Here is a 72089-nt window from a genome sequence, read left to right as displayed (position 1 = left end):
CCAAAGCGACTTACATAAGATAAGATGATCCTTTACTAATCCCCTTGGGGAAATTTGGGTGTAGGGGTACATAGCTTCACAGTCTTATACAGTCCAGTATCTATATACACTATAGATACACTATAACATATAAAATACAAATACAATATAATGTAAAAAAAAAGTACAAAACACAAGTCCAGTGATAAGAGTCCAGTGATATGAGTATAGTATTACAAGTTCTGTACGACAAGTCAGGAGGAATGATACAACTCTTTCAGCTGAGTAATAATGTTCATCAAACAGTGTTGAAACTTGGGCGCTGCAGTGTTGAGTGCAGAGTAGGATTGGCCCTCTGAGAAACACTAGAAATAAATGACTCCTGTAAGGAAAGGGTTAATGCATTCATTTAGCGCTTCATCCACCCACTTACTCACACGTTCACACGCCGAGGGCGGAGGCGACCATGCAAGGTGCTAGGGCTGACCCCTATTAGTCGACTAATCGGTCGAAAGGAGCCGTAGTCGACTGCCAACCTCTTAGTCGAATACAAAAAAAAAGAAAAAAAGAATAAATTATAAAAAGATATATATATATATTTTTTTTTTATCATTCTTTCCAAAAGAAAAGAGGCCTAGAAGCGTGGCTAACGCTAATGGCACGCATACCAGAGGCTAACTGCCTAAGAAAACGGGCACAGAGGCACTGAAAGAGGATTTCACCCATCTAATGAACACACTAGACAAATATCAAGATGTATCCATCAGTGGACCAATTGCATGCTTTTGCAGAGAACAAGAAGCCTTCAGTCGACTCCTTCAGACATTAAGCACCCCCACAGCCCAAATGGAATGATACAAAAAAAATATATATATATTATACTTATTTTTTATTTTTTTGGTCACCTAATAGTCGACTAACGGCAAATTTTGGCCAATCATAGTCGACTATCCAAATCCTTAGTCGGGGACAGCCCTACAAGGTGCCAACCTGCTCAGCGGGAGCAGTTAGGGTCTCGCTCAAGGACACTTCGACACACTGCCCGTGAGAAGCCGGGATCGAACCGAGAACCTTCAGATTACCAGACGACCGCTCTACCACCTGAGCCACTGTCACCCCTAATAGATTCCTTTTTTTTTTTTAAGATTTAATAAAACATTACAAAGTAAAAAGTACAAGTGTACACATAAAACATTACAATGTAAAAAAAGTGTACACATACTGTAAAACATTACTATGTAAAAAGAGGCAACACATGCTTACGTAAGTAGACAATCATGCAGAATTATACAGCAGACATACTTTACCTGAAAATTGAGGACATTCAGTTTGAAAGATCAGTCAGAAGCTATAGTGCAGTAATGACATGGTGTAACGAACGTGGAAGATCTGTACGGACCACCAGAGTTGAAAGCTGAATGAAATTAAAAGATATAATCTGCAAAATCCCTTAAATTGTATAATAATTCAAATGGCCATTTCTCGATTTCAGGCACAAAAAACAGAAGCAGTAGATCAATCAATCACAATTCCGATGCGATGGGAACTCTGAGTGGATTTACGTGCCCTTTGTAAGGCTTAACCACCAGGTGCAATGTCAAAAACGGAATGGAAAACCTTACCCCAGGGTTGTCATTAGCTGACATGCTGAGACGATGGCCTATTTTAACCTGCAAATAGTTCACAACATCAATTATTCAATCACACCTGAGCCAAAATAAGATGTATAATGGATGCGTCATAATAAAGAAATATATATATCAAAAAGTTAAATACTGTAATTTGATTTAAAATGTTGTTGCACCCTTCAACTTTCTTCAACAGACTTACATAACCTTCATGTTTACAAAGTAGGTCTTGCTCATACCTGAGTTACTGTGTGTACAGTAACACAGAGCTGGATGTTTCTGATGAACTGTATGAGTTACTGTGTGTACAGTAACACAGAGCTGGATGTTTCTGATGGACTGTGTGAATGCTGGGAACGTCCTGGAATAATGATTGTTTCTTAGCGGAAGATCGTCTTTAAGAACTAACCTTAAGATGGTCTTTAAGAACTAACCTTAAGATCGTCTCTAAGAACAAACCTTAAGATCGACCTTATTCCTAAAACCCACCTCACCCCTGCCCATTTTGACAACCTAGGATGGCTTAGAGTAGACGACAGAGTACAGCAACTTGCAATGGGCCTGGTCTACAGGATACACTACACCACTAAGGTACCCATGTACATGTCGAAATACTTCCCAAAGGTCAGTGAATACCACGACCACAACACCAGAGGGAGTTCCACAAATCATGTTAAACCCAGATTTGGCACAAACAAGGGACTAAACACGTTTCGCAATTATGCCACAAAAATGTGGAACGCCCTACCCACAGCCGTTAAATAATGTGAATCCCTACCTACCCACCTTCAAAACCGCTCTCAAAGAGCACATACGGGAGGCTGCAATTCGAAACTGGCCCCTGTAAATGTCCAACCCCCCCCCCCCCCCCCCCCCACCCAACCCCCTCCAATGTACAGTTTATTCCCCCTCAAACTCTGTCTTTTAAACAGTACTGTATATTTGTATATCTTGTATGTCATAAATGTCTGGATGTAACAGTACTGTTTATATGTCATGTATGTCATAAATGTTATGATGAATTGAAAATGGAGGACCCTGATGTAACAAGACGAAAGTCTTTCTCTGGTCTGCATCCCCGTAACAATTGTGTGTATTGAGCCGTACTGTATTGTACCCATTCTGCAATCTGTTAATAAAGTTTTCAATCAATCAATCAATCAATCGTCTTTAAGAACTAACCTTAAGATGGTTTTTAAGAACTAACCTTAAGATGGTCTTTAAGAATTAACCTTCAGATCGTCTTTAAGAATTAACCTTAAGGTCACCTTTTAAGCTGTAGCCATATTTCGCCTAAAGGTACATGCCTAAGTAAATGGAAGATTGCTCCACTTCTGCAAGGTCAATTAGCATGTTCTTGATAACTAGGAACTTCTAGGGACATGGGGGTATGTATTTCCAGTGTCAGAAATATTGTGTCTGTTACTAGGCTTGAGTAAATTGTAATGAAGAAAAGGAGAATATAAATTATGATTTATTTTTGCATCTGTGCCGGTGAATAACACCATGTTACAATTGTGCCGTAACCGAGGTCGCTCACTGAGCTCCTTCACCACCTTATTGAGATCAAGTGTAAGATGATTAAACAGAAGGATTTGTAGATACAGTAATAAATGATCGATTTCAATTATGAATTCATATTTGACCTTGAACTTGACCTTGACCTTATTATGGCCAAATCATACATCTGTGGATAGGGAAACTGCTCCTCTTTCCAATGAATCTGGATTTAGTAATTTCCTTGCGGTTTTACGATAATTAGCATTTTTCCGATTAATTCGTATTTCCGATAAATCGTATAAAACATCGGTAAAAATTTAAATATACACTTTGACTACTGTTTTTGATAGGGTTATGGTCTTTACTCTTGGCTAAACAATTTTTTTTTTTAAACATTAATCTCTTAACATCCAAGGGCCTACATGTGGACGATTCGCGATGCCACTTTGCCGACCTCTTGTGACTCGGGTGTGTATTTCTTTTAATACAATATATAGATAGAATTAAAGCCCTATTTGTTGCCTGTCGATTGCCCTTTCAGGTGACAAAATCCGTTCAGCGGTTCTCGAGTTACATGCGATATGTGAGGCGTGCCCCAAAGTACGCAAAAGTACACATTACCACCCCCGACTCCCGGGGCTCTAGCTCCGTCAATTATTTGGCGATCTCGAGAATCTTTGCACAGGGTTGTAGCCAATGAGTGTGGCTTTCCAATGATACCCCATGATATGATAATTGGGGATCTAATACGATTTATGATAAAGAAAAGCAGTCAAAAGCCTTAAGGCTTAACAGGTTTAAGAACTAACCTTAAGATCGTCTTTAACTAACAGGCACTCCGAAAAGTGGCCATTTTTGTTTTCGTTTTTGAGGACTGCATACTTTTTTTGCAAACCAAAATAATATACTTTATACTTATAGCACATGCATACACCAGGTCTCTTTTGAAAGATAACATTCTGAAGTTCCTGATACAATAAAGAAAGATCACTTTTAGTGCTAATGAAATAGAGTAACATAGGTCTGAACTTCTCTGAGAGAGAAGAGAGGGGCATAGAGAGAGCCTGGCAGAGAGAGAGAGAGAGAGAGAGAGAGAGAGAGAGAGAGAGAGAGAGAGAGAGAGAGAGAGAGAGAGAGAGAGAGAGAGAGAGAGAGAGAGAGAGAGAGAGAGAGAGAGAGAGAGAGAGAGAGAGAGAGAGAGAGAGAGCCTGGCAGAGAGAGAGCCAGGCAGAGAGAGAGAGGTCGGCAGAGAGAGAGAGAGCCTGGCAGAGAGAGATGGGCAGAGAGAGAGGCATCTGTGTGAACAGTAATCTGGGGAAGGTTTTCTGTAGTATTATGAATACCAGACTTTTAAACTTCCTTACCAAGCACAATGTCTTGAGTAAAAGCCAAATTGGATTTATACCAAAACACTGCACAGCCGATCATATTTACACCCTACATACCCTAATTGATAAACATATAAATGAAAATAAAACCAAAATATATGCCTGTTTTATTGACTTCCAAAAGGCTTTTGACTCTATTTGGCATACAGGACTGTTCTATAAAGTTATAGAGAGTGGTTTAGGGGGTAAAAAAATATGATATTATTAAATCAATGTATTCTGGTATGTGCAGCGTAAAAATTTGCAAAAAAGAACAGAATTCTTTACCCAAGGGCGAGGCGTTCATCAGGGCTGCAACCTCAGCCCGGCACTCTTCAATATCTGTATTATTGAATTGGCTAATATACTAGAAAAGTCCTCTGCCCCCGGTGTAAGTCTCCACAATCAAGAAGTGAAATGCCTGCTCTTTGCAGATTACCTGGTTGTGTTGTCCCCCACAGCAGACGGCCTACAGCAGAGCCTGGACCTGCTAGAGCATTACTGTCAGACCTGGGCCCTGGCAGTAAACCCCAAAAAGACCAAAATAATGATATTCCAAAAAAGATCCAGATCTCAGGACGTCCTACCAAAGTTCTCAATTGGTACAAAACATGTAGAGTACTGCACACACTACACCTATTTAGGCCTAAAACTAAGTTCAACTGGACATTTAAGGAAGCAGTCAATGAGTTGAGAGGGAAAGCACGCCAGGCTTTCTATGCCATAAAAATAAATATACAAACAGAAATACCAATTCGAATCTGGTTAAAATTAATTGAATGTGTTATTGAACCAATTGCACTCTATGGCAGTGAGGTGTGGGGTCCACTTACAAAACAAGACTTTACCCAATGGGACAAACACCCCATTGAGACCCTGCATGCAGAGTTCTGTAAGATTCTACATGTCCAGAGGAAAACTACAAACAATGCATGCAGGGCAGAATTAGGCCGTTACCCACTAATACTAAAAATACAAAAAAGAGCAATTAACTTTTGGACACACCTAAAACAAAGTGACCCCCTCTCGTACCATTATCAAGCCCTGCAGTGCCAAGAGCTGAGGAGCATCAGGAACCTCCTTACCCAGCTGGTCCTGAGGCTGAGTCCACAAACCTGCTCTCTTAACACACCTCAGGAACAGAACACATCACCAATCAGAATAAATCAAATTACTACACAGCTAAAACAAAACTACATCACCTATTGGAAAACACAAACAAAAGCACAGAGCAAAATGCAGTGCTATCTGGCTCTAAGTCGACAGTACACCATAGCAGATTATTTGAGCATGGTGACTGATCAACAACTAAAAAGAACCTTGACAAAATACAGACTGAGTGAGCACAGCCTCGCTGTTGAAAAGGGGAGGCACAGGAAAACCTGGCGTCCTGCAGAGCAAAGGCTGTGCTGTCATTGCATCCTCAGTGAGTCTGAAACTGAGTTGCACTTCCTCACCAAATGTGAAAAATATAAATATATTAGAGAAACGCATTTAAAAATTGAATTAATAACAAAAGGTTTTCTTACACTACCAGATCTACCAGTCCTACTAGGGGAGGACTCAACAAGCTGTGAGCTAGCAGCAGCCTATGTTGCTGCCTGCCATAGACTGAGGGACAGTGAGTGACAGTCACCTGACATGTTTATGCCGTAATATTTTATGTTTTATTTTATGATGATAATTTTTGTATGTACTATGACATTAATATCTGTTTTGTAATCTATGTTTATGTTATTAAGAGGCTGGCAGAGAGAGAGGCAGAGAGAGAGAGGCTGGCAGAGAGAGGCTGGCAGAGAGAGGCTGGCAGAGAGAGAGGCTGGCAGAGAGAGAGAGGCAGAGAGAGGCAGAGAGAGAGGAGCATATAGAGAAGCCCCTTGGATTCCAGACATCTTGTACAAGCAGAGGCAGCAAACGCTGGGTGACTGGAAGTGGAGGCAGCAGTGTTTACAGGAAAACACTGTTGAAGAGGTTAATTAGTGTCTGGGTGATCCTGTGTTTGTCTACGGTTCCTGACAGGGACGGTAAGCAGCAGGTGTCTGGAGAACGGAGCCAAATCCTCCGCTTTCACTTCATACTGTCGTGTTCCTTTGTGGCCGCTCACGTCACTCCTTCGTTTAGGCAACATGGCAGCCGCCCAGGGCGCCGCCCTGCTGGCGCGGCATCCTACTGAGGGCGGCATGAGGAGGCGAAAAAATATATATCATTATTATTCAGTAATATATTCTATCTATCAAAATAGCACATCTATCAGTGATGGTTGTTTACTGCAGAGTGGAGGGACTTGGAGACCCATGTCAGACACTCTATATCAGTGATGGCTGTTTACTGCAGAGCGGAGGGACTGGGAGACCCATGTTACTGACCAGACACTCTATATCAGTGATGGCTGTCAGACCCATGTTACTGACCAGACACTCTATATCAGTGATGGCTGTCAGACCCATGTTACTGACCAGACACTCTATATCAGTGATGGCTGTCAGACCCATGTTACTGACCAGACACTCTATATCAGTGATGGCTGTTTACTGCAGAGAGGAGGGACTGGGAGACCCATGTTACCAACCAGACACTCTATCTCAGTGATGGCTGTTTACTGCAAAGTGGAGGGACTGGGAGACCCATGTTACTGACCAGACACTCTATATCAGTGATGGCTGTTTACTGCAGAGTGGAGGGACTGGGAGACCCATGTTACTGACAAGACACTCTATATCAGTGATGGCTGTCAGAATGTAGAGCTATTTAACAAAGAAATACCACTTACAGCTCATTTAATTTAGCAGATTATATCTTTCTTTTTTTTATCCACTTTTTCTCCTTATTTAAAATGTTTCTCCCATCCCAATTTCTGCTGTTTCCAATTCTCCCCTCCTCTGTCTTGAACGTTGCTCGCATATGCCCCCCACTGGTCGGTTGTAGGGAGGATAGAAGCCTTGCATCACGTGTCCCCTCCGATACACAAGGAGGCAGCCTGTCACATCTTTTCACCTGCCAGCGCGGACTCTCATTGGCGAGGTGTAACGTGTGGGAGGCTCACACTACCCCCGCCATTTCCTGTCTCTGCTGTGCAGGCGTCCCCAACCGACCTGTAGGAGTCGCTGTCCACAACGTCCAGATTACCACCCATCGACTTTCACCCGCTGACTCTGCCAATTGAGTCAGTATGACGGCCGGATTCGAACCCGGTGTCTCTTGCGTTGGTGACGAGCGCAATGTCCGCTGCGCCGCCCAGCCGCCAGCAGATTATACTGTATCTTTTAATTTCATTCAGCTTTCAACTCTGGTGGTCCGTAGACCTTACAGTCAGAATACAATCATTATTTCGCCACAGTGTTTGCTGAGTTTTTTACTATTACATGTTCTCAATTTTAATGTACAGTATTATGTATGTTGTATAATGATGCTATTTTACTGTACTTATTGCCTTTGCATGAGTGTCTTTATTGTCATATTATATACAGCACCTTTGTACATGCTATCATACAGAGTTATTATCTTTCTGTACATACCTATAATCCTTTTTACATATCTGTAGATATATCTATATCTGTATATCCCTTACCTACTCTTACTAGTTACGCTGCTGGCCAGTATGATTTACTACCATAGTATCTTTATACCTGTATCACTGTACATATTAATACTACAACTCTGTACATACATCTGATTAGCACTATTACTCAGTAGTACTCATTTATATATTTTATACCCAGTTTAATCACCTGTACATTGTATATTACTATTGCACTTTACTGTTACATTTGTACTCTGGTTGGATGTCAAACTTCTTTCCGTTGTACTGTAGGCCTACTTGTGCTGTATAATGACAATACATTTTAATCTAATCTATTACCCTGCCCATACCTGTACCTCCCCTCCCCCTCCCCCATGCTGCTATGACGCCCAAATTTCCCCCAAGGGGATCAATAAAGGAACATGTTATCTGATCTTGTGTTGTGTGACTCAACTGTGTGGTTGTTCTGTGAGACATGAACCCATGATGCCGCCCAGCCAGACAGGATGTGGGGCGACGCCCCCAGGGGGCGACCATCTTGCTTTCATGAAGTGATAAAAAAATTACTTTTACAGTACTTAAATGTTTCTTAATTTCAGACCTACCGGCCTTAGATAACATTATCGCAGATCACAACTATTAATTAAGAGCAAAATAAGATAAACTAAAAGATCTTACGCAAACGTCGTCCTTCAACCAAGGAGCGGGAACTGGAGAAAACGAACAAGGGAGAAGAATTCAGCAACTCTGTGGAGGCAGAGGTTCTAAAAAATAATGCTCTTTATTAATACGATTAAAACTGAGGCATTTCAGCAACATGTCTTCATCAGAGCTACATGACAAAGAAAGAACAATGGAGCTTAACCCTTTCACTACCACACTACAGAAGGTTAACCCTTTCACTACCACACTAGACGGTTAACCGTCTGTAGTGTGATAGCAAAGGGTTAACCTTCTGTAGTGTGGTAGTGAAAGGGTTAACCTTCTGTATTGTCGCAGTGAAAGGGTTAACCCTTTGGTAGTGAAAGGGTTAAAAGGGTTAGGGTTATGGTTAGTTTAAGGTAACAGTGTGGTTAAGGTTAAGGTTAGGGTTAAGGTTATGGTTAGTTTAAAGGCCAACTTGCAGGTTGTATTTTTGTTCAATAAACAATGTGACTATAGGGCAACGGTGACTTTCATGAAGAAAGGGGGAATTTTTTTTCTAAATTGACCCAGTTTTAATCCATGGTTTCATAGCGTGCGTGTGTCATCTTAATGATGACGTCACACTGGGTACAGGGCAGCAGGGGCTCTGAGACTCACAGGCAGACGGCAGGAAGCAGAGAGCCTTCTTGATACTACTAGCCGAGGAGCTAGTCTGTTTCACCTAACACTATTGCTCCGTGATCATAGCCATTCATCTCTAAAGCGAACCACTATTTGTAAAAGCCACAACCACGTTACCATATTTGTAATAATGTAAATCATTGTGTCGTTGTACATATTGTGTATATAACGTTATTAGCTAGCTAAGTTAGCTAACGTAGCTTAGCTTAGCTTGGTAGCCAGAATTCTCGAAACTCATAACAATGCCCGATTTAAAATGGTTCTCTCCTCTTTGTATACCTTTGTCCTCACAAGTATTCTGCCAAGGAATACTTATGGACACGACAATAGTAGTAGTTATAAGGTGTTTGAGCTTGTAACGTCAGTTAGCTCATAGCTATCGTGACTGATGCACCGAGTGGGGCTAAAATCGTATCAACATGCCGGGACGTGTAGCTTGCTAGCCGGCATGATGTGTGTGCAGTGCTTTGCCCCACAGGTCTGAGAAGAGGACCTGCACATTTTACTCGTTCCCCAAACTCTTTTGCATGGCCCGATTTAAAATGGTTCACGACAGTAGACATAATGCTAACGTTAGCAGGAGCCATATAGCCATTATAGCCAGCCCAGTAGTACTATGACCCGGACGGGCATAAGGCATATGTTGCCCCGAGTGACGTCACAGCCGTGCTAGCGTCTGATAAGCTTTTTTGATTCGCGCGTGCATGTTATTCGTGCGTGGACCTTTTTAACCCTTTCTGAGTGGCATTTCCGGCGTCAAATGGAAAAAAATTAATAATGAAATTAGATACCAATGATGTAAACTACCCATAAATTGAAGAGTAGGGTTTAACCTGCAAGTTGGGCTTTAAAGGGGAACTATCTTATAAATGGCCTTTTTGAGTGTTTAGCATTGTTTCCTAGCTATGTGAACTTATATTAATATGATCTATGTCTCTAATTCTCATATTGGCGCATTCTTCCAATTCTCCTCTCACAATATTCACCCTCACTGAACTGAGTCATCTGAAAATGTGATGATTTGTGATGTCAGAGAGACACCGCTGCATGATAATGTGGCTGTGTGGCATCAGGTACATGATGAGCTGCACACAGTGGTTGGAGCCCAGGCTCAAAACGGCTCGAGATCTTGAGGTAGAAAAATGCTGTTTTTGAGGACTTGATTAGAAATACAAAACAATGAATAATAATAAAAAAAAAAAAAAAATTACAGAGGTGTTCCATAGACTCACAGGAATTGTGTAAAAGTGCCCAAATAGTGAAAGAAATAGTAAAATAGTTTCCCTTTAAGGCAACATTGTGGTTATGGTTACGGTTATGGTTAGTTTAAGGCAACAGTGTGGTTAAGGTTAGGGTTATGGTTAGTTTAAGGCAACAGTGTGGTTAAGGTTAGGGTTAAGGTTAGTGTGTCTCTGTAGTCTAGCAGCCTGATCTATTTCTATCTTAACGTTAAAACGAACCACCATCACAGTATTGCTGTGTTTGTATCAGGGTGGGAGGCTTGGTCTAGTTTAGTTAGTTTTGTTAACAAACATTGTTAGTTTTGACTCCTGGTTGTGCTTTTTCGAAGATACAAAAACGTAATTATATTACATATACAATAGACGTAAATATATTACTCATGGCTATAACACAACATACATTGCTTTGTCCCGTGGTCGATACGTACTTTATCTAATACCTTAATCGTGAGACCGAGCTGCCATTTCATGTTTACAAAATCGCTCGGAGGCCATTATTGTCCGGAGACGGCGCAGCAGCGAACGTCCATTTGAATTCAAATGGCAAACATAATACTTCCTATCCCTCTCTCCCAAACCACCCAGATAATGTCATTCACCTCTCCGGCGAACAGAGCCTGGGTGTTACTCTCCAAACCAAAAGGCTGTTTGGCCAGCTGCCTTGTTTAAAGTGTCAAGTCCATTGACGCAAAGTTTAGGCAATGAATGTTCGGTGCCAATTATTCGGCGAGTTAAGACCTTCCCTCCGCGGCCAGGACGGCGGGTTCTCTTGACATCGTTCCTCACAAAAGTAAAGCTCCCTCTTGTTTCTCCCCTTTTCATGCCCAGTTGCCTTCCCTGGGACAAAATAAATAGCATCCAAAAAGTGATCTGGGCTTTGCATGGTTACCACTCTGGGGCTAATGGGCCGGTCTGGCCTCTCGGGGAGGCGAGGGGGCATTCCTGGGGGGGCACAGGGTGGTTGTCGGGGTGACGGCGGCGAGGGGTGAATGAAGCAGATGTCAGAGTAATCCATCAGCCCCCCGGGCGGGTCCAAACCCTCTGTCCCCGGGCAGGAGGAAACACGCCACGGCCGGCTGACGAGCCGGTCCATCTCTCCCCGACCTCGTCCTCTCCGTTCCTGGGACGTCTCTATGGTGAAATGGTGCATTTATACGTCTCTTTTATATCCAAAAGCGCTTTACAATTTGTCCCTCACATTTGACCCATTCACACATTCACATGGCGACCATGCAAGGTGCCGACATGCTCATCGGGAGCAGTTAGGGGTTAAGTGTCTCTTGCTCAAGGACACTTCGACACGCTGCCCGGGAATCGAACCGGTAACCTCCGGATTACCAGACGACTGCTCTACCTCCTGAGCCACTGTAGCCCTTCTAGTCTCCCCCCCCCCCCCACCTCTCTGAAGCGTACTCTTCTGTTGCTCTTTTCCAAGTTCCATAATTCTATTGTTCAATTCAAGCGATCGCCGAATTGTTTGAAATGAAATCATAGGATTATTATAGGATTACATTTATTTACATTTTCCTTCTTTTTAAAAAGGACAGAAGCGGGGAGCGATTCAAGGGACTGGCTGCAGGCTAGAAAACATCGCAAGACAGCGTTCATTTAATAATGAGACAAGTCAGAAGAAGTGATTCAGTCCCTCTGCCGGACTTCAAAGTGTATGGGCGGTGAATGTCGTGACTGCGTCAATTAATAAAGGGAAACAAATCTTTCATCAATGCTGAGCCAACATTTATTAACACTGAAACTTGAACTGAAACTCTTTTTCCATCAGGTAGAACAAAACAAACGTACAGTACCCCCAAAAAGAAATGATTTCTGTGAAATATTTGCTAAATACAAAGGTTTCTGCAACCAAGGCCTTTCAGGCTCCGTTTAGAGGAGTTTCTCTCTGTCTTTGGTCAAACTGTATCGTCATAATAACACGAGTGGTCGCTGGTGTCAATTTTGAGGTTTCATATATCTAGCGGTCCATATCATTTAGGTTTTTACTGCTAGACTTGAAGTATGACCACAAACTGCACGTCTGTTGATAGTTCAAAGATCACATGGATACCAAGGCGTGGAGTTAGATCTTTTTCAGTTTCAGAATTGGGTTATAAAAGCACACTATTACACATTCTAGTACAGAATGATCTTCTGTTCTGCCACTGAAGTAAACAGGGCCCATTCTGAGCACAGAACACTGTATTCCAAGGTCAATAGGGAGGTGTAGTGGTTACGTCATTGCCGTTTCCCGCGCGGCCCACCCCTCTTGAAATTGCAATGTATTCTCAATGGACACATTTCTAAATCGTCTCGTTTAAAACAAATACAGCATGAACATTGGGCATGGTGTACCTTTCTGTGTGTATTCATCTACAATCTATAGCTCAACATGGAAAAAAAAATCGCAATTAATCGTAAAAGTAGCTAAATAACAACGTTTATGTTTTCGTTCACTGAGAAACTAAACAATGGCCGTGAAATAACTAACTTTATTTCAACCAGAAATGCTTAAACAATAATGTTAGTGATAAAAAAATGGAAAGCTTGCCAATGTTCATGAGGCAGAATTGTTACAATAGCCAATAATCCATTTTCCCAATGATAAATCCCTGTACGGGTGGACCGTGCAGGAAACTAAAGTGACGTCAGACTACACCTCCCCATTCCAAAGTCAATTCCATTGCTGCCACCTTAGCTACGTTCACACTGCAAGCCTCTAGTGCTCAATACTGATTTATTGCTCATATCTGATTTTTTGTTTTGTTTGGCACATTTTTCAAATGTGGTCAAAATGAGATTCCAGTGTGAACCGGTCACTGCTCCTGACCTGACCCACATGAACAAGTTAACAATAAAGAACATGGGAGTAAAAATATGGTAACAAATGTCAATCTGGAAGTGACGTAAAAGTCACACGAAAGTCATTTGACTGTTCAGACTGAGGTCGAGTTGCAAACAATCGGACCCGTATCTGATTCAGGACCAACATTATGAAAGTGTGAAAGTGAATTGTGCCGTTCACACTGTTGTGAAAGAATCAGATCTGAGTCACATATGAGCAAAAAAAAAACGAAAGAAAACTGATTTTGGCCTACAGTGTGAACGTGGCCTAATTAGACTCAAGTTACGGAATGCAATTACACACACTGGTGAGAGCACATCTTAAAACAGAAAGAAATAGAAAATAAATTAAAAAAATATCCATACAAAAATAATCTCTTACAAAATATATTCTATCAACCCGACGTCAATAGGATACCGTGTCCGGATGCCCCTGTGTGTCTGTTCTGGGATCAGTTTGAAGAGGATACCGTGTCCGGATGCTCCTGTGTGTCTGTTCTGGGATCAGTTTGAAGAGTCGATGCGGTCGCTTCTCGATGACTCACACAGTGACTTCCCAGAAGACTATAGCAGCAAACTGGAGGGGGGGAGGGGCATATAAACAAGATGGTGGAAAGAAACACTATCACTCTGACCTCACTTCTCAGTAGTTAAAGGTTATTCCGTCAGTTTATGGCGTGTGGTCGTAAAAGTCCTAAACATGTAAATTGGTCCAATTGAAAAAAACAGACCTTCTGATTTCAGAAGTGTGGGGTTGAGCTTGAGTGACAGACCTTTCATTGACACAAATCGGCGTTCCATATTGCAGATATACATACAGTTCCAGTGTTTTAAGTTGCGTCTATAAAAACAAGATACGGTAACAACAACAACAACAACAACAACAACAACAACAAAATGGTGTTAGTATGGTTTCGAGTGCACATGAAGTATTTTTTTTTGTCCCTACTAAAACACAAGAGGACTACACCATCTGAAAAACGTGACCAGATGTAGTCAGTGAATTCAAAACATCAGTAGTTTTCTCAATGAATAAATTAATATAATCCTAGTTTCTATGTGAAAAGAAGGTAATAAAATATTGCTATCATTGTTTGAGTGAAGCCCCACTGATTGGCCAGTGGTCTGTTGCTACGTTCAAACGGACTCGTGTTTACCGAGTTCACGGGAAAACGTCACATGTACGCCCCGCTGTGGTGGCAGTCACAGCGTCTGGAAGCACGACTTGTCGAGCACGAGGTTGACCGATATGGCGATATTTAGAGAACCTGGACGGCCGACGGCTGATTTAATGCAGATATCATTTCAGTATGTGGCGTAGAATTGTAGAATTCTCTACAGAATGATTTAAAGAGTTGTACAAATATCTTTCAGTTCAAGGAAATGTATAAAGAACTATTCGACTTTATGAAGTTGAGTGGTAACAGGTTTCACTATGATTTTTCTCATGTTACTGTAAGCATTGATTGTTAAATATGTGTAATTGACAGACCATCTATTGTTTTGACCATCTATTGTTTTGAGTAAGGGGGCAGGCTGAATAAGACTTTCTTCTCCCTCCTTTTCACACATGGAATGTGCAAATTGAGAGATGCTTTGATTATTAAATACTTTCTTTTCCCTTTTATGGAGCTGTGTATTACCATGAACGGAACAAATAAAAATATATATATACATCGAATAAAAAGGTGACAGAAGAATTATCTCCTTTAGTAGATCTGCACTATACTTATTATTTGAAACCAACAAAATGTATCAAACTAAATAAATTGATACAAAGAAAAAAAGAAAAAGTATGGAATCAAGTGACACACGGCTATCCAAAGATGCTGATTATTTCTAAATCAAATAATAGCAGCCTGATTTATCGGCCTCTCACTCCCTGTGATGTGTATTTTAAAGATGGAAGTTTGTGAGTATTGAAAATGTAGTCTTTTCTAGTTTTATCTTGTATTTTAGGTGATTTCCTATAGTTTTCATCTTGTATTTTAGGTGATTTCCATAGTTTTCATCTTGTATTTTAGGTGATTTCCATAGTTTTTATCTTGTATTTTAGGTGATTTCCAGTTTTCATCTTGTATTTTAGGTGATTTCCACAGTTTCATCTGTATTTTAGGTGATTTCCACAGTTTTATCTTGTATTGTTTATCTTTTAATTTAGTCTTTTAACCGTTTACTCCTCGTCATTGGAAATGAAGGCAAAACCTCAATGTTTCCTCAATGTATTTTAAATAAAGGTTTGATATTCCCAACGGTCTCATCTTCTTCCTCTGTCGTTACGACTCTGCATTTAGCTAGCTAAACCGCTAGCCTCTGTGGCTTTGAGACGCGTCGTCCGGTCGCCTAGCAACGCTCGCCAAGCAACTGTGTCCTCCTCACGACGTCAATAGACGTGGAACGGCAAAGCGCATCGCTCGGTCGACTTCCCTGCGAAACGAGACCACGAAACTCGCGAGTTCCGTTTGAAGGCAGCAAAGGTCCAAACTGAAAAGTCACCTACGGGCACGATAATAAAAAAAAAACAATATCCATTAAAAACACATTTTCAATATGAACAGGATGGAAAGAGATTCCAAAACCGGCCGTACTTCTACGAACGGGCCTGTGGGCCGACGGTAGAGATTGTCCAGTGGCGTTCCGGTCCGGTCCGGTCCGGTGGCATGGCGGATGTCCATTGGCATCGATATCATCAACACAAATTGGGGGGGAAACCAATTGTCCTGGTTGTTAAGTAGCAACGTGTTCAAGGCAAGACGGGGCTGACTTGGGATCAGCTACTGGACGCTGAGGTCCACGTACAGCCAATCAGCAGGGAGCTTCCTCCACCCAAGTCCTCCTAAGTTACGAAGACACACACACACACAGACCTAGATGTGCGTATGGTAAATGGTAAAGTGGTGCATTTATATAACAGCTTTTATCCCAAAACGCTTTACAATTTCTCCCACATTCACTCACACATTCACACACCGACGGCAGAGGCGCCCGTGTGCAAGGTGCCAACCTGCTCATCGGGAGCAGTTAGGGGGTTTAAGCGTCCCGAGGAGCGGGGATCGAGCCGCGGGGAACCTCCCGGATTACCACAAGACGGCTCTACCTCCCGAGCCTCCGTCCCCCCCCCTATATAAATATAAATACACGGTCCGGTAAACACAGTTTCACTTGCAGTTGTAAACCTCTGTCCGCTCGCTGCAGGTGTTGCACTTGACGTAGCAGCACCACAGGAACTTGCAGTTGCACTGCCAGACGCGCGAGTACTGGTGCGTGTCGTGGCCCCGCCCGCAGCACATCAGGTCGCAGCTGTTGGGCTGGTGGGCCGTCTTGTTGCAGGCGCGCCCCTGCGTCCCCGTGCTGCCCGTCAGCGGGTCGGCCTCGCAGTAGTTGGGCGACTTCTCGATGTAGACCAGGTCCGTGTCGGTGGGCTTGCGGTAGGACTTCTTGAGCTTCAGGAAGGTGGGCCGCTTGTTGCGACTGGCGCGGACCGGCTCCACGTGCAGCGCCTGGTTGTAGCGGTCCTTCAGCACGTAGCCCAGCTGGCGGAACTTGGGCAGCGTGGTCCAGCAGGTCTTGGTGGTGCAGGAGCCCGACACGCCGTGACACTTACACTCCAGACGCATGTTCTTCTCCAGGATCTGAGGGGGAGGGGAGAGGAGACACGGTGAGGAGAGGAGAGGAGAGGAGACACGGTGAGGAGAGGAGAGGAGAGGAGAGGAGAGGAGAGGAGAGGAGAGGAGAGGAGAGGAGAGGAGAGGAGAGGAGAGGAGACACGGTGAGGAGAGGAGAGGAGAGGAGAGGAGACACGGTGAGGAGAGGAGAGGAGAGGAGAGGAGACACGGTGAGGAGAGGAGAGGAGAGGAGAGGAGAGGAGAGGAGAGGAGAGGAGAGGAGAGGAGAGGAGAGGAGAGGAGACACGGTGAGGAGAGGAGAGGAGAGGAGAGGAGACACGGTGAGGAGAGGAGAGGAGAGGAGAGGAGAGGAGAGGAGAGGAGAGGAGAGGAGAGGAGAGGAGAGGAGAGGAGAGGAGAGGAGAGGAGAGGAGACACGGTGAGGAGAGGAGAGGAGAGGAGAGGAGACACGGTGAGGAGAGGAGAGGAGAGGAGAGGAGAGGAGAGGAGAGGAGAGGAGAGGAGAGGAGAGGAGACACGGTGAGGAGAGGAGAGGAGAGGAGAGGAGACACGGTGAGGAGAGGAGAGGAGAGGAGAGGAGAGGAGAGGAGAGGAGAGGAGAGGAGAGGAGAGGAGAGGAGAGGAGACACGGTGAGGAGAGGAGATGAGGAGAGAGGAGAGGGGACACGTGAGAGGAGAGGAGATGAGAGGAGAGGAGAGGAGAGGAGAGGAGAGGAGAGGAGAGGAGAGGAGAGGAGAGGAGAGGAGAGGAGAGGAGAGGAGAGGAGAGGAGAGAGAGGAGAGGAGACACGGTGAGGAGAGGAGATGAGGAGAGGAGACAGGGGGGGAGAGGAGATGAGGAGAGGAGACACAGTGAGGAGAGGAGAGGAGAGGAGACAAGGAGAGGAGAGGAGACGAGACGAGGAGACACGGTGAGGAGAGGAGAGGAGAGGAGAGGAGAGGAGAGGAGAGGAGAGGAGAGGAGAGGAGAGGAGAGGAGAGGAGAGGAGAGGAGAGGAGAGGAGAGGAGACACGGTGAGGAGAGGAGAGGAGAGGAGAGGAGATAAGATGAATTAAGATGAGTTAAGATAAGATGAGTTAAGATGAGATAAGATAAGATGAGTTAAGATAAGATGAGTTAACATGAATTAAGATGAGATAAGATAAGATGAGTTAAGATAAGATGAGATGAGATTAGATGAGATGAGATAAGATTAGATGAGTTAAGATAAGATGAGATGAGATGATATGAGATACGATAAGATAAGATGATACAAAATAAGATGAGATAAGATAAGTTTGCTGTCAACTAAAAACACACTTCTTCAATCAATATCGGTTATATTATATGTTACAATAAATCGGAATAACTATGAGTAACAGTAAAAGTAAACAGTATACACAAGAACAATAAGGGCTTTAGAAAGATTGCACCCTAGAAATATTTATTCTCTTGTGCTGTTCACACAAGAATCAGATTTGGGCCTTTTGGCTTGCAGTGTGAACACAGCCTTTGTTACAAAGGAGAATGAGCTTTCCTTATAGATGTATTTTTAAAAATGTATTTCGGAATATCCTAAATGTCCGATGTTTTAGCTAGCATCTTTGCCATGAACAAAATGCACAGTTGTACAGCCCTGGCCTATTCCTATTTTATAATTATATTATATTCTACTGTGCTTCAAAGTAATTTTATTTTATATTCCATTTTATTTTATTCCACCTTTACATTTTTTATTCTACCATAATTGTCTGTCCGTCAATGTCAGACCAAAAACAACCAAATCAAATTCCTTGTATGTGAAAACTATTTGGCAATAAAGACCTTTCTGATTCTGATTCTGATCAGTTCAAGTTCAGCAACCGAAAAATCGATCTCCACACCGGGTGAAAGAGGGACGAAACAGAATAAGGTGAATACAAAACACCGGAATGGATTCCTGGGTGAAAAGCTTAGGACAAAGACTTTAAAAAAACGTCCTCAATTCAGTATTCCTGCTGATGTTTTCCGTAAAGGGATGCACCGATCCAACTTTTTCAGTCCCGATACCGATACTTGGGTATCGGCCAATACCGATGCCGATCCGATACCCATTGTCCAAATATTTTTTCCAAAACAGTTTAAAAAAAAATTATCCACGTTTTTTTTTATATTAAAATATATTTTGTTTTTAAGAATTGTAAAGGATCACAAGTGTGTTTTTCATTTGTTGTAAACAAAGACAGAAAATAAACTTCATTCATTCAATTAATAAACTGTATGCCTCACTGTCACTGTGTGGAAGAGACTGGGATCATTGTTTTGTGCAACAAGGCAACATCAGGCTTGACTTAAAACATTACTTTCCTAACTTAGTGAAACTAAATGTAACAAATTAACACATAGATATAAATGTACTGAATGGTTATTTTTATTTTTATTTATTTTTTATCCGATATATATATATATATCTTTTACCGATACCCGATCCAGCTATTTTACTGATATCGGTGGCCGATACCGATACCAATATCGGATCGGTGCATCCCTAAATCGGGTTTGTTTGGAAACACGGCATGCACTGAGTTCAGAGTGAAGGCCTTGTAACCATGTGTTCAGAGTAGGGATGTTCGATATTGGCTTTTTTACCGATATCCGATATACCGATATTGTCCAACTCTTAATTTCCTATACCGATATCAACCGATACCGATATATGCGGGGTTTCCCCAACAAAAGAACTGAATAATTTCAGGTAATTAAGGCTATGTTTAGACGAGCGTTTTGTGAACAGAAACCGCAAAAGTCGTCTTGCGGTTTCACTTTTAATTTTGCGTTTAGACGAGCGTTTTGGGGTGGAATTCTCCGTGCAGACGACGCTGTAACAACTCGAGACAACGGAGCCCCGTTGTCACACGATTGGCGCATATGTCAAATGACGTGCTGTGAAGACCCGCCCTACTCTGCCTCTGATTCGCAGAGTGTGGGTGGGGAATGTGATTGGACCAAAGCAGAGTCACTCACAGACAGTGGGTCCAGTCATAATAGTTGTGATAGCCGCGGGACAGATTCTTGTGTCTTTAAAAGTACTGCCAATGTAGCCTTCAAGTGATCTCCGTTGATATAGTCAGACATACTTGCTTTGTTTACGTCTCGGCTACTGGCGCTTACCTGCTACCTGTGACGTAAGCAGTACGCGCGACCAGAGCCGTGACAACCCTTTCGTCATCGTTTTAACAGATTTATACGGTTTGACAGTTTAGACGAGAGCGCAAAGGTTTTGCGTTTCTAGGAATTCCACCCTGGAAGGTAGTCTCACTTTTTTGCGGTTTCACCCCGTAAAAACGCTGTTTCCGTATAAACGAAAGGCACATCCGAAAAAAAATTTTGCGGATTCACCTGCTAGCGTTTCCGTCTAAACGGGGCCTAACATTACATATCTCTTGTTGTGGAATTAACACAACATTATGCATACTTTTCACAATAAATAAAATGAGAATTTGTTCTTACTTGCTTGCCTGGGTTAATAAAGGTTAAATAAATGTCGGGTATCGGTAAAAAAAGAAAAATATATATTGGATAAAAAAAATAAAAAATAAGAAATAACCATTCAGTACATTTATATCTACCGTACTTTTCAGACTATAAACCGCAGCTTTTTTCCCCATTTTTCGACCCTGCGGCTTATATAACGGTGCGGCTTATATGTGGACAAAACCCGAAAATCGAAATATTGCTTTTTTTACTGCATTGAAATGTTATTTATCTGTTCCCTTATTTGCTAAACTTAATACAACTTGTAAATGAGTTAATGTTATTTGTCCGACAGTATTGTGTCCCAATGGGAGTCATTCTCTGTAGAGGTGGGAACTTAAAGCTCAATATAAGAACGGCCATGCACCACCACTCACAGAATCGAGAAAGAGCAATCAATCTGTCAATCCTTTCCGCGTCCGGGCCGGGTGAGGTTTCCCGTGTTGAGTCAAATTAAGCCGCAGGCTCCACTCCTTACATATGGTAATTAAACATTAAAACACATGCAGCTTATAGTCCAGTGCGGCTTATATATGTACACATCATTCAATTTAGCTGCTGCGGCTTATAGTCAGGTGCAGCTTATAGTGCGAAAAGTACGGTATGTGTTAATTTGTTACATTTAGTTTCACTAAGTTAGGAAAATAATGTTTTAAGTCAAGCCTGATGTTGCCTTGCACAAAAGAATGATCCCAGTCTCTTCCACACAGTGACAGTGAGACATACAGTTTATTAATTGAATGAATGAAGTTTATCGGTAGGCCGATAATATCGGACATGCCTAATCGTAACCATGTGTTCAGAGTGAAGGCCTCGTAACCATGTGTTGAGAGTGTACATTCTTTTTACTCTTTACATTTCAAATGCAGACCTACAAAGTACAAATCTCACAGGTCCAACCATTTTAATTAGTATATTTGTTTCTCTGGCCGAACGAACGTTATTAATCGTGCGGCCGCTCTTTATTTAAAAACAGCCAATCAAATCCACATCAATGGAAAATGAACCCGCCCATACCCATGCTGATTGGTCCTTGTGCAAGACTAGAAAGCGGGGATCTTTGATTAAACACCTGCTATCAGAAGAATAGACAGTCAGAGTGACAAGCTACAGAAGATGGCCACAAACGATAGTACAAGTGATGAAGAGGACAAAACGGAACATTTCAATGCCCCAGAATAAAAAAAGTTTTTACTTTTACTTTTTAGTACTTAAATACATTTAAAAGTAGAAACTTTTTTACTTTTACTCAAGTGTGTTTTTATCCAGTACGATTTTGAGACGGTACCCATACTTTCACTTAAGTATATTTTCTGGGTACTTTTTACACCCCTGGTCCTGAATGAAGGCATCGTAATAACCATGTGTCCTGAGCGGTTCAGAGTGAAGGCATCGTAACCATGTGTCCTGAATGGTTGAACAAGTCGAGACAAAAGTATTTTAACATTCCAATTGATCTGAAACATTCCACAGATCTCAGACGGGCTATGTCACTGGCATGTGTACCTGTGTGTGTCATTCCTGTAGAGATGAGGCTCGCAAATACCAGGACGATTACATAAAGTCGCTCTAAAAGATATTCACCACCCTTTCTTTTGGTTGTTGTTGTTGTTGTTGTTTTTGTACTGCAAATCTATGAAAAGTATTCAATCACGGTGTAAAATACAATTTAAAAACACAAGGTATAAAATGTTTAATCTTTGAATCTGAAAAAATACAGAATATTTTAAAAGTACTCACAATGTCTAGTGATTGATTTCCAAAATTGGCTAAATTAAACATAATATCTGTAGATAGATACTATATCTATATATCTGTACATATCCCTTACCTACTCTTACTAGTTACACTGCTGGCCAGTATGACTTACTACCATAGTGTCTTTATACCTATTACATACTGTACATATTAATACTACAACTCTGTACATACATCTGATTAGCACTATCCTCAGTAGTACTCATTTATATATTGTATACCCTGTTTAAATCACCTGTACATTGTATATTATTATTGCACTTTACTGTTACATTTGCACTCTGGTTGGATGCCAAACTTATTTTCGTTGCACTATACTTGTGCTGCATGATGACAATACATTTGAATCTAATCTAATCTAATCTAATCTAATAGCAAGAACACAAGAATAATGCTATTTATTCAACTTTATATATATATATATATATATATATATATATATATATATATATATATATATATATATATTTTTTTTTTTTTTTTTTTTTTTTTATACTGTTTGAGTCCACATTTTTAAATGTTTTTGGTAAGAATATAGGACAGGCACATATAAGCACTATGCTTCAGTCTGTACCTTTTCAGTCACTGTAAAAATCAAATATTGATAAATGATGGTGTATATTGTATTGTGTGAGATGATGACTGAAAAAATAAACTACTACTCTACTACTACTATTGCTGATGTGATTATGCTCCTTGCCACTGCACAAATGGCCTTCTGTATTTGTACTTGATTTGTATGTTTTTTGTTTAATGCCCTTGTTTTTATGTTGAAACTTGTTGTGTGCCGTGTTGGTCAGGACTCCCTGGAAGAAGATATCTTGTATCTCAATGGGACATTCCTGGATAAATAAAGGATAAATAAAAATTAAATAAAAATAACACATTTTAAAAATAAAACACACACACACACTGAACTTGTTTGAATTCACAGAGGAACCCGATGAACTTGACTGTGAGGAGCTGAGCCGAGTCGTGACGTCCCTCTCTGCAGATAGAGGCGTCTGAAGGGGGCTGATTGGCAGTGATGAATGGTCTTTTCAAGGTTAGAGTCGACCTTTCGGTGCGTTTGGCAAAGCGCTCGGTCTACGCACTCAATCTCCCCGTCCCTGAATGAATGACATCAGCCAACCCTCCTCCTCCTCCTCCTCCTCCTCCTCCTCCACAGCGAGTCAGTGGGAGCCCTTCCTCACTCAACCTCCTTCTAATTATTCCTCTCTCATGTGCCATTAGACATGGTGGAGTCTCCGGGGTAATTGTCAGAAGCCTGTGATGCATATAGCTTAGCATGGCCGCGCCTCCGTTCCCCGATAGACGTTTAATTCAAAGGGTCCATTGATGTGGAATGTTTGTAGAATGGAACCTGAGTAATCCAACCAGTAGCATCTTTTTTACATCACTGTTTGTTCTGCTCAGGAGACATTCCGAACAGAGGTGCTCACTCCTGACATCATGTGAAATTAAACATGAAAGGCTCACGGGGTAACAACCACTGTTCAGAAGATGTTGGGCTCTAGAATGTCTACTTGAAGGAATTTACAAGTCTACATTAAGGAACACCCCCCCCCCCCCCCCCCCCCCCCCCCTCTGACTCTTAATAATAAACACTGCACAGACTCTGGTACAGTGTGTTACTATGGTTTGGACCATGTTTACAATCATCACTATTACTACTGTTGTCTGATTGAATCCTGCCACTCACTACTGTTCACTACTACTGTACTACCGTCATCACCATTATCATTATTACTTTGCACTTTGTTTTATGTTCTATTATTATTACTACCTATCCTACCTGTACCCCCCCCCCCCCCATACTGCTGTAACACTTGACTTTCCCCAAGGGGATTCATAAAGGAACACTTGATAAAATAGCTCTGTCCTGAGTACTGAACCAGCCATTATAAATGTAACAGGAAACATATCACACACGACAATGATCAATCAAAGCTCAGTGATTTTGTATAACATCCAAACGAATTCCAATGGCGTTTCTCTTGTAGAATATAGTTAAAAGAGGAGCTGAGGACCTCTTTGAAATGGTGAAGCATCAATACTTATTTGACTTGTGTGTAGGGATGTCCGATATTATCGACCGATATTGGCATTAAAATGTAATATCGGAAATTATCGGTATCGGTTTTCAAAAAATAATTAATAAATTTATTTTCTTTTTTTACATTTATTTAACCTTTATTTACCCAGGCAAGCAAGTAAGAACACATTCTTATTTAATTTATTGTCAAAAGTATGCATAATGTTGTGTTAATTCCACAACAAAAGATATGTAATGTTAATTACCTGAAATTATACCGTTTTTTTGGGGGGGAAACCCAGCATATATCGGTATCGGTTGATATCGGTATCGGAAATTAAGAGTTGGACAATATCGGTATATCGGTCAAAAAGCCAATATTGAACATCCCTACGTGTGCGTGGTATTCAAGCACACAACACACCAAGCGATCTAAAGATGTTAGAGCGACCTCGCTGACGCTGGAGACCAGACAAATGTCCCGCGTTCACGAGGAGGATGAGGCTCCACCAGGGACGTCCCTTCAGCCCTCTGCTCTACTGACTGGACCTGCCCGCGTGAATACTTTCCCTAAGCCAGTTGTACTTTTGCGCGATCTGATTGGCCACTGACGTCTCTGGTCATGTGACATGTGCGCCAATCGTGGGGCGGCAAGTTCTGTGCCTATTTCCGGGTCTACCAGCCTGCAAACTACCTAACGCCTAGTTTATCACTGGTTAAGCTTAGGCAACTCTTTCGAAGTTGGTTAAGGTTAGAGTTTGGAATCAGGGCTGGCGTTCTATCGCCCTGCTCTAAGACTAACTTTAACCTTAACCAACTTCGAAAGAGTGCCTAAGCTTAACCGGCGAAAGAACTTGCCGTCCCACGATTGGCGCACATGTCACATGACCAGAAACGTCAGTGGCCAATCAGATCGCGCAAAAGTACAAATGGCTTAGGGAAAGTATTCACGCGACCTGCCCCCTCGCGTACATAAACAGGCATTTCAGCACTGTACATTTTATGAATGAGATATCATCCATCGTTGTCTCAACTGTTGTTTGTCTAAATATTTTACATGTGTTTTTTATGTACTTTTTATGTACTTATTTTAATATATATTATAATTTTTTTAATTTATTTATTTAATATATATATATATATATATATATATATATATATTTGGATATATACTATGACCATTTTGGACCATATATATATATATTCTTTTTTTCCCTTTCAGTTCTGGCTTCATAATTGCCCCTTGGGTATAAATAAAGGTTGTTTTCTGTATTGAGTTGAGGAGCCAAGCAGCTCCATGATCCTAATCTGTTATAGAACTCATACACCTCATGATTTAACACGTCTGTCATGAACAACGGTATTAGTTCCCTCATCGGCACAATGTGCATAAATCTGGCGTCAAAGGATTCTCAAGATCGAGTCGTCACTGAATCATCTGCGTTAAAGACTGTTTCTGTCACACACACACACACACACACACACACACACACACACACACACACACACACACACACACAGACACACACACACACACACACACACACACACACACACACACACACACACACACACACACACACACACACACACACACACACACACACACACACACACACACACACACACACTACCATTCATGATAATGAAGATATATGACTGAGCAGAATCAACGATGTGTACAGTATGTGCCAATTCTTACAATTATCATAATTAAAAAGTCATAATACTTTCCTAATACCTTGGATAATGTACCGTGGATGATTGATGAGTGTGGTTTTATCTTCACGACGCCATGGCAACCCAACATGTCCCCAGCGCGTGCCCGCACAGAGCCTGATCCTGTGTACGACTGGGCCGGTTTGCATCCTAGGATGATCTTTTAGAAAACTGAAAACCTGGAGAACTTGACAACTCTGACTCTTAACTCATTCAACGGCAGTCACGAGTATAGTCGGGTTAACTCGCCAACCGTTCAGCGCCAATCACGAGTATAGTCGGGTTTTAATCGTTATTTCTTTTATTAGCGATATCCATTCATTTTCATCCATCCAGCCTGGTGTTATCAATGGGAATGGGTCTGAGCTCGCAAAAGGGCAAATACCGCAAGATTAGATAATCAGGCGAAAAATGACAACGTGTTTAGTGTATTCCACTAAAGGGCTATTATCGCATCTTTTCCTGGGATTACTAAGTAAGAATCACCAAAACTATACTCGTATTCAAAACGGTATAAAACTAAAATGTACGGATGAAAAAACAATCTGTTTTGTGCATGTTGACTGGAAGCAACTCACTGACAATCGACGGGTGTATTAGACCCATAGCTATAATATAAGATATATTTTAAGCACTCGCAAATCTTATTTTTATTATTATTATTATTATTATTATTATTATTATTATTATTATTATTATTATTATTATTATTATTATTATTAAGATAAGATAAGATAATATATTTCTTTATTGATCGCCTTGGGGGAAATTCGGGTGTCATAGCAGGGGGAGGGGAGGTACGGGCATTCAAATGATCTGAATATAAACATATGAGAAAAATAAACAGTGTAAACAAAGGTGCAGATGAGGGTCTGTCTGTATGCCCTATCAGTTATATTACATTTTACAATAAATATGGCAATAAATAATTTGAATATATACTATGAGTGAGAGTAAAAGTAAACAATCTACACAAGGTGCAGTATACTTGTTCTATGTTCTATTATTATTACTACCTACCCTACCTGTACTCCCGCCATCCCCCCCCCCCCCCCCCATGCTGCTATGACACCAAAGGGATCAATAAAGGTGATCAATAAACACTTGACTTGTCTTCATGGGGAGCCTAGGAGCCAACAGAGAGCCATCCCCCGACCGTAATCAGTTTTGAAAAGATATCGCCGTAGGCCGCCTGTCTACTGTACACACGGTTAACAGCAAGTACACTGAGACCGTTACACTGCTGCCGTCCAGGTAAAGAGGCCGGTCAGTAAGCCGAGAGGTTGTGGGTTCGATCCCCGGCTCCCGAGAGGAGGGTATATTCCAGCTGTGAGCTGCTAAATGGCTGCTTTTTTATATAGCGCTTTTATCCAAAATCGCTTTACAATTTGTTCCTCACATTTTACCCATTCACTCACACATTCACACACCGACGGCGGAGGCGACCATGCAAGGTGCCAACCTGCTCATCGGGAGCAATTAGGGGTTAAGTGTCTTGCTCAAGGACACTTCGACACGCTGCCCGGGAGGAGCGGGAATCGAACCGCGAACCTCCGGATTGCCAGACGACTGCTCTACCTCCCGAGCCACTGTCGCTGGTGACAGAAGTGTGGCTGGTATTACATCTACGGTGCCCGCCATCCTGCCTAAGTGCCCTTGGGCAAGGCACCGAACCCCAAAACTGCTCCAGGGGCACTGCACTGGAGGCGACCTTTGACCTCTCTGATAAAATGTATATATATGTGTGGGGGACTGTGTGTATGTACGTTAGGGGTGGGAATCGCCTGAGACCTCACGATACGATACTATCGCGATACTTGCGTCACCAGACACCACTATGACGACATCTCATGACACCAGACACCACTATGACGACATCTCCTCTTTCATTTTTTTTTTATTTTTTTTTATTGATATTTTTCCTCCGATTTTCTCCCATCCCAATGTTAGTCGTTATGCCAATTCCCAATCCCCTTCGCTGCGCACTTACCCCCCACAGTCGGTCTGGGAGAGTGGAGGCTATCACGAAGCTTCTATCCCCAGGCCATCAGGCTGCTAAACGAACAATGAATGAACACTACACAACAACAACCACCAAACGCACATAGCACACACATCCACACGCACACACTCACTTAAACAAACACACTGTAGCACCCACTCCACACACTTTATAGCACACACCCACTTTAAACAAACACACTGTAGCACCCACTCCACACACTTATAGCACACACCCACTTTAAGCAAACACACTGTAGCACCCACTCCCCACACTTTATATTTATTGATGAAGGATTGCACTACAACTCGTACACCTTACTGTAAATTGTACCTAAATTGTACCTCATCCCATTTCTGCTTTGCACTAGATAGTACTGTACATTAGTACACTGCATAGTATTGTATATTATATGGTAACTCAGAACATTGTACATATGTCTATACCGAACACTGTGACCTCATTTTCTACTTCTAAATTACATGCTATACTATGTTATTTGATACTATCTTGTCTAGCACAGTCTCTGGAGCGTAACAGTAAGAAGCATTTTGTATGAAAGTATTCTGTACTTCTGTATGACAACTATTAAAGAAACTTGAAACTTGAAACTTGATACGATAGTATTGCGATACTAAATATATCGCAATATTATAATTTTTTTTTTTTTAATCTTTTTCAACTGCAAAGTAACACTTTGTCAACATGTTTTATCTAATAAAATAAAGTTCAGTCTGTTCATCTCACTTCAATAATTTTTATTGCAGAACATGGTATTTTCTCAAGCAGACGGATGTCAACACTGTAATCTGTGTTGCATGAACCTGACAAACTGAACTGTGTGTATTACAGTCATATTCCAACTTAACTGAATGCACACATGTGTGTGTGTGTGTGTGTGTGTGTGTGTGTGTGTGTGTGTGTGTGTGTGTGTGTGTGTGTGTGTGTGTGTGTGTGTGTGTGTGTGTGTGTGTGTGTGTGTGTGTGTGTGTGTGGACTACTGTACTATTACAGGTATTGAGATGAACAATGCAACTTCCTTATACAAAAAGAATTATAATAATAATAATAATTATGAATAATTAAATATAGATACTTGGCGTCACTCAAAGTATCGCGATACTACTACGTATCGATTTTTTCCCCCACCCCTAATGTACGCATGTAACTAGACACTTAACCCCTTGCACCTCCGCCGTCGGTGTGTGAATGTGTGAGTGAATGTGAGGAACAGATTGTAAAGCGCTGAGATAGAGATATATAAATACACCATTTACCATTTAAGAGGGATGTGCGAAAAGACTCATTTCGATCGCCTCGTGTACCTTGACAATAAAGTCATCTTCTTCTTACATGATGATACTACTAGTATGATGACATCTCATGACACCAGACACCACTATGATGACATCTCATGACACCAGACACCACTATGATGACATCTCATGACACCAGACACCACTATGATGACATCTCATGACACCAGACACCACTATGATGACATCTCATGACACCAGACACCACTATTGTAACTGAGGGGTACAATTCCCTGACTGTATTGATAAGTATGGTATTATTAAACCACTACTGTCTATGTACTTTGAATACTGGCCACACAGTACATGATATAGATATGATGAACACTTTCCCACCTGATGAAACGAAGTCCACACAAATGTATAAATCGAATATTTTATATAGCAAAGGGTATATACAACGTTCACTTAATGACATTTATGATTTGAAATGCACTTGTAAGGCAAATGAGTATTCGTAGGTAAATCAACATTGAATGTCCAATCTCTGGTTACGCAGGGAGCAAGTATACAACCTGGTTCTTTAGGGAACTATAGCGATGGTACTTAAATGATTATAGCTGGATACACTAAAGGGGGGGGTCCCGCTGGTTGTAAGACAGTAGGGGGGGGGGTTAGGAGAGCCGCTGGCGGTATCCCATCTGGCCGACGATTTCTTGGGAGAATTCAGAGTGCTGAACACGGTGCCCACAGAACCTCGGTCCGCAGATGAATACAGCTGGGCCCTCTTGTAGACGGTAGCTGCCGGTCCACAACGAAGAGACGTGAGGCGACCTCACTCGGGGTAGAGCGCCGTCTCACCTGGACTCCTCTCGGGGGGGGTAGTTCCAACACTCAGCAGTGTTGGCTGTTATCCATGGCATAATCAAAGCACCCAAAGCACGTAGATAATCCAAGCCGCCGAAGGCTCGCCGCCGTCCGGGTAAAGTAATCCAATGTACAGGTCCACTCGTCCTGGCCCAGAGCTCCTCGGATGCAAGCACCACACGTGGTCTGCTCAGCCTGGTTAAGACTCTAGATAACGCCAGGAACGATGGGGGTACTGCTCACTTTATAACTCTAACCGAACGATGCACCATACATAATAGACTATTATTAACTTAATAGAAATACGTCCCACTCAACGGTATAGTGCCAAACTATGACAATTCAACTATTAATCCACACGATGTCTCAATGCCTATTCTGAGGCCAAGTAGGCCATACTGCACCACACGTGCGTCGTGGGTGAGGCTTCACGTCTGTTACTAGGTTGGAGGGTAAAGGACTAATGGACTAAAAGAAAGTTCTACTTTACTTGCGCCATATATATATGCGCTGTGAACAAATAGTACCATTCGTATTTCGCCAGACGTATTCCTACGCGGAACCGGGCTTGTAACGACATGTTCGTCGGCACGATTGAACTTGAACCAAGGGGCTTGGCTGCTGGCGCCAGGTTCTCGTCCAATGGTAGAATGAAACTATTATGGGCTGTTAGTAGACTAAAGGGATATTCAGTGTATATTGTACAAGGAATATACAGGGGATATCAAACGATATACAAATACTATTAAATATATATCCATAAATAAATATATATATTCGGTTTAATCTGATCCTTCACAACAACTATGATGACATCTCATGACACCAGACACCACTATGATGACATCTCATGACACCAGACACCACTATGACGACATCTCATGACACCAGACACCACTATGATGACATCTCATGACACCAGACACCACTATGACGACATCTCATGACACCAGACACCAGCTCCTCTTTCATTTTTTTTAAATTTTTTTTTATTGATATTTTTCCTCCGATTTTCTCCCATCCCAATGTTAGTCGTTATGCCAATTCCCAATCCCCTTCGCTGCGCACTTACCCCCCACAGTCGGTCTGGGAGAGTGGAGGCTATCACGTGCTTCCTCCGACACACGTCTAGCCAATCAACCGCTTCTTTTCACCTGGCAGCGCGGACTCTCACTGAGAGGGTGTAACGTGTGGAAGGATCACACTACCCCCCTTAGATCCGAACTGTAGGAGTCGCTGTTTACAAGGACCCGGACCCACCCCGCCAGCTTTCCCACCCTCTAATACTGCCAATTGTATTAGTGTGAACGGCCAGCCAAGCTGGTGACAACGCCGGAGCTGTGAGCTGGATTCGAACAGGCCAATCCAGCATCTCCGGTGTTGGTGACGAACGCAATCTCCGCTACGCCACCTGACCGCCTGCTCCTCTTTCATTTTTAAACTGCGCTGCTCGGCCCTTCAGATAATTGACGGGTGAAACGTTAACCCCGGCCGCCGACCTTACAATAACAAACCAGGAAGTTATTTTAGTCTCGCTCATGGAGGACACTGGACCTATTAAATGAGGTCGACAAGGATTCATCTGTAACGAGGGGAGGAGGAGGACGGGACTCGACACACACATACCTTGCGTCCCACGTCATTGTTGTGCAGGTTCATGAGCGTGCGGGCGTTCTGCTTGACCTCGCGGGCGTCCACGAACACCTTGGAGAAGCCCAGGCCGTAGCGGATGTCGGCCGAGCAGCCGCCCCACTTCCAGCCCTCCTCCTGGTTGTAGAAGCCCTGCTTCTCCGCGTCGCAGCCGCAGCCGCTCAGCGTGCCCTGGGTGCAGGCGGCCGTGATGGCGTGGGCCACGCCCGCCGCGATGATGGCGTAGGTGAACGCCGCCTCCTTGCTGCCTGGGGGACGGGGAGGGGGGGGCGGGGGGGGAGGGAACAAAGACATTTTTTTATTACAATTTGCCCGAGATCAGGATGCGCTGTCAAGCCTCCTCGCATACCTGGCATAGCTGCTTGGAAGAAGCGCGAGCCGAGCCAAGCGAGAATCCATTCATCACGCTGATTAATGGCGTGAGGAAGGTGAGGGTACCAGGAGGGCTTTCTGAAATTTAGACGTGTATTATTTCAATTTGCTGCATGAGAACATATCGGCTAAGGGAGAGGCGCTGGGGCCTCGTGGTCTCTGCTTTAAAGGAGCGCGCCGACTTTTTGGGAAATGTGCGTATTTGCCATCTACCCTGGAGTTAGAAAAGCAGATACAGTACATACCCTTGTCTTCTCTGTGCAGTGCGGCTTTTCCCTAAGCCTAATGCATGCACAGAGAAGGAAGGGGTATGTATCTGCTTGTCTAACTCCAGGGTAGATGGCAAATAAGTTAATTTCCCAAAAAGTTGGCGTGTTCCTTCCTTTAACTCTTTCTGTGCCATACCCGAGAAAAGTCGGGTTATCTCACCAATCACCATGCGTTGAGTGCCAAAACCCGAGATTTCTCGGGTTTTGATCCTTTGATATTTTCCCTGGAGCGTAACAGACAGAATCATTTTGTATAAAAGTATTCTGTATGACAACTAATAAATAAACGTTTTTATTTTTTTTTATTATCTTTTTCCCCCTCCTTTTTTCCGATTTTTCTCCCATCCCACTGTTAGTCGTTATGCCAATTCCCAACCCCCTTCCTGGTTGTTGCGCACTTTCCCCTACTGTTGGTCCGAGAGGCCGGAGACTGTCACATGCTTTCCTCCGACGCATGTGCAGCCAGCCGGCAGCCAGCCTGGGCGCGCAGATTCTCACTGGGAGAGTGTAACGTGTGGGAGGCCGCACTACCTCTCACCAGATCCTACCTTCGCTGAGCAGGTGCCCCGACCGAACTGTAGGGGTCGCTGTCCACAACGCCCAGGACCCACCCACGGCTCCCCTCCCCCTAACTCAGCCAAACGAGTTAGTATAGCGATCAGCCCGAGCCAAGGCAATGCTGACTCTCCGGGAGTCGAGACCGCAGCCTCTTGCATTGGTGACGAGCACAATCTCCGCTACGCCACCTGACTGCTAATAAAGAAACTTGAACTTGAACTTTGATCCCCGTTCTATACGGTCAGCCGGAGCCCTCTAGGTGTCCCTGATTAATCTGCATTTTAAAGAAAAATCTAGATCGATTGATCGCATGCTATACTCGAGTGATCGTGTATTACTCGAAAAGGGAAAAAAAACTTTAAAAAAAACATACATATATATATATATATATTTTTTTTTTCTTTTTTTTTTTTTTTTTCTTTTTTTTTTCATTCACGTATATGTTTAAGGAAACCAACAAACAGTTATAATCTTACACATACATGTGAAACAAATATGTAAGAAAAAAATAAAAAAATAAAAAAAAACATTTATATTTACATAAAAATTATTAATAATTTAAGATCGATTTTTCTCATAGCTACAAGTAATCGATTAACGCCCATCCCTAGACTAGTGTACCGAACGAATACAACGGTATGTTAACCACTAACGACCGCCCACCGGGGGCTGTTTTTTTTTCACAATCTAATACAATAATAATAATAAAAAAGAAAATGTACAAGTTGATTATTAATTTCAATATAGAATATTCGTTGACAGCCCTACAAGTACAATTAGTTACTGCACACTACATCACCCCTGAGTGGAACATGGAAAGCCAAACTTTCCCCCACTGTACCGAAAACCCGTACCGAACCTTGACTTCAAAACCGAGGTACGTACCGTACCGTGGTTTTTGTGTACCGTTACACCCCTAATATATATATATATTACAGCATTATTGTACATGCTATCATACAGAGTTATATGGGTTATATGGAGGTGTATAAATAGGTATATAGGGGCGGCTACGTGGCGTAGTAGGCAAGGCGCTCGCCACGAATGCGGAGACGCTGGGATCGCCTGTTCGATCCCAGCGCTCCACATTGCTTTACAGTAATACACATTGGCCGTATTACGGGGAGGGAAACTGAAGGGTGGGGATCGGGCGTTGTGGACAGCGACTCCTACAGGTCGGTTGGTGCGCCTGCGCAGTAGAATCAGGAAGTGTCGGGGGCAGCGTGAGCCTCCCACGCGTTACTCCTCGCCACTGAGAGATCGAGCTGCGCAGGTGAAAAGATGCGACTGCTGTTACCTCAAGTACCGGAGGGGACTTGTGCTATGTATGACTTAGTCCACATTGCAGCCGGCTTGTGGGAGGCAAGAAACAGCGTTCGTGACAGGGGAGGGTTGAATTGGATGATACGAAATTGGGATGGGAGAAAATATAGAAAATGGGAGAAAAAGTGGATAAAAAAAAATTGGTATATAGAAGGATTATATGCAGGTATATTCAGACATATATGGATATAATATGGTAAATATAAATATATATAAATGTTTATATAGGCAGGGTATATACAGTACTATTGTACATGCTATCATACAGAGTTATCTAATTTCGATTTCATTAGAGAGAGATCCAGTTGTATGCTAGCCTAGCTTAGCACAATACATGGAAGCAGGGGGATCTATTAGCCTAGCTTAACACAATAACTGGAAGCAGGGGGAATCTATTAGCCTAGCTTAACACAAGAACTGGCAGCAGGGGGGATCTATTAGCCTAGCTTAACACAAGAACTGGCAGCAGGGGGGATCTATTAGCCTAGCTTAACACAATAACTGGCAGCAGGGGGGATCTATTAGCCTAGCTCAATAGTCAAAAGTACAGAAATAAACTTTCCAACAACAGCGAAATCAATCGAAATCAATCTTCTTGTCTGACTCTTTGGAAGATGTTGGGAGTGTTCCTTAAAGTGTAATTCGGGGTAACCATTAGGCTAACCATTCGGGGTAACCATTAGGCTAACCATTCGGGGTAACCATTAGGCTAACCATTAGGGGTAACCATTAGGCTAACCATTCGGGGTAACCATTAGGCTAACCATTAGGGGTAACCATTAGGCTAACCATTCGGGGTAACCATTAGGCTAACCATTCAGGGGTAACCATTAGGCTAACCATTCGGGGTAACCATTAGGCTAACCATTCGGGGTAACCATGAGTTTCTAACTCCAGGAGAATAATTTCAACAGAAATAGTAAGTGGTGCATTTATATAACAGCTTTAATCCAAAGCGCTTTACAATTTATGCCTCACATTCACCCACTCACACACAAATTGCATACATATACAAGGTGCAAACCAGCTCATTGGGAGCAGTGAAGGGGTTAAGTGCCTTGCTCAAGGACATTTCGACACGCTGCCGGGAAGGGGAGTGGGAATCAAACCAGGAACCATCCGATTAGCAGACGACCGCTCCACCTCCCGTCCCGAGCCACTGTCGCCCCTCAATAATCCATCTATTGAACGCACACAATGGCCAGAGGTATTTTGAAAAGAGAGAGAGGAGATGTTTAGACGTCGGCCTGGCCCCCGTCCCGGCGCCCAGCCTCAGGACGTGAATCTGGGAGGCACACAGACCCTCCCTAGATGATGCTGCCAGGGTGGATTTCCATGCCATAAATCTGAGTGATTCACACAGCATTCTTAATTAAAATGAAGATAATTCCTCTTGGAGCGCATTAGAAAGGAATCCCGACATGTTCACAAGTACCCAGGCGCTGCTGAAGAAAACAAAATGAAATAAGATAAAAGATAAAGGTTTTTTATTAAAAAAAAATGTACTCACTTATTAATTCCTACAAATGAGCAGTGCATGTGTTGACCTTGCTGAAACAAATGGGTATATGTGTGTGTTGGTTATCAAGACTGTTGGCTTGCAAGCGCTAATAAATGTAGATTTGCTACTCCTACCAAGATCAGTATGACCTACGCCACCCAGAAGCTCAAACGTCATTCTGAATATTACATCACTGATGCTTGAACTGTGTGAACTTAGTGAAACAACGTGGCAAACGTACAAAACGCTGCCACCATGTAACATCTCCAGTCTCTCTTTCTTCATCTTTCTTTTCTGTTCTCCGAGCTGTTAACAGACTGTTACCTGGCTTAGCTAGTGAGCTGTACCCAGCATGCCGTTCAGCGGTGTAACAGTTAATAGGGGCCCCTCTCAATACACTACACAGTGTAGGTGCCGGTAAAAACCAGGGAACATATATTCTTTTGACACAAAACGATATCTGCATACTATTCGATTCGATTTTAATATTCAAAAATCAATGCCCAATCCCTAATGTAAACATTGAACGACGGTTCATTTTGGTAAGTCGGGTGAATATTGATCAGGACACGTGCCAAAAAGGACACACCTGATCATCACAGCCTCAAATTATGTTTTGTATCAGTTATCAGCCTTTTAACTGTAATCTGTCTGTTCTGCTTCTGCTGACATTGTATTTGGTGTATTTGGTTGTAACCCTGTAGCACTTTTGGATCCTAGTGAACTAAAGGGTGCAATACAAATACAATTATTATTATTATTATTTGTTTGTTTGACGTGTGTTTTAATTATTTATTTCCCTTACCTCTGTGATGTATGTATCGTCTGTCTCTTTTCTATTCTATTTAATTTTTTTCTTTCCCCGTTACCCTTCGAGTCTTGTCCTCTCGCCAGGCCGTCATTCTAAATAAGAATTTGTTCCTAATTGACCTGCCTGCCTGGTTAAATAAAGGTTGAATGAATAAATTAAATAAAGATCAGAGTTCCAGTCTGTTGCGGGAGTACAATGGGTGCAGGGAGGCTGTACTGTGTCATGCTGACCTGTCCACCTCCTAATAGACAGTCTCCTCCCCACCGCATGTATATCTCTCTCCCACCCACCCACCCCCTCTTAATGTACAGTCCCCTCCCCATCATATGTATATACTCTCTGTCAGGATCTAGGGGTAACAGTACTGTATATTTGAATACCGTTTATGTCACAAATGTATCAGTACTAAATACCTATATGTCCCTATGCCATAAATGTCATGTATGTTGTGTATGTCATAAATGTCTATATGAATTGAAAATGGGGGACCCTGATGGAAACAAGACAAACGTCTTTCTCTGGTCCCCTGAGCCGTACTGTATTGTACCCATTCTGCAATCTGTTAAATAAAGTTTTCATTCATTCATTCATTCATGCTGGCACAATGCAGAGACACGCTGTAGTAGATCCTTAAATGTGTTGATAGGCTGAATACCAAGCGGGGGGCCATAAGAAACTAAACTAAGAGATAAGCCTGGGGGTTCATATACATCCGGTCCGCTCTCACGATTAGGCAACACCGTTTCTCTTCCTGGGTCCGACTGTGTTCATTGAGATCTGACAAAAAAAAATAATACGTCTTCTTGATACGACAAGTGTTTTATGACTTCTCTCTGAAGCCGTGGGTGAACATGAGTCTACTACTTCCCCTGCCAAAAACTGCAAATACAAGAGGTAAACTTATAAACCTAGCTTAAACTACTTGTCTGGACATGAAGCATTGCTACTTTTCGGGGGGGAAAGGTTTGAATAATACATGAGGGTGGTTGAGCTGAACTGCCTCTTAAGGGGGAAAAGGGTTCTCCTAGATTAACAGGAACAGCCAGACGGTGATAGTGCGAAGATGCAGCACCAGGTAGCGATGTGTCATAAAACACAAAAATGTAGTGACATATAATTACCCACAATTGTGGAACAATTAATTTCAATGACTCATTCTGAGTAGACCATATACATGTAACTACGAGGTGATGCACCATCTCTGTAGATCCTTCCTGCGTGAGAACAGGACCTATCAGGATCTCTACTGACAGAACAGGATCTATTAGTGTCTCTACTGACAGAACAGGATCTATCAGTGTCTCTACTGACAGAACCGGATCTATCAGTGGCTCTACTGACAGAAACGGATCTATCAGTGTCTCTACTGACAGAACAGGATCTATTAGTGTTTCTACTGACAGAACCGGATCTATCTGTGTCTCTACTGACAGAACAGGATCTATTAGTGTTTCTACTGACAGAACCGGATCTATCTGTGCTTCTACTGGCAAACAGGATCTGTCAGTGTCTCAACGTATCTATTCTCATTTACCTCTACCACACATCAAGGTATTTTCTCTCTCTTTTTGACTGTGTGGGTAGCATCTAAATGTCTACTTTTACTTTTACTCCTAGTATATGTTCAGATTCAAATGTTATATTGCCTATATTTATTGAGAGTAACATATAACATAACTAGGGATGTTCGATATTGGCTTTTTTACCGATACCGATATACCGATATTGTCCAACTCTTAATTTCCGATACCGATATCAACCGATACCGATATATGCAGGGTTTCCCCCCCCAAAAAAACTGAATCATTTCAGGTAATTAACATTACATATCTCTTGTCGTGTAATTAACACAACATTATGCATACTTTGACAATAAGTAAAATAATCATTTGTTCTTACTTGCTTAGCCTGGGTAAATAAAGGTTAAATATATAAATGTAAAAATAATATTTAAAAAAATTTAAACCGATACCGATATTTTCCGATATCAAATTTGTATGCCAATATCGGCCGATAATATCGGACATCCCTAAACATAACATAACAGTCACAGTCACAGGAAGAAGATAGCAGAACCAAGATGGGAAAAGCTGAACTTGTGCAATGTTAGAATCCATATAGACTAGAGTAATAAAACAAGCTAAAACAAGGAGCTGGGAGAGGTACTATATTGTACTATATTGTACCGTGCAACTTAGCAATCAATCACTTTTGTTTATTATTTTTGCTACAGGACCGTACCATCAGAGAGACACCCCTACAGGACTGTACCATCAGACAGACACCCCTACAGGACCGTACCATCAGACAGACACCCCTACAGGACCGTACCATCAGACAGACACCCCTACAGGACCGTACCATCAGACAGACACCCCTACAGGACCGTACCATCAGACAGACACCCCTACAGGACCGTACCATCAGACAGACACCCCTACAGGACCGTACCATCAGACAGACACCCCTACAGGACCGTACCATCAGACAGACACCCCTACAGGACCGTACCATCAGACAAGACACCGCTACAGGACCGTACCATCATACAGACACCCCTACAGGACCGTACCATCAGACAGACACCCCTACAGGACCATACCATCAGACAGACACCTCTACAGGACCGTACCATCAGACAGACACCCCTACAGGACCCTACCATCAGACAGACACCCCTACAGGACCGTACCATCAGACAAGACACCGCTACAGGACCATACCATCAGACAGACACCCCTACAGGACCGTACCATCATACAGACACCCCTACAGGACCGTACCATCATACAGACACCCCTACCATCTCAACTTTGCAGACGTGCCTTGCAGTTCACCAGAATGCAGGAAATTAAGTGTTTGAAGTTCAAAGTTTCCAGGGGTTTCCCCCCCCCCCCTGTTTTAACCAAACCTACGCCCTTTGCTTAAAAGTGATGTGACTCTACTTTTCCAGCCTATCTGAACTTGAGATACTGGATGTGCAAATGATCTTTGTTTTAAAACTCTAAACACAATGGACTTGGCATTTCCACGGCAAAAACATTCATAATCAAAGTATTCTTCAAACAAGACTGTGTGTGTAACGACCTTTCATGAGACGTTCAAAGGAGAATGTATTTTCTCTCTCCCTCTCTCTCTCCCTCTCTCTCTCTCCCTCCCTCCCTCCCTCCCTCCCTCCCTCTCTCTCACTCTCTCTCCCTCTCTCCCTATCTCTCCCTCCCTCTCCATCTCTCCCTCCCTCCCTCTCTCTCTCTCTCTTCCTCCCCCTCTCTGCCTCTCTCTCTCTCCCTCCCCCTCTCTCTCCCTCTCTCTCCCTCCCTCTCCCCGCTCTCTCTCTCCCTCCCTCCCTCCCATTCTCTCTCTCCCTCCCTCTCCCTATCTCCCTCCCTCCCTCTCTCTCTCTCCCTCCCAATCTCTCCCTCCCTCCCTCTCTCTCCCACCCTCTCTCTCCCTCCCTCCCTTTCTCCCTCCCTCCCTCCCTCCCTCCCTCCCTCCCCCTCCCTCACCATCTCTCCCTCCCTCCCCCTCCCTCTCCATATCTCCCTCCCTCTCTCTCTATCCCTCCCTCCCTCCCCCCTCTCTCTCTCTCTTCCTCCCCCTCTCTCTCCCTCCCTCCCTCCCCCTCTCCCTCTCCCTCTCTCCCTCCCTCTCTCTCCCTCCCCCTCTCCCCCTCTCTCTCTCTCCCTCTCTCCCCCCCTCCCTCCCTCTCTCTAAATTTAACTTCAAAACGTCTGAGTGGTCTGTCAGTGAACAGGGCCCTGGGAAACCACACCAATGTGTTAAATATGATCCCCCGTTTATTTCCGCAATCCTGTCATTTGAGCATCATCCCCTCCAGCCTTGTTCCACAAACATCCCTGCCTCGTCTCCCACCAGGAGGGACCAGCTCTCACACTCTCAGTCTCCCACATCCACACGTACACACACTCACTTTAGATAAACAACTCACTGCAGCACCCACTTTACTCACTTTAGACACTTGAACACACTTTATATTTATTGGTAAAGAGATTTGCACTACAACGAACTCATACCTCATTGCACCTTACCCCAACGTGTACCTCATCCCATTTCTGCATTGTACTGTATATTGTATTGTAACTCAGTTACAAATTTGTTTCTACTCTGTATTGTATATTGTATATATGTATATTGAACACTTTTGTTTACACTTGTTACATACTTTTGACTTTCTATTTTATACTTTATCTATTTTTTATCTAGCACACTCTCAGGAGCAAAACAGAAGAAAAAAAAGCATTTCATATAAAAGTATTCTGTATTTCTGTATGACAACTAATAAAGAAACTTGAAACACCGGGACCAGCTCTCACTCTCTCACTCTCCCTCCAGGAGGAACCAGCTCTCACACTCTCACTCTCCCTCCAGGAGGAACCAGCTCTCACACTCTCACTCTCCCACCAGGAGGAGCAGCTCTCACTCTCTCACTCTCCCACCAGGAGGAACCAGCTCTCACACTCTCACTCTCCCACCAGGAGGACCAGCTCTCACTCTCTCACTCTCCCTCCAGGAGGAGCAGCTCTCACTCTCTCACTCTCCCACCAGGAGGAACCAGCTCTCACTCTCTCACTCTCCCACCAGGACCAGCTCTCACTCTCTCACTCTCCCACCAGGAGCAGCTCTCACTCTCTCACTCTCCCACCAGGAGCAGCTCTCACTCTCTCACTCTCCCACCAGGAGGAGCAGCTCTCACTCTCCCACCAGGAGCAGCTCTCACACTCTCACTCTCCCACCAGGAGCAGCTCTCACTCTCTCACTCTCCCGCCAGGAGGAACCAGCTCTCACTCTCTCACTCTCCCGCCAGGAGGAACCAGCTCTCACTCTCTCACTCTCCCACCAGGACCAGCTCTCACTCTCTCACTCTCCCGCCAGGAGGAACCAGCTCTCACTCTCTTACTCTCCCACCAGGACCAGCTCTCACTCTCTCACTCTCCCTCCAGGAGGACCAGCTCTCACTCTCTCACTCTCCATCTAGGACCAGCTCTCACTCTCTCTCTCCCACCAGGAGGACCAGCTATCACTCTCTCACTCTCCCACCAGGACCAGCTCTCACTCTCACTCTCCCGCCAGGAGGAACCAGCTCTCACTCTCTCACTCTCCCACCAGGAGGAACCAGCTCTCACTCTCTCACTCTCCCACCAGGAGGAGCAGCTCTCACTCTCTCACTCTCCCACCAGGAGGAACCAGCTCTCACTCTCTCACTCTCCCTCCAGGAGGAACCAGCTCTCACTCTCTCACTCTCCCTCCAGGAGGAACCAGCTCTCACTCTCTCACTCTCCCGCCAGGAGGACCAGCTCTCACTCTCTCACTCTCCCTCCAGGAGGAACCAGCTCTCACTCTCTCACTCTCCCGCCAGGAGGACCAGCTCTCACTCTCTCACTCTCCCTCCAGGAGGAACCAGCTCTCACTCTCTCACTCTCCCGCCAGGAGGACCAGCTCTCACTCTCTCACTCTCCCACCAGGAGGGACCAGGGCCCCGTTCCCCGTACCTGGATAACTGAGTTAGCCGGATAACTTTCGGTCAAGCCTGACTTAAGCCGGACCTTCCCATTCCCCGACGCGCGATTGTCTAAATCACCATGACAACAGATCAAAAAGTTTGAGCCTGGTCGAGAGCAGGGTTAAGTTCAAGTTAGCCGGATGAACCATGGCCACGCCCCCGCAAAGAAGTGACAGCTCGTTTCCTGAAATGATTCTCACAGTCTAGGATCTGCATTATACCATTCTGAATTACGTTTTTGTGCTCCATTCTTCCAGAGGGGGCTTTTGAAATGTAAAATAGACCCAAAATGCTGATACTAAATTCACGTTGTCCTAAATAATGCATGTTATATATACCGTGGCGCTCGCTAGGTGCGATGTACACATTATGTGGTTATTTTAACAACGCGCAGCATTGCAAATGTGAATCCCGCGGGGATATCCTTAATGATTGAAACCTATCGCTCGTTTGGCTCTGATTCCTTTCATATTCTCCGCTGTGGATGAGGAGCGAGGAAGGAGAGGAGCGCCTGGATTTTGTTTCATTCAAGCATAAAATTGAAGTGTCTATGCGTGGATTGTGGATTTTGTGTGATATTGTAACTGGGATTAAAATGTCTGATGAGATGCGCTGTTTGACGGATTTGAGAAATTGAATGAGCCGTTGACGTCACATTAATGCATTTGAGAATAAAGAGATAAAACTTCATTCAAAAGAAAGAATATTCTAAACACGGGTCTCTCGTTCATTAATGTATAAACAATGAATTTATCCCATCTGGCACAGTGGCCCAGCGGTAGTGCTCAATCCTGGCAACCGGGCGACCGGTGTTCGAAACCCCGCGTTTCCAATATAATTTTTTGGAATATAATATTAATGATTATACGCAAAAGTAGCCTAGTTTTAAGTTAAAATATTATAAATCTACATGCATTGAGGATGTCATTCTTTATATAGCTCTCAACGTGCACCAAATTGAATTATTCCTACATTGCAAAAAGAAGGAAAAGACTAGGATTCGAACCCCGGTCGTCTGCGTGAAAGTCAAAAGAAGAAACCGTTACACCACAGTGCAGATAAGTAAAAGATCCACCATACATCAATCAATGGGTAAGAGAGCCATATCCTTATTCTGTATAAGAGTTTAACTAATTATTTTCGCTAGCAAGATCTCATTTGATTATTCAATCCATAAACCTACTGCCAGCAGGCAAGTTTAAAGAAATATAATCTGATTGATTGAGGTAATGAGGGACTTAAAATTAGCCTATAGATAACGCATTTAACTTGTCGGCGAGGCGATTGAGCCGTACTGCAATCTGATAATAAAGTTTTAAATCAATTAATCAATCAATGCCGTTAGAAAATCAGGATCTCTGCTATCGATAAGTGCTGGCTTTTCAACTGAAGCGGCCGCGCGCACTTATCCTGGGTCTCAAGTCTGGTTCGAGTTAACGAGACTGAATCCACCTTCGAGGAACAGGAAAATCCCGGCTTCAAACATCGGGTTAACTGAATCTGGATAATAATAATAATAATAATAATAATTTTTTTTTTCATTTATTTGTATTCATCTAAAAATGTTTGGACCTTATGGTGTTCTTGTTCTGTTCTTGACTTATTGTTATGTTTTCTTCTTGACTTGTTTAAAGAAGATCTGTACGGCCCATGGGGACATTAACGTGTGTTGTCGGGCCCTATAAATAAATTTGATTTGATTTGATTTGATCGACTTAGTTGAACCAGGTATGGGAAATAGGGCCCAGCTCTAACTCTCTCACTCTCCCGCCAGGAGGAACCAGCTCTCACTCTCTCACTCTCCCACCAGGACCAGCTCTCACACTCTCACTCTCCCTCCAGGACCAGCTCTCACTCTCTCACTCTCCCTCCAGGACCAGCTCTCACTCTCTCACTCTCCCTCCAGGACCAGCTCTCACTCTCTCACTCTCCCTCCAGGACCAGCTCTCACTCTCTCACTCTCCCTCCAGGACCAGCTCTCACACTCTCACTCTCCCACCAGGACCAGCTCTCACACTCTCACTCTCCCTCCAGGACCAGCTCTCACTCTCTCACTCTCCCACCAGGAGGAACCAGCTCTCACACTCTCACTCTCCCTCCAGGAGGAGCAGCTCTCACTCTCTCACTCTCCCACCAGGACCAGCTCTCACTCTCTCACTCTCCCACCAGGAGGAACCAGCTCTCACACTCTCACTCTCCCACCAGGAGGAACCAGCTCTCACTCTCTCACTCTCCCACCAGGAGGAGGAACCAGCTCTCACTCTCTCACTCTCCCACCAGGAGGAACCAGCTCTCACTCTCTCACTCTCCCACCAGGAGGAACCAGCTCTCACTCTCTCCCTCTCCCACCAGGAGGAGGAACCAGCTCTCACTCTCTCACTCTCCCACCAGGAGGAACCAGCTCTCACTCTCTCACTCTCCCACCAGGAGGAACCAGCTCTCACTCTCTCCCTCTCCCACCAGGAGGAGGAACCAGCTCTCACTCTCTCACTCTCCCACCAGGAGGAACCAGCTCTCACTCTCTCACTCTCCCACCAGGAGGGACCAGCTCTCACACTCTCACTCTCCCACCAGGACCAGCTCTCACTCTCTCACTCTCCCACCAGGAGGAGGAGCAGCTCTCACTCTCTCACTCTCCCACCAGGAGGGACCAGCTCTCACACTCTCACTCTCCCACCAGGACCAGCTCTCACTCTCTCACTCCCACCAGGAGGGACCAGCTCTCACACTCTGTCTTCCACGAGGAGCAGAGGAACAAACGGACGAGTATAGCTAACTGTACATAGCCATTTTGTTATTTATATTTTATATAGTGTAATATTATCGGCATACTGTGCATCCTGTTGCTTGTTGACGTGTTGTTTTGTTTCCTTGTCTATCCGTTGGTTGTTGTTATTTTCTGTTCATTCTATACTTTAGCACGTTTCTTTGTTCTTAGCTATGTGAAGCACTTTGGTTGACAAGTGTCATGTCTAAATGTGCTATATAAATACATTTGATTGATTGATTGATTGATTGATTGATTGATTGATTGATTGATTGATTGATTGATTGATTGATTGATTGTTATCTGCACACTTTACTACAATTGTATTGTATATAGTCATCTTGCTGTTATTTTAACTTATTTTATTCTATGCTATTTTTATTTCATTTAATTCTATATTATATTGGATGCTGCTACGGTCGAGGAACCACAACGAAGCGAATTTCACTATTTTTTTTTGCTGTAAAATGTACCGAATGACGTGACAATAAAAGGAATCTGAGGAATCTGAATCTGAGTTATGAATCGATGAATCTAAAACATGCTCTTAAAAATGAGCAACAGAAAAATAGCAGGCTGTCGCACAAATACATATTTGTCCCCAATATATCAAGTGATGATATGAAACTGGCACCGTTAAACGTCCAATTATTCCAATTATCCAATTATTACAGTTTTCAACGTTTCCATCGTTGGCTCCTGCAGAGAAACGTGCGAGGAGGTGGTTCGCAAAGAAGAACGCCGTTATTCTAGTCAAACTGCTATGAGTCAAACGATCACTTCGCACAAAACAAACGGAAACATCTAAAAAAGAAAAAAAGAAATCCTATGCATACCTTAGCAACCAGGCGTGAGAGATGAGGCTGCATCACCACCACCACTCCGGTTCGAGGATGTTCCGTGAGCTTGACATGTTTCAACATAGCCGAGAACATTTTTATAGATTTATAGTACCTTGCAAGAACGCTTCTAGATTTCTGCAGGCCTTGTATCTCAGCCGACCACCTTAGATTTCTGCAGGCCTTGTATCTCAGCCGACCACCTTAGATTTATGCAGGCCTTGTATCTCAGCCGACCACCTTAGATTTATGCAGGCCTTGTATCTCAGCCGACCACCTTAGATTTATGCAGGCCTTGTATCTCAGCCGACCACCTTAGATTTCTGCAGGCCTTGTATCTCAGCCGACCACCTTAGATTTCTGCAGGCCTTGTATCTCAGCCGACCACCTTAGATTTATGCAGGCCTTGTATCTCAGCCGACCACCTTAGATTTATGCAGGCCTTGTATCTCAGCCGACCACCTTAGATTTATGCAGGCCTTGTATCTCAGCCGACCACCTTAGATTTATGCAGGCCTTGTATCTCAGCCGACCACCTTAGATTTATGCAGGCCTTGTATCTCAGCCGACCACCTTAGATTTATGCAGGCCTTGTATCTCAGCCGACCACCTTAGATTTATGCAGGCCTTGTATCTCAGCCGACCACCTTAGATTTATGCAGGCCTGTATCACTGCACTAGATGCCTGCAGACCTGTATCAATGCACTAAAGCCACCACCACCACCACCACCACCACACCACCACCACCACCACCACCACCACAGTCCCAGCAGCAGTTTCAACGTCATCCTATCAAACTAAAACTGTAACGTACCCACTTTCAGTTCTTTTCCAAACACCGTCCTCTCGCCGAGCGCAGAGCAGTTCCACCGGCCGCTCTTGAACTGAAACTGGCACTCGTTGATGCCCATCTGAGCGCCCTCTCCGATCACGATGATGGCGTCGGGGCGGCTCTGGCAGATAGTCCTCTGACGGGGGGCCAGGCCGGGGATCTTGTTACAGATGATGCTCGCGCCCAACGCCACGACCGACGACAGGCCCCTGGAGTTAGAGAGAGAGGGAGGGGGGGGGGGAGAGAGAGAGGGGAGGGGAGGGGGGGAGAGAGAGAGAGAGAGGGAGAGAGAGAGAGAGAGAGAGAGAGAGAGAGAGAGAGAGAGAGAGAGAGAGAGAGAGAGAGAGAGGGGGAGAGAGAAAGAAAGAAAACAATTAGTAACTAAATATGACGTGAGCCCTTTGCTGATTATATGAAAACCATCCAGGCAATTTACAGCATTTATCAATGCAATTTATTTAGGCACCGGACTGTATAAAATCCTTGTATATCTTCCTGTACATTGTATACTGCACTTTTTTACTGTATATTTTCGGACAGTATATTTTAGAATGTATATACATATTTTAGAATATGTACTGTATATCTTTGACCGTGTATTCTTATTTTTGAACAACCTAAATGTTTATTGTGAGCGATCTGTGTTGCTGAATTTCCCTCTGGATTAATTTAGCACTTATATTCTAATTCTATTATATTCTATACAGATAAACCCGTGTCTTGCGGCTATAATACGACTAGGCCTACATTAAATCTACTTCATACAATTGTAAAATAGGTCTACTGGTTTTCTCCCCCTCCAAAGTGGGCAATTAGACTTCAATTAATGTATGAGAAATATCCATGAGCATTAATAACCTTCCCATCGGTCGATACAGAAGGTCCATTAGTGAAGGCAGGCATGCTTACCCAATTTTCAAATATACAATCCCAAGGCACAGAAAGAAATGGAAAATCCATCGTCGTGTCTTCCTACTCATGGTGACTCCTCCAGGCCAGCGGGGGTTTGTTGTAAAAAAAAATTAAATTAAAACTCTGGGACTATAATAATACGAGCTACAGTTTAGATTCTAAGACGTGATGAACTCGCGGGAACTCCAGGTGTTGTGAGAGCAGTAGACAGATGTGACGGTCTGACTGAGGGGGAGAAGTGCTCTTGAAGAAGGAGAGCTCCTGCAAGGAAAACGCCTCCAGAGATCCTCGGGTGGGATGTTTTGGGTTTCGGTTTGTGCAGCATTGGATCCGTTTATAGTCCAGGTGAGCGGTCTCTGTGTGACCCTCTCTGCTCCTCTGTGGCCCTATGGGCTCCTCTGTGACCCTCTCTGCTCCTCTGTGGCCCTCTCTGCTCCTCTGTGGCCCTCTCTGCTCCTCTGTGCCCCTCTCTGCTCCTCTGTGCCCCTCTCTGCTCCTCTGTGGCCCTATGGGCTCCTCTGTGACCCTCTCTGCTCCTCTGTGCCCCTCTCTGCTCCTCTGTGGCCCTATGGGCTCCTCTGTGACCCTCTCTGCTCCTCTGTGCCCCTCTCTGCTCCTCTGTGGCCCTCTCTGCTCCTCTGTGCCCCTCTCTGCTCCTCTCTGACCCTCTCTGCTCCTCTGTGGCCCTCTCTGCTCCTCTGTGACCCTCTCTGATCCTCTGTGGCCCTTTGGGCTCCTCTCTGCTCCTCTCTGCTCCTCTCTGCTCCTCTCTGCTCCTCTGTGCTCCTCTCTGCGCTCCTCTGCTCCTCTGCTCCTCTCTGCTCCTCTCTGCTCCTCTCTCCTCCTCTCTGCTCCTCTCTGCTCCTCTCTACTCCTCTCTGCTCCTCTCTACTCCTCTCTGCTCCTCTCTCCTCCTCTCTGCTCCTCTCTGCTCCTCTCTACTCCTCTCTGCTCCTCTCTCCTCCTCTCTGCTCCTCTCTGCTCCTCTCTGCTCCTCTCTCCTCCTCTCTGCTCCTCTCTCCTCCTCTGTGCGCCTCTGTGCGCCTCTGCGCTCCTCTGCTCCTCTCTGCGCCTCTGCGCTCCTCCGATGACCACCTCTCTCTACCGGGGCGTGTTCTGCAGAGAAGCTCCCTCTCCCTCTCCAGAGAGCATGCAGGCTGCAGGCTGCAGGCTGCAGGCTGCAGGTACAGTACAGGCTGTCTGTTGTTATCAACTTGCCAAACATGTAAATTAAACCATGATCCAACAACAGGCTCTACTAGTAACTTCCATCAACTCAGATCAATGTCCCGCTTCTTGCGCATCAGAGACCCGACACCATCTTATACTTTCTTCTTCTAATTGTTTTCTCGATATATAGGTCGTTGATCCCGAGTTAATTTAACATGTCTGTCCCGTCGCACTGTTGATAGACCACTGCCGGCAGTTTTTATGTCTTCTCAGACTCTTAATGCCCCTCCCACCCGAAGTCAAATTATTTCACTTATAGGTATGCATGCCCCCCCCCCCCCCCCCCCCCCCACCCCTTTTAGGATTCGCAGCGCGTCATCACACCAAGCTTGTGTTTTGCAGTAACCTGTGTCCATAAATTATAAATTATATCTACGGTATTATTGCTAATACACGCAGAGCACCGGTGCATTATAATGCTTTATGTCATGATATAAATGCAGATCTTACCTAATCAAATAACTGTCAAACTAGGATATAATAACTCCAGTACAACTATGCCCGTCATATATCTATCCAACCAACCAACACTATATTTACTGCTAGTCGTCATTGGTTTATTTAGGAAGTGTCTTTTTAGAGAGCAGTTGAGGATCCAGGTGATAAAATGTGTTACTGCTACACCATCTTCAGGCCGAGCTGGGTAACAACAAGCATGTTAGAAAAAAGAACACATTTTTAAAGACCCAATTAGGGATCCAAAGGTAAACGAACGGGGTCGCCCCACCACTCTCCCTGATGACATGTCTCAGGGTTGACTGAGCTCTGGACTGCTGCCAAATGCTAACGGCTGGTGAACTTGAGAACTGTTAGGACTACCTGACTCTTCATAATAAACACTGTTAGGACTGTCTGACTCTTAATAATAAACACTGTTAGGACTGTCTGACTCTTAATAATAAACACTGTTAGGACTGTCTGACTCTTCATAATAAACACTGTTAGGACTGTCTGACTCTTAATAATAAACACTGTTAGGACTGTCTGACTCTTCATAATAAACACTGTTAGGACTATCTGACTCTTAATAATAAACACTGTTAGGACTGTCTGACTCTTCATAATAAACACTGTTAGGACTATCTGACTCTTCATAATAAACACTGTTAGTGTTGTGAAGGATCAGATTAAACCGAATATATATATTTATTTATGGATATATATTTAATAGTATTTGTATATCGTTTGATATCCCTTGTATATTCCTTGTACATATACACTGAATATCCCTTTAGTCTACTAACAGCCCATAATAGTTTCATTCTCTCATTGGACAAGAACTTGGCGCCAGCAGCCAAGCCCCTTGGTTCAAGTTCAATCGTGCCGACGAACATGTCGTTACTAGCCCGGTTCCGCGTAGGAATACGTCTGGCGAAATACGAATGGTACTATTTGTTCACAGCGCATATATATATGGCGCAAGTAAAGTAGAACTTTCTTTTTAGTCCCTTAGCCCTTAGTTCTTTACCCTCCAACCTAGTGGCAAGACGTTAAGCCTCACCCACGATACACGTGTGGTGCAGTATGGTCAACTTGGCCTCAGAATGGCATTGAGACATTGTGTGGATTAATAGTTGAATTGTCATAGTTTGGCACTATACCGTCGAGTGGGACGTATTTCTATTAAGTTAATAATAGTCTATTATGTATGGTGCATCGTTCGGTTAGAGTTATACAGTGAGTAGTACCCCCATCGTTTCCTCGCGTTATCTAGAGTCTTAACCAGGCTGGGCAGACCACGTGTGGTGCTTTCATCCGAGGAGTTCTGGGCTAGGACGAGTGGACCTGCACATTGGATTACCTTACCCGGACGACGGCGAGCCCTACACGGCTTGGATTATCTACTTGCTTTGGGTGCTTTGATTTATGCCATGGATAACAGCCAACACTGGTGAGTGTTGGAACTACCCCCCGAGAGGAGTCCAGGTGAGACGGCGCTCTACCCCGAGTGAGGTCGCCTCACGTCTCTTCGTTGTGGACCGGCAGCTACCGTCTACAAGAGGGCCCAACTGTATTCATCTGTGGACCAAGGTTCTGTGGGCACCGTGTTCAGCACTCTGAATTCTCCCAAGAAATCGTTGGCCAGATGGGATATCGCCGGCGGCTCTCCTAACCCCCCCCCCCTACTGACTTACAACCAGCAGGACCCCCCTTTAGTATATCCAGCTATAATCATTAAGTACCATCGCTATAGTTCCCTAAAGAACCAGGTTGTATACTTGCTTCCTGCGTAACCAGAGATTGGACATTCAATGTTGATTTGCCTACGAATACTCATTTGCCTTACAAGTGCATTCAAATCATAAATGTCATTAAGTGAACGTTGTATATACCCTTTGCTATATATTAAATATTCGACTTATACATTTGTGTGGACTTGGTTTCATGGTGGGAAAGTGTTCATCATATCTATATCATGTACTGTGTGGCCAGTAGTTAAAGTACATAAAGCGGTAGTGGTTTAATGATACCATACTTATCAATACAGTCAGGGAATTGTACCCCTCAGTTACAATTGGTCCTTCGAGCCGGATGGTAACTAGTGTAATATTAATATAGTGTTATTAATATTGAAATGGCCTATGATGAACACTCCACGAAACGGTCCTCCTAACATAGAACGCCTGCGGCGCAGACGACAGACACCTCAGTACTTAGAGGATTACGCTGTCAGTCAACTACCTAGCCTTCGACAAACGGTAAACGCGGTAAAAGTAGAAAGTAAAATTATGTCTGACCTTAACGACCAGGTTACCCCGACCACAGAGGCCCTAGTGGGTTCTAATGTAACTGACCAAGCTCACGGTGGGGACCAGGAGGGAGCTGACATGCCTTTACCCCCCGCCAATACCGAAGAAGTAGTCCCCGACCAGCCCCGGGAGGAAGACAACCCTACAGAGAGAGAACTCTGCACGGAACAAGATGAGGAGAGCGCCGAGGAGATAGAGCTCCAGGACTCCCCAACGAGTACAGCCAGGAGCGGCTCACCTCTACAACCGTCTTCCCCCAGCGAAGCGGAGAGGATGCTATCACAGGCGTTCCTCGTCAGCCTGACAGCCTCTACCGAACGCGATCGACTCCAGGGTGAACGCGATCGACTTCAGGGTGAACGCGATCGACTCCAGACGCAGCAACGGAGCGAAGAAGAGCGCATACGCCTGGAGATGAGACGCCTTCAGACGGAAGAGAATATGGCAAGAGACCGAGCAGACACCCAGCGCGCCGCTGACGGTGCCCAAAGAGAGGCAGAGCGCGACCTCGCTCTCATCCAGCGCGAAACCGAGCGCGACAGACTACAGGGCGAGCGCGACAGACTACAAGCGCAGCTAATGGAGCAGCTGATCACCAAGGCAACACCCTCTCCCTCCGCCAGGGGTTCAAGGAACTCGTCGAGACAACAGTCAAGGGCAGCATCCCCTAACCGAGCAAGCGACCCTGAACTTGACCAACAGACCAAGCCTATACCCCCCGCAGACCCCCTTCCCCGACCGGTCCAAGCGAGACCCAGCTACAAGGAAGGAGCGGCATACACTGCGGAGAAGCTAAATAAACGACTACAGGATCTAGAGGACCTGATAGGAGAAGAAGAGGGAGAGGAGGAGAACCAAGCCCGACGACAGCACAGTACTCCACCGGACCAGGAGGTCCAGTACAGCCCAGGCTATACCCCCGCGGCGCTGCGCTACAGACCCCCGACTCTATTCACGGGTGAGCATGACGCACGACCAGCCCCGAGGAATAGCACCTGGACCAGCGGGCCATGGTACCCTGCCGGTACCAGCCCACAGAGAGGCGCAAGAGGAGACTCGCCTAGGAGGCCTCTCCCCCAACGCTCGCCGATGTATCAGCCATCCACGGCGTCATACATTGGCACACCGACGTTTCCAGACTTCACCTATGAGAATCGAGCACAGTACACGGAGCTCCGGATGTGCTTAGAGACAATGATGGTGGATGTCGCTGATGAACGCCACAAGTATGCAATATTACTGAAGCACCTGAAAGTACCCCGAGCGCACAATATAGCGCTAGCCTATGCCACCTCTACGACCCCATACACCGCGGCTCTAGCAGCGCTGGACCAGAGATATGGACGTATATGGGATTACGTAATCCAAGAGATAAGGCATATTGACCGCCTACCCCCAGCAACAGACAATCGCTCATTAGACGACCTGTCTATAAAAGTGCAGTCCCTGGTAGGGATGCTGGGAGCGCAACGAGAAAAGGGTATGCACGAGCTATACGCCAACTCTAACGTCGAGAGGATTTTAGAGAAGCTGCCACCCGCCAGACAATATGACCCGTTGGGATGTATTCTACCTTACACCACCAGGGCAAAGATGATTGTACGAGCACTATGGGACAAGGACCAGGGCTGGGACGACCCAATACCCGCACCCCTTGCCTCCACATGGAGAGAGTGGGAGACGGAACTCCGCTCACTCCCAGGCGTCAATATATACGCCGCAGCTACTTCCCACCCACAGTGAGGCCAGAGACATGCAAGATGGATCTACACGTCTTCAGCGACGCCTCCGAAGTAGCCTATGGATCAGTGGCCTACTTGCGTGCCCAAGAGAAGGGAGGAGAGATACACACCGCCTTCATCCTGGCTCGCTCAAGAATAGCCCCACGAAAGCAACAATCTATCCCGCGTCTAGAGCTCTGCGCAGCCCTAGCAGGAGCGCATCTAGCCACGTTAATCCAACGTGAACTCACCATTCCGGTGCACAGAACAATCTTGTGGTCAGATTCCACGACAGTACTCACATGGATCAAGTCTGATTCATGCAGATACAAGGTCTTCGTGGGAGTCAGAGTCACAGAGATTCAAGAGTTAACAGAAGCAGCGAGCTGGCGGTATGTGGACACCAAACACAACCCAGCTGACGTCATCACCCGGGGAATGTCCCTAGATGACCTCACCCGTCACAACATCTACAGTGACGGACCAGAGTTCCTCAAGCTCCCGGAAGGAGAGTGGCCTACGCCCACCCCACGGGAGGCGAGTAAAGAGGAGGCTGAGAACAAGAAACCTATGTTCTGTGGACTGAGCACAGTCGCCTCCACAGACCCCAACATAGATGATTGCCTCACCCTACAGAGTGCGCAACTAAAGACATTTCTGTGGCACCACCCAGAGATTCAGCCCACTGCCGACATTTCAGCAGCTGACTACGAAGAAGCAGAACTTCTTCTACTACAACGAGCCCAGAGAGACTCGTTCCCCGATGAGCTAGACTGTCTACAGGGAGGAAAGCCCGTCCCATCAGACAGCAGATTGCTCCACCTGGCACCCGAGAGCGACGCCCATAATCTCATCAGAGTGGGTGGTCGTCTGCGGAGGGCCCCCAATCTACCGGATGACGTTAAGTACCCGATAGTCTTGAACAGCCGACACAAGGTCACAGAGCTGATCATAAAGAAATACGACGAGGATGTACACCACGCAGGAGCAGAGAGAGTCTTCGCGGAGATCAGACGTCGCTATTGGATACTTCAAGGAAGAGAAGCAGTGCGACGCTTCCAGCGAACCTGTCTAGACTGCCGAAAGTGGCGCGCGCAGCCCAGCATACCCCGGATGGCTGACCTACCTCCCTGTCGCCTCCGACTCGGCGACAAGCCATTCCACTCCACAGGCATGGACTGTTTTGGCCCGTTGTATATAAAGAAAGGAAGAGGAACCGAGAAGCGGTGGGGTATTGTATTCAAATGCATGACCACCAGAGCGATACATATCGAACTCCTTCCAACCATGAGCACAGACTCATTCCTTATGGCCTTCCGAAGATTCACATCACGGAAAGGAAAACCGTCTACATTGTTGTCTGATCACGGGACAAACTTCAAAGGCGGAGAAAGAGAGCTGAGAGAGAGCTTCCAAGCTATGGGCCCAGAACTTAAGACCCACCTCGCTCCATCCCAGATTGACTTCCAGTTTAATCCCCCGAACGCACCCCACTTCGGTGGAACCTGGGAACGAGAAGTACGTTCTATAAAGACAGCCCTGTACGCCGTGCTTGGGGCCCAGACTGTAGCGGAAGAAGTCCTAATGACAGTCCTCACGGAGATCGAGGGAGTATTGAACTCCAAGCCCCTCGGCTACGTCTCCAGTGATATAGCAGATGTCGACCCAGTCACCCCCAACACACTCTTGATGGGGCGGCTGGACCCCGCGCTACCCCAGACAATGTACAGGCCTGAAGAAGCGAACGGCCGAAGAATGTGGAGGTACAGTCAAGTACTAGCTGACAAGTTTTGGAACAGCTTTCTACTCCACTACCTACCGTCTCTACAGACCCGCCAGAAGTGGGTAAAGGAGAGAGGCAGTTTGACAGAAGGAACAGTCGTCATGATTGCTGGCCGCGTAAGCAAAGTGATCACCGGTGCCGATGGCAAGGTCCGAGCAGCTGAGGTGCTCGTCCAAGGGCGAACTTACACACGACCCGTGGCGAGGCTAATAGAACTGCCCAGACTCCCAGACACTATCGATGACGACCATGACCCCACGACTTTGTGAGTTGACTGACCCTTACAGCGGACCTTGAGTGGTAGACAGTGCGGTTAATCTGTCTCTGCTTAGCTAATTAGGTGGGACTAATTAGGGGGCGGCTGTTGTGAAGGATCAGATTAAACCGAATATATATATTTATTTATGGATATATATTTAATAGTATTTGTATATCGTTTGATATCCCTTGTATATTCCTTGTACATATACACTGAATATCCCTTTAGTCTACTAACAGCCCATAATAGTTTCATTCTCTCATTGGACAAGAACTTGGCGCCAGCAGCCAAGCCCCTTGGTTCAAGTTCAATCGTGCCGACGAACATGTCGTTACTAGCCCGGTTCCGCGTAGGAATACGTCTGGCGAAATACAAATGGTACTATTTGTTCACAGCGCATATATATATATGGCGCAAGTAAAGTAGAACTTTCTTTTTAGTCCCTTAGCCCTTAGTTCTTTACCCTCCAACCTAGTGGCAAGACGTTAAGCCTCACCCACGATACACGTGTGGTGCAGTATGGTCAACTTGGCCTCAGAATGGCATTGAGACATCGTGTGGATTAATAGTTGAATTGTCATAGTTTGGCACTATACCGTCGAGTGGGACGTATTTCTATTAAGTTAATAATAGTCGATTATGTATGGTGCATCGTTCGGTTAGAGTTATACAGTGAGTAGTACCCCCATCGTTTCCTCGCGTTATCTAGAGTCTTAACCAGGCTGGGCAGACCACGTGTGGTGCTTTCATCCGAGGAGTTTGGATTACCTTACCCGGACGACGGCGAGCCCTACACGGCTTGGATTATCTACTTGCTTTGGGTGCTTTGATTTATGCCATGGATAACAGCCAACACTGGTGAGTGTTGGAACTACCCCCCGAGAGGAGTCCAGGTGAGACGGCGCTCTACCCCGAGTGAGGTCGCCTCACGTCTCTTCGTTGTGGACCGGCAGCTACCGTCTACAAGAGGGCCCAACTGTATTCATCTGTGGACCAAGGTTCTGTGGGCACCGTGTTCAGCACTCTGAATTCTCCCAAGAAATCGTTGGCCAGATGGGATATCGCCGGCGGCTCTCCTAACCCCCCCCCCCCTACTGACTTACAACCAGCAGGACCCCCCTTTAGTATATCCAGCTATAATCATTAAGTACCATCGCTATAGTTCCCTAAAGAACCAGGTTGTATACTTGCTTCCTGCGTAACCAGAGATTGGACATTCAATGTTGATTTGCCTACGAATACTAATTTGCCTTACAAGTGCATTCAAATCATAAATGTCATTAAGTGAACGTTGTATATACCCTTTGCTATATATTAAATATTCAACTTATACATTTGTGTGGACTTGGTTTCATGGTGGGAAAGTGTTCATCATATCTATATCATGTACTGTGTGGCCAGTAGTTAAAGTACATAAAGCGGTAGTGGTTTAATGATACCATACTTATCAATACAGTCAGGAAATTGTACCCCTCAGTTACAGTTAGGACTATCTGACTCTTAATAATAAACACTGTTAGGACTATCTGACTCTTAATAATAAACACTGTTAGGACTATCTGACTCTTAATAATAAACACTGTTAGGACTATCTGACTCTTAATAATAAACACTGTTAGGACTATCTGACTCTTAATAATAAACACTGTTAGGACTATCTGACTCTTCATAATAAACACTGTTAGGACTATCTGACTCTTAACACTTTGACTGCCATGAAACGTCTTTTCACGTCATTGCTGGCCATGCTCAAGTTGCCGGGGGACGCTGTACAGCGTCCTTATATCAATATTTCAAAAATCTGCGATCGGATTCATCTGTCCCCTCCGCTGGCCTGAGATCCACCAGCAGGACCCACTGAGCTCTCTGGCGGTTCAGGAGCGCCATCTGGTGGCCGATCGGCGCAATCGCCAAACAGGATGTTGAATAGAGGTTGTCATGACGACCGTAGTACTTCCGGGCGCTCGCTATAGTTCATGGGACTCTGGCTCGTCACGCTACACGGTGATCGATTGGCAATAACTCGATAAACAACATGATTTGGACGTATATACCATTATACAAGCTGGAGATGGACCGGGTAAAAATATATCCCATAATGATAAGATTTCTACTCGACGATGATCGCCCAACGGCGCGCGGAGACTGGGGTGAGTTTCAGCGTGTAACGTTACCGTCTTCGATACTAACTGCTATTATCAACATTTGACCCACATTAGATGATTGGTATAACGCTGCCCACGGAATTATAAACGCCCCCTCGCCCATCCGGTCAACATCAGATGACGTGTAGTAACTTCTAGAAGTACGTCTAGTTGGAATTTTTTATATCGCGCTGATTGCTATCAAACTGTATTTCATCATCAATATAATGCATTTGGGGCTATATATCACGTTCTGGAGAAAGCTGCAGAAAGAGATGAAAACATACTTATACATTAGACCATACTTTACTATGAATATGTGAATGAAAAAGTTTAACGTTGCTACACAATGAACAATACATATAGGACTTTGAATGGGCCCTAATAATGGCAATCTAGCAATAGAATTTAAAAAGTTATAGCCCTGCAAAGAAGGGGACTTTCTCCATAGACAAATAGCGCTGGCAATCTATGGTATATCATGAATTTAACCTTAGGCAACCAAAGTGTTAATAATAAACACTGTTTGTTAGGACCGTCTGACTCTTAATAATAAACACTGTTAGGACTATCTGACTCTTAATAATAAACACTGTTAGGACTATCTGACTCTTAATAATAAACACTGTTAGGACTGTCTGACTCTTAATAATAAACACTGTTAGGACTGTCTGACTCTTAATAATAAACACTGTTAGGACTGTCTGACTCTTAATAATAAACACTGTTAGGACTATCTGACTCTTAATAATAAACACTGTTAGGACTATCTGACTCTTAATAATAAACACTGTTAGGACTGTCTGACTCTTAATAATAAACACTGTTAGGACTGTCTGACTCTTAATAATAAACACTGTTAGGACTATCTGACTCTTAATAATAAACACTGTTAGGACTGTCTGACTCTAAATAATAAACACTGTTAGGACTATCTGACTGTTTATAATAAACACTGTTAGGACTGTCTGACTCTTAATAATAAACACTGTTAGGACTGTCTGACTCTTAATAATAAACACTGTTAGGACTGTCTGACTCTTAATAATAAACACTGTTAGGACTATCTGACTCTTAATAATAAACACTGTTAGGACTATCTGACTCTTAATAATAAACACTGTTAGGACTGTCTGACTCTTAATAATAAACACTGTTAGGACTATCTGACTCTTAATAATAAACACTGTTAGGACTATCTGACTCTTAATAATAAACACTGTTAGGACTATTTGACTCTTAATAATAAACACTGTTAGGACTGTCTGGCTCTTAATAATAAACACTGTTAGGACTATCTGACTCTTGATAATAAGAGTCAGATAGTCCTAACAGTGTTTATTATTAAGAGTCATATGATATAATCCTAACAGTGTTTATTATTAAGAGTCAGATAGTCCTAACAGTGTTTATTAAGAGTCAGGCAGTCCTAACAGTGTTTATTATTAAGAGTCAGACACAATGTTAGGACTATCTGACTCTCAATAATAAACACTGTTAGGACTATCTGACTCTTAATAATAAACACTGTTAGGACTATCTGACTCTTAATAATAAACACTGATAGGACTGTCTGACTCTTAATAATAAACACTGTTAGGACTGTCTGACTCTTAATAATAAACACTGTTAGGACTATCTGACTCTTAATAATAAACACTGTTAGGACTATGACTCTTAATAATAAACACTGTTAGGACTATCTGACTCTTAATAATAAACATGTGTAGTATCCTCAAGAATATGTGCATAATCTTGTGTAATTTTTGCAATTGTACCTATCTAATTTACATGATTAGAAGAATTATGGTAAACTTTAAATTACCATACGTTAATATAATTAATCAAGTTCACATTGACTGTGAGATGGAGAATTGATTAGACAGGAAGTTAAGAGTGGAACCATGTAGTTCAGGTGATGCGCCAGGTCCCCCTAGGTGAAGGTTTCCGCCCTCTCACGCCAGAGGAGTCTTGCAGTTAACTGAGCAACACGTGTCTTCATTCCTCTTGATCCTAATATGCTTTCAGGTCAGTACACTGTGAAAAGTACCGAAAACACTATAGTTTAGATAGTTTAGAAGTTATAACGTTGGGTGAAATGAGTAACAAGAATTGTGAAATGAGTCAGTAAGAATATAAAATATGTTATGTGCACGCCCATTGTGATATGCATTTGCCGCGAGGGAAAATGGCGTTTTTCCACGTTATCAAATACCATGCAGCGCATACCTGCCGCTGGGGGATAAAAAACGTTATATTATTAACACATTGGTTGCCAGCAGGGGGTGCACGATTTATCGCTTGGATGCCACCACATTAATGAATGCGAGGACGAGCACATTTGCGAACGCATAAACTATATCTTAAATTATGGCTATGTGTCTAATACACCCGTCGCTTATCAATGACTTGCTTGCAGTCAACATGTACGAAACGGATTGTTTTTTCATCAGTACATTTCCGTTTTATACCGTTTTGAATAAGAGTATAGTTTTGAAGATTTCTAGTGATTCCACAAAAATCCGCGAAAATAGCTCTACTGGAGTACACAAAACACAAAACACCCAATTTTCTGGCCTATTTATGAATCGTTTTCAAATAAACGCTAGATTATCGATAGTATATGTGTACTTATGCACGCTAGAGAAGCGGGCTGAAAAATCGATTATCTATGCCGTGCCTTACGCTAACGTTACGCACACACTGTACACACACAGGAGACACGTTGTGAACGCTGTGAAAAAAAACTCTGATTAACCCAATACTGGTAAAATAAAGTCCTTACCTCAGATCAGATGTTCTGCAAAAAGATTAATCCAATTCCTGATCGCCCTTCCAAATATCGATCGCGTTTATTGATCCAACGTTATACCTCGAAACACATAATCGACGCTTCTTCCAGTGCCCTCAGTGGATGCAATAGTCTCAGGTTACATGCCTCAGAAGTAAAATGTGGAGCCCGGAGTTTTTTTTTCTGATGCATTCCCATCGACTCCATTCCAATGGGTGCAATACCATCCGGGTGTAACGTTCTGGGTTTCTGTCCTATCCTAGGACTAGGAACCCTACTATCTTTCTGGAGTACTTCACTCTGTTGTTGGTATTTGCACTAATTGATTGTCACCTCTGGTTTGCTGTCACTCACTGATTGACTGTCACCTCTGGATGCTGTCACTGGCTGTCGCTCTTGCTGTCACTAATTGATGCCTATGGTATGTCAGGAATGTGGCTTTATAATGACATCCTGTTCTCTTTCTCCCTGTTGGAGCTTCAGACTTTCCTGCGTGCAGTCTTCCCCAGAACGAGTGCTGGAACCTATTATTGCTGTTACCTTGATTTAGCATTTATCCTTTAGTCTGTTCTCAGTTGACGCTTGGCGTCCTTCTTGTTATTATTTGCTATCCTTGCTCTCAGTGTTCTTGCATTAAAGAGGACACACTTTTGAAGAAGAGCAAAACACATCTCTGTCTCCTTCTTTCTTCTACCATTGGAACTCAAAACCTACCTGCATCGTAACACCGGGAGACGATAGGGGGCGGTATTTGCCCTTTTCGAGCTCAGAGCCAGTCCCAAGGATAACGTGAGGCTGGATGGATGAAAAATGAATAGATATTGCTAATAAAAGAAATAACGATTAAATAACGAGATTTCTCGTCATTGGCACTCAACGCATGGCGGCCAACAACGAGATTTCTCGTCGTTGGCACCCAATGTGTTAAGGTACATTGTGACTTGTTTATCCAATGCTGAAACCTCAGCGCTGATTATAATGTGAAGTAAGGTCGTTTGACTATAATGTGAAATAAGGTGACCTAACGAAAATATGGAATAAGGGTAATCACTTTCCCTGAAAATGTGTCTGAAGGCCGCAGTATGTATACGTCACCAGGACGCACATGTCATTATACACCTCCAGTCAGAACTGAACGTTAGGAGACATCATTTTGTGAAGTTTTAATGGGAGCAAATTATTCTAGGAAAGCAATATTTCCCATGAAGTTTAAGAGCAGTCTTAAACTACCCAAAGTAGGTTATGGTAAAAGTACATTTGACTTTGGTGCTCTCTGACCTATGGACATTGATGACATGTGGCGATCTGTTGTTTCAATAGCACATTGTAATAAGTATTTAAATTACTGTTCAAGCCTTTGACTAAAAGAGGAATAGTTAAGCTATCTCTCCCGCTCTCTCTCTCAGGACTTATATAACAGGAGGTGCAAATCCAGAGCCTGCAGAATTATGAAAGACCCTCACCACCTGTTTAAGCTGCTGCGGTCAGGCAAGCGCCTACAGTCACATGCTGCAAGAACAGAGAGACTCCGGCTCAGCTTCTTCCCCCAGGCCATCAGAACACTGAACACTGAACTCTCCACTCGCAAATACACATGAGCACACACACACACCACTCATGCGGCAACCGCAACAAAAAATAAAAAATCACTTTAAACAAAATGTCACTTTAAAAAATAGAATCTTAGAAACACTTTAAAATAAGGAGGTACTGTATAGTTTAGATAAATGAATAGTTAACATTGTAAATTGTATATTGCATAGTAGTGTAGGCCCTATATAAGAACCAGTTTCTCAGGAACCTAGCATGTATTTTTTTTTTATCTTGTGTCTTATCTATTTAATTTGTTCTATGCCCATTTTATTCTATTTTATTATTGTATTTTGCACAATCAATGCGGGCAAGACCACCCGCATTTCACTGTATGGCCTGGTATGTATGTGACAAATAAACCTCTTGATTCTACTATACTCATACTTTGTACTATTATCCATCTACCTCTCCTACCTGTACCCCCACCCTTCCATGCTGCTATGACACTTGCATTTCCCCAAGGGGAGTAATGAAGGGACAATAGGTTCAGGTAAAACATTTTTTATTGCATTTGCTGTATTATGTCAAATGTTTGTGAAACAGATTTATAGAATAGAAAAGAAATACTTTAATTATCCCGAGGGAAATTTGACACTACAAATCGCTCACAGTAAACATTTAGACAGAACAAAGTCACGAATAAGAATAACAAAACAAATTGCCTAAGAATAAGACAATTTGTTTTGTTATTCTTATTCGTGACTATATATAAGCCAGTTTACGGCTTAAAAACGAGTTAAAAGGTGTATTACAATCTACAGATCAAAGTACATGACTATTATCTTTTGCCGATATGGTTAAAATGTTTTCTATGTTTTTTCATAAATAAATTCATAAAGAATCACAGACCGGCTGGGTTATTTAATTCTTTTTTACAAGATATACAAGACAAACTAAAAAAAAAAGAAAAAAAAGGAACGTCTCAGCAGGAACCGCAATATACTGAGCACACATTAGGAATAAACACATACTTCAAATGTAACGTTAGCACCCACCACATCAAGTACGTCTACACAACAAGAGTTGTAGGTCAGAAATTATGGAATAGATTTACCAACAAAAAAGGTGTTTAGCCTGCTCATACATTAATAAAAGCGTGGGGCAGCACGAATAACTTGGCTCTGCTAGTATCGTGCTTCCATTCAAACAGACGGCAACAAACGTGAAGTCAAGTCTCACTCGCGTGAGACTTCCGTCTACATACTCTGTCAATACCTGTCCAGGGTACTCCTGGGTCCTAGTGCCCCCCCATTTTACACTATATGTCATGCACATGTATTTTATATGTTAATAAAATTGCATTTATCTATAGTCCTAATTCTGTCACTGTTTGATGTCACAAAGAAGGGTGTATCCAAAAGCTGTCTACAACATTTGTAACGGGTGATGAAAAAGTAAACAAATAATTAACTGTATTAGACATTTGTTAATTATGAATAGGCTTCACTTCAGATTAGGGCACACAATAGCATCTGCAAATGATTTATAGATGTTTTATGAATGTCTTAACAAATCATTTGTTGAACATGAACAAATAAATGGAGGTACAGTATAGTAGTTTTTTCATATCCATTTTTCAAAGCATCTACAAATGTGTTACTACACATTAAACAACATTATTTAATGATGAACAAATCATTACAAAAAAAGTACAAACGATGTTGATGAGTTACAAATAATGTAAAACTAATTTGTAAATGTTATACAAATAGTTATAAATGATTTAATAATAATTTATGAATGTATATAAATGATTTGTTCATGATTAGTTCATTATCTACAAATACCTTATAAAGGTCTTATAACTGAGTGTTATTATAAAGTGTTACCCATTTCTTGATTCAGAACAATTGTATCATGGATGAACAAAACTTTCAATGCGAATGGTTGATTTGAATTTCAAGGACTATTTCACGTTAGGATTATCTGACTCTTAACACATCAAGTGCCGTTCAGCAGGGGGCACTCTGGGCCGTCAGTGCCAGCGCTCTGTTCAATTGGGGATAATGCCGTGTTTGCAGTGCTAAAACTATATAAAATATTATAGCTATGGATCTAATAACGTTGTCGATTGTCAGTGAGTTTCTTCCGGTCAACATGCAAAAAACAGATACTTTTTTCATCCGTACATTTCCGTTTTATACCGTGGTGAATATGAGTATAGTTTGAGTGATTCTGAGTAATCCCAGGAAAAGATGCGAACACAGCGTTTTAGTGGAATTCAGTAAACACGTTGCCATTTCTCGCTTGGATCAACAATCAATCTGAAATCAACGCTAGATTATCGGTATTATCTTTCATCATGCACGTGTAGCAGGGTGGATTATCCCTGCTTCGTGGGAACTGTGGTGCACGGTCACTAGGTAGCGAGACACAGTAGAACTCGGGCTAGTTGCACCTCCGTCTTTGGGGTCCGGAGCGTCAACTGGAGGCTGGCAGTGGGAGTGTATGGGGCCCAGGATTTACAAACCTAGTCCGGTACTCTGGTCTTCCTCTCTCTTCCAGGGCAGTCAGCAGTACTCCCCAACACGCCCTCACTCTCCCCAATTGTCCCCTTAGCACCCCCCCACACCTAGTGACTGGATGGTAAATAAATAACTTGGTTCCCCCCGCAAGCAGTACCCTCCCTCATTAACACCAGAAACCTTACAGTGGAAAAGGGAAGGTTAAATAGGAAGGGGTTAATAATATATATGTTACCCGCATCAAAGGGTTAGGATTAGGCTCAATAAAAGACACACACACCGTGCTCCCATTCAGTCTGATTATTATTATATCATTGGCCTAGTTACACAATAGCTACGTCTGGTGATTATTGCACCATGATTATTGTTACACAATAATTACAGTCTAATAATTAGGTAATTACGCCCTAGGCACCAAGTTCTCTCGTTGTACCCAGACTAAGTGCTGCCCACGTCTGGGCTAGACACAGTATCAATACCTTCCCTAAGGGTTTACATATACTGCTCTAGTACTCCGTAATATGGGGAAAGAAGGGAGGACATAGGGGAGGAATAGAAGGGTTCACTGAATAGAAGGGTTCACTGAATGGGAAAATATTATTACACCAACACGGTATCACACTCAAAAGAAATAAACAGAAAGCAAAAGAGTGGGCCCACCAAATACCAGTAAAAGTCCTATCTTAATGCCGGCATGTATTGTTTGGGGTACCCCTATGGAACGGTAGTAGCAACGTTACTTTCGCCCGCAGGCTGCACCACACTGTATACTGTATAATAGCTCGGGAGCATCAATGCCCATTTGTACTCATCCGAAATGGCCGCCTCGCCGCGCCACTGTTGTCCGGAAAGCAAGATGGCGTCGAAACGCTCTCGGTGAGGATGCTAGCAGGCGGAGCTGGGGCAGAGAGGCAGCGCCGGCTGAGAGCGTGTGCTGAGTGATCACGACCCCTGCTGGACGGGACGAACTCCCGTAGGCTGCAGGCAGCCGGGTGCAGATCTGGTCGCAGGTAACCGGGGCAGACTGATTGCAGGCAGCCGGAGCAGACTGATTGAAGGCAGCCGGAGCAGACCGGTTGTAGGCCCACGCGCGTCTCGGGGCTCGCACTCTATACCGCACACAGTAACTACTATAACTCGATTGTTAAGGACTTTGATATGTTGTTAGCCGCATGTTACTTATACCGCACACAGTAACTATTATAACCCGATTGTTAGTGCTTGGCTCTGCACTGTTTGCTCACACACTATCGCTGGTACTGCTAGGATATCGTGTCCACTAGCAAGTACTTCCCATCACCCGTCACGATCCCACGGGGCCCTCCAACATAACTTCTGCAACAGGGCTCTCCCGAGCCCCCGTCCGTTGCGACTGTTCGTGTTCAAGTTCACTGCCGAAGAGGATCTCTTTCCGTCTTCCGCTCCCATATATCACGTTCCATCTCTCTCCGACACTCTCTGCCAGACACCGCCCCCTGCTGGTCCCGCCTACTAGTTACACAGGGAAGGATGTTGAATATGGTCCAGCGATACTGTGTATGGTCCATACTCCAGCAGATAGAAGGAAGAGAAACTCATATCATTGCTCGTGGGAATATCAATGATGTCTTTGTGTACAAAGGGGATATAAAACACAAGTCAGCAGTTCTGAATAATAGACAATATTTTCAGGCTGCTACACACGCATGAAAGGGGGTTTGGAGTGGGGCGCCCCTCCATGCTGTGATTACTACCAACGGGACACACCACACACACTCGCAGGGAAAAAATCATCGGATCAACGCAAGATTGGTAACATATAGTCCTTACCTTGTATCTGATGTACTGCAAAAAGAATAATTCAATTATCTGATCGCCATTCCAAATATTCATCGCGATTGTTTGTCCGACGTTATCCAGTATTGCTGATGATCTGGCAGGCGGGGACCCTCGTCGAGGGAACTGTGGTGACCGCTTGTCTTGCCGGAGTGTTCAGACCCCGGCCCCACGCCGCAGCTCGGCCAAGAAAACAAACCACATCGTTTCAAATGGAGTGCAATAGCGGCCGCAAGGCGTTAGGTGGCGTATTGGCCGTTTGCGATCTGACACATTCAGGACAGCCTGCACAAGGTGCCTCGATGGATTATGAATGGCAATAGCGAATAAAATAAATAACGAAACAGAAACGTAGATCTACGTTTCTGGCACTCAACCGCTGGGGCATCTGACTCTTTTTTTTTTTTATCCACTTTTTCTCCCATTTTTCTATATTTTCTCCCATCCCAATTTCGTATCATCCAATTCAACCCTCCCCTGTCACGAACGCTGTTTCTTGCCTCCCACAAGCCGGCTGCAATGTGGACTAAGTCATACATAGCACAAGTCCCCTCCGGTACTTGAGGTAACAGCAGTCGCATCTTTTCACCTGCGCAGCTCGATCTCTCAGTGTCGAGGAGTAACGCGTGGGAGGCTCACGCTGCCCCCGACACTTCCTGATTCTACTGCGCAGGCGCACCAACCGACTTGTAGGAGTCGCTTGTTCACAACGTTCGATCCCCACCCTTCAGTTTTCCCTCCCCGTAATACGGCCAATGTGTATTACTGCGGACGACCAGCTAAACTGAAAACAATGTGGAGAGCTGGATTCGAACACGCGAATCCTAGCGTCTCCACACTGGTGGCGAGTGCCTTGCCCACTACACCACCTAGCCGCCCTTTGGGGCATCTGACTCTTAATAATAAACATGCATGGACTCTGGCACAGTGTGTAACTACAGTTTGGACCATGTATACCAGGGGTCAGCAACCTTTTTGACATGGAGTGCCTGTTTGAAATATAGTTGTAACTAGTGTGCCTCAACAATATTCCATGCATCGTAATTTTTTTTCTCATAATCAGGTCTTTTTAATGATAATTTTTACATTATTACATCATTATTGTTATTATTAACAATATTATTATGATGGTTGTATCAACCCTAAATCTGAGTGGGGGGGGGGGGGATGCAATGCAGACAAACATCTGCATACAGTGCGACCATTTCACTCACATTTGCCCATTCATTTTTGGACACATCACACACCATCGGTGTGTGTACTGTACGTGTGCTGTCATAGCTCCAACTACAGGCCTAATGGAGAACACCAGGAGAACACCAGGATGTGAATGGAGGGTGAATGTGAGAGTTTTGATTGATCGCAAGACTACACTGTAAAAAAATAAATAATAATAAGTTACCAGAACTTAAAAATATTGAGTTCAGTAACTGTGCATTAAGGTTTTCAGTTTTCTATCCATAATAAGTTAACAGAAAAAAAGTACACAACCACATTATTTCAACCTAATAAAACTATGTTTATTGTCATTGTTTTAAGAACACAAGTTGACTTGGTAATACTCACATTTTGAGTAAAAAAATGGCTTTTAACATGTGCAATGTTCAATGAAATAGAAAAATAAATAATAAAATGTGTTGATTAATCCCACTAGTCACAATGGTGACCATAATAATGTTTTTGTTATAAGGCTCTGCAAATGTTACTGAATGATGTAGCAATGTATTTCCAGCTAAATTGAAATAATAAACAAATAAAGGGTCTCAATTAAATATGTGGTAGTAAAAAGAACCTGTGGGAGGATTTCAACAAGATAAATGCGACAACAGTGCAAAATATGTCACTACATTTAAAAAAAAGATTTTTTTTTAATGCTGCCCCCTGTGCCTATGCAAATGCCCCCGCGTGCCTATGCAGGCACGCATGCATAGGGTTGCCTACCCCTGATGTATACCATCATCACTATTACTACCGTCTGATTGAATCCTGCCACTCACTACTGTTAGTCTAGATGGAAACATAGGTCCACCTGCATAGGGTGGATATTTTTTCACCACCTATTTTTTATTAATCCTTGAAGTGTCTATTCTAAGATTCTGACAGGTAACAGGTTGGAATAATGTCCCATGGGGTTTATTTTTAACCCTTTATTACACCTATCCTGAACCAAAACCTGAAAAATAAGAAAAAGAAAACAGCATAACTTTTGAAGTTAACAACGTACAATTGTTATTTTTAAGATTCAAACACATCTGGGGCGGCTGGGTGGTGCAGCGGACATTGCACTCGTCACCAACGCAAGAGACACCGGGTTCGAATCCGGCTGTCTGCGTTGCCTCCGGCTTGGGCCGGCCGTCATACTAACTCAATTGGCAGAGTTAGCGGGTGGGAAGTCGAAGGGTGGTAGTCTGGTCGTTGTGAACAGCGACTCCTACAGGTTGGTTGGGGCGCCTGCACAGCAGAGTCAGGAAAAATGGCGGGGGCAATGTGAGCCTCCTACACGTTACTCCTCGCCAAATGAGAGTCCGCGCTGGCAGGTGAAAAGATGTGACAGGCTGCCTCCACATGTATCGAGGGGACATGTGATGCAAGGCTTCTATCCTCCCTACAACCGGCCAGTGGGGGGCATATGCGAGCAACGATCAGGACAGGGGAGGGAGAATTGGGACGAGAGGTAAATTGGGATGGGGAGAAAAATCACAGAAAAAAGGAGAAAAAAGTAGATACAAAAAAAAGATTCAAACACATCTTGGTTAAATTTCAGGACAGAAAATGCAAAAAAACGCTGGGAAAAAAAACGTATATCACATCTCTATTTTCCCTTTTTACTAAAATGTAGTGCATTGGACGAGATCGATTTAGGTTAATATTGGAAATAATATTGTAATAAAGATTGTCGCCATGCCGTTATGCCCTAAATATTGTAGATTTTGTGTAAACATGGCCAAAAGTGGAAGACGAATGTGGAAAGACAAATTTGTCCTACATAGACAAAAATGAACACATTTTCCTATACAATTTGAAATCCAGTGAAATGTGTAAGGTTCAAACAAAGTACTATTACAGTACATCTTCTCTGTTGGCACAACATTTAAACCTAAACTACTAATCATCATCATCATGATCATCATTGCCAAAGAGATTGTCAAAGTCTATCTTTCCAATCTCCATCTCTTCCTCATCACACTCGTATTCTCCATCTTCCTCATCCATGTTACGTTTTGCATAATCTGCCTCCTTATTAAGAGCTTCTTGCTCTTCTGACTCCGCTTTCTGGGCCATTACCACAACAAGAGAAGGAGGGAGGATGGGTCCAACCGTCCAGACAGGCTCCAACACCCCCTCATCCATCATCTTCTCCCAGCCCATATCCTGATCATAGGCATCTCAAATATTGGCTGGTCTGCTCTTTTGTAGCAGGCAACTCTGATGTTGACTCGCTGTACATGTGGGATGAGACAGACCTTGGGAGGAGGCAGGTGTTCAAGGTCTACTTTGGATCTGGATATGCCCATCAACCTCCAAGAACTCATGCATTACCCTCTCTTGCCTCATGCACTTGGCTCTCCTGATGGCTTTTTTGCCAAGACAAACAATGATGATCCTCCTCTACCATGTCAGCATGACCAACCTCTCTATATACTGATGATCCTCCTCTACCATGTCAGCATGACCAACCTCTCTATATACTGATGATCCTCCTCTACCATGTCAGCATGACCAACCTCTCTATATACTGATGATCCTCCTCTACCATGTCAGCATGACCAACCTCTCTATATACTGATGATCCTCCTCTACCATGTCAGCATGACCAACCTCTCTATACTGATGATCCTCCTCTACCATGTCAGCATGACCAACCTCTCCATACACTGATGATCCTCCTCTACCATGTCAGCATGACCAACCTCTCTATACTGATGATCCTCCTCTACCATGTCAGCATGACCAACCTCTCATATACTGATGATCCTCCTCTACCATGTCAGCATGATCAACCTCTCTATACTGATGATCCTCCTCTACCATGTCAGCATGACTAACCTCTCCATACACTGATGATCCTCCTCTACCATGTCAGCATGACCAACCTCTATACTGATGATCCTCCTCTACCATGTCAGCATGACCTACCTCTCATATACTGATGATCCTCCTCTACCATGTCAGCATGACCAACCTCTCTATATACTGATGATTCTCCTCTACCATGTCAGCATGACCAACCTCTCCAGATACTGATGATCCTCCTCTACCATGTCAGCATGACCAACCTCTATACTGATGATTCTCCTCTACCATGTCAGCATGACTAACCTCTATACTGATGATCCGCCTCTACCATGTCAGCATGACCAACCTCTCTATATACTGATGATCCGCCTCTACCATGTCAGCATGACCAACCTCTCCAGATACTGATGATCCTCCTCTACCATGTCAGCATGACCAACCTCTATATACTGATGATCCTCCTCTACCATGTCAGCATGACCAACCTCTCTATATACTGATGATCCTCCTCTACCATGTCAGCATGACCAACCTCTCTATATACTGATGATCCTCCTCTACCATGTCAGCATGACCAACCTCTCCAGATACCTGGACCATGGCACTGGCTCCCCGACCATGACACTGGCACTGCAAGCTAATAGATGTGTCCGAACTGGCTGAGTCTCTGGACTCAGAGTACTGAAGCACTCTGCTGGGATACTATGACTTTTCTGGGGATGACTGTGCCAGTGCTTTAAAAGGAAAGAGACGGGTGAATCCGTTTAATAATCTGCAGAAGAACCCTAGATTCCAGAAGGCTTTTAGTCAACTTGGCGCATTGTCGCTGGTAAAAGATGAGCTCCAACAGGAGATGGAGTCCTTCACATGCATTATGGATGGCCATGGTTGGATGAAGTCAGTTGATGATGTGTGAGCCAAGATGCTGCAGAAAATTATGGGTGCTGATAAAGTCCTGGATGCAAACTCCAAAGTAGACATTGAACGCCTGCCTCCCCCCAAGGTCTGTCTCATCCCACATGTACAGCGAGCCAACTTCAGAGTCGCCTGCTACAAAAGAGCAGAACAGCCAATATTCAAGAGGCCCAAAGCCTATGATCAAAGTATGGACTGGGAAAAACAATAGATGAGGTGTTAGAACCTGTCTGGACAGTTGGACCCATCCTCCGTCCTTCTCTTGTTGAGGTACTGGCCCAGAAAATGGAGTCAGAAGAGCAAGAAGCTCTTGATAAGGAGGATGGAGAGTACGAGTGTGATGAGGCGGAGGAAGAGATGGAGATCGAAGAGATAGACTTTGACAATTGTTTGTGATGATTAGTAGTTATGGGCACAAAATACAAATAGAAAAAAATACTTGAATGTTGTGTCAACAAGGAAGATATCCAGTCCATGATATCCAGCGCATATGAAAACATATAGTTTGAACCTTAATAAATAAATCACTGATCAAAATCGCATGGGAAAATGTGTTAATTTGTCTCTATAGAATTGTTTATGCAAAACTAGAATATTTAGGGAATAACAGCATGGAGACAATCTTTATTACAATATTATTTCCAATATTAACCTAAATCGATCTCGTCCAATGCACTACATTTTAGTAAAAAGGGAAAATAGAGATGTGATATACGTTTTTTGCTTTTTCTGTCCTGAAATGTATTCAAGATGTGTTGGAATCTTAAAAATAACAATTTTACTGAATTCCTTGGGTCAAACTTGTTTGGCAAAATGTTTTAATTTGTCTCTAATCTATATGTTGTTAACTTCAAAAGTTATGCTGTTTTCTTTTTCTTATTTTGGTTCAGGATAGGTGTAATAAAGGGTTAAAAATAAACCCCATGGAACATTATTCCAACCTGTTACCTGTCAGAATCTTAAAATAGACACTTCAAGGATTAAGAAAAAAAACAGGTGGTGAAAAAGAATCCACCCTATGCAGGTGGACCTATGTTTCCATCTAGACTATGTCCACTACTACTAATGTTATCACTATGGTCATTACTTAGAACATTA

At 43.8% G+C, this 72089-nt stretch overlaps 1 protein-coding gene across 1 annotated transcript; it reads right to left on the bottom strand.

The window, feature by feature from the left end:
* Positions 1–15570: 15570 nt before the first annotated feature.
* Positions 15571–47876, bottom strand: wnt7aa (wingless-type MMTV integration site family, member 7Aa). Its single transcript, XM_084317572.1, has 4 exons — positions 47506–47876; positions 46579–46805; positions 31779–32050; positions 15571–17028 (listed from the first exon to the last, which is right to left on the bottom strand). Exons 1-4 carry the CDS (start codon positions 47574–47576, stop codon positions 16555–16557), a joined length of 1044 nt encoding a protein of 347 aa, XP_084173698.1. The 5' UTR covers positions 47577–47876; the 3' UTR covers positions 15571–16554.
* Between the last annotated feature and the right edge of the window lie 24213 nt (positions 47877–72089).

Source organism: Notolepis coatsorum (assembly GCF_963971535.1).
Source record: "Notolepis coatsorum genome assembly, chromosome: 6".
Classification (NCBI taxonomy): Eukaryota; Metazoa; Chordata; class Actinopteri; order Aulopiformes; family Paralepididae; genus Notolepis; species Notolepis coatsorum.
This window is presented reverse-complemented; position numbering and strand designations above follow the sequence as displayed.

Bases quoted from the DNA above. Each gene is read 5' to 3' on its own strand.
- wnt7aa (XM_084317572.1), bottom strand. From the start codon at position 47,576: ATGAGTAGGAAGACACGACGATGGATTTTCCATTTCTTTCTGTGCCTT. The intron at 46,806-47,505 runs GTAAGCATGCCT...CTCTAACTCCAG, and splicing joins ATTGTATATTTGAAAATTGG to GGGCCTGTCGTCGGTCGTGG. The intron at 32,051-46,578 runs GTACGTTACAGT...CCCGTCCCCCAG, and splicing joins TGGAAAAGAACTGAAAGTGG to GCAGCAAGGAGGCGGCGTTC.